The sequence below is a fragment of the Microchirus variegatus genome (assembly GCF_963457635.1).
Source record: "Microchirus variegatus genome assembly, chromosome: 17".
NCBI classification, from domain to species: Eukaryota; Metazoa; Chordata; class Actinopteri; order Pleuronectiformes; family Soleidae; genus Microchirus; species Microchirus variegatus.
Window position 1 is genome coordinate 25,170,576 of NC_139818.1, and position 60,948 is coordinate 25,231,523.

The 60,948-nt window shown below is 36.5% G+C and overlaps 1 protein-coding gene and 1 long non-coding RNA gene across 2 annotated transcripts; one reads left to right on the plus strand and one right to left on the minus strand.

Annotated features, from left to right (window-relative positions):
• The first annotated feature begins 24,826 nt into the window (after positions 1–24,826).
• On the plus strand, positions 24,827–52,646 carry LOC310939182. The gene is made up of 5 exons (XR_014593040.1): positions 24,827–24,966; positions 26,184–26,363; positions 27,515–27,579; positions 52,031–52,211; positions 52,305–52,646. It is a non-coding gene; the product is annotated as an uncharacterized lncRNA (long non-coding RNA).
• Positions 52,647–56,925: 4,279 nt separating this feature from the next.
• Positions 56,926–59,616, minus strand: LOC310939180 (WAP, Kazal, immunoglobulin, Kunitz and NTR domain-containing protein 2-like; the record flags this gene model as incomplete). Its single annotated transcript, XM_083903858.1, has 2 exons — positions 56,926–58,464; positions 59,431–59,616. 2 exons carry the CDS (start codon positions 59,614–59,616, stop codon positions 56,926–56,928), a joined length of 1,725 nt encoding a protein of 574 aa, XP_083759984.1.
• Between the last annotated feature and the right edge of the window lie 1,332 nt (positions 59,617–60,948).

The following is a 60,948-nucleotide window of genomic DNA, read 5'->3' on the forward strand; positions in this document are numbered from 1 at the left end:
GTAATGACGCAGATACACACTAAAAAAACAGCCTTAATTGGAACTTCCGGTCTAGGTCCACTTTAACAAAAGTCTCACCTCATACAATGTATGTCATATTAAATCAGCAATATCTCAAGAGTGTGTTTGTCACTTCATCTCACTGTGAGACGGCCTTTTTCTGACTGGAAACTGAAGTTTTGCAAAGCGTCCTTTTCTCCAACACCAAAGTCCATAGAGAAAATCAGTGTTTTTTAGCTGGTGGGTAAACAGGAGCCGCTCTGCTGCTGCTGCCTCGCTCGGTAAATTGACGTCCCTTCGGATAATCTGAACAAAGGATTTCAAACCCCCGAAGTCATAAAATAATATATTTGAACTTACCGAGAGAGGCAGTGGATCAACAACTCCTGTGTGCCGTGATATGAAATCATTGGATTTCTCCATGGACTTTGGTGAGAGAAAGACCGGGAGAGAGAGAGGTTTTCAAAGTGGCACAAAGTTGAGTTTCCAGGCACAGAATGACTGTTTGACAGTGAAATAAAGCAGCAAAACAAACTCCTGTGATGTCATAGACTTAAACGGGCAGATATTGTACGAAGTGAGTGTTTTGGTAAGAGGATAAAACCTGTTTTTTCTTGTGGCAAACATCTTTTTACGTAAATGCTGCGTCCCGAGTGTAAGAACAATGGGCAGGAATTGGGAGCAGAGGGGGTTTAGTACCTTGCTCAGAGGCACCCCAGCTCTTGACCTGCTCCGGGATTTGACCCAACGACCCTCAGATTACAAGCACAAATCCCTTCTACTTCACCATGGGCTGCAATTATACAAGTACACTTAAAAAACAAACAGAAAAACATTCATTTTAAGGATGATCTTTAACCCTTAAGAGTTCCGTTAAAAAAAACCTGACAAATTTGCTCCTGGCGGCAGAAAATGTGACCTTCCCAAAAACAGCTGTAAAAATATTACTTATTCATATTTTTTTCCACTTTAAATGAGTCAAGCTCCTAAAACTACTTCAGCCTGAAATATATATATCAAATATGAATAATATTTTTCAAATTTGAACCCTTTACAGGACAGTATGTTTACACAAATCCACAGTTTTTTATCGAAAACATTTCGAGCAAAATTTGATTATTATTATTATTATTATTATTATTATTAATAATACATTTTTCCGTTAGGAATAATAACAAAATAGGCCGCCCCAACTATTCCATTTATTTGGCACCCTCCAGTACAATGGTACGATCACGGTGAAGGTAGAGCGGCTCAAACCAAACAACACCATCGAATTGTTTTGGTTTTCTTTTTCACAAACGTGTTTCCTCATCGCGGTCGAGTCTTTCACGATGTCCTCGTGAAAGACTCGACCGACCTGATGACTCGTGTGAGCAGGAAGAGTTTGATTTGGGGGAATCTTCGTTCACTTCCTCGTCCTCGTTGTCGTCGTCGTTCCCCAAATTCGAGCATAACTAAAACTCAGGTGAACAGACTGTAGCGCGACAACTTACGACGCGCGTCGCTCGCCATTTATGATGATTAACTATTGTATTTACTTGTATGTGTGTGTGTTTATCTGCTGCTCTCAGCAAAGTGATTGTGTTAGATATTGATGCGACGCTCTTCACGCCTTTATGGAGTGTAAAATTAACGAGCTGTCGGCTGCGTGGATGAGATTAAATGTGTGTGTACGTATACGTGTGTGTATGTGTGTGTGTGTGTGTGTGTGTGTGTGTGTGTGTGTGTGTGTGTGTGTGTGTGTGTGTGAGTGGGCATGATTCATTGGTGGTGGGCGTTCAGAGTGCTGCTGCTGCTGCTGCTGCTCTGCATGCTAAACTGACGCCACAGGCGATGAGGGTCAGTTTTTGCACTGAGCTCAGGAAAAGGACACCGGAGTTTGGAGGAGGAAGAGGAGGAGGAGGAGCTGGAGGAGGAGGAGCTAGACAATGAAAGGAGCAGTCAGTAATAGTTAACTAGTCAGTCAGTTTGGTTGGGAGGTCAGTCAGTCAAGTATGTAGTTAGTTAGTCAGTTAGTTATCAGTCAATTAAATAATTAGTCAGTCGGTCAAGTAGTTAACTAGTCAGTTAAATTGGTAGTTACTCCAGGGACAGTCAAAACTTTAGTCAGTCAGTCAGTTAGTTAGTTAGTTAGTAGGAAAATATGATCAGAAACACACATTAATAAATAACAACAAAACATATTTCGTTTTTAAACTGTAACTTTTACTTTGACAAAGAGCAGAAAAACCTAATCACCGCGTTGTTGTTTACGTTATGGCTATGACTCGTCTGTGACTGACGTTAGCTTCACGTTTCCTCTCTAAAGTCTTCAGACTCCGTCGGTCGTGTTTTTCTGAAGCCGTTTCCAGAAAACGCAGCACATTCGTCAAAGTTTATTTACGGTTTTACTCAAAGCCGTCACCCGCGCTGACTTATGAGTCTGCGCTAACCTTTCTAAAGAGCAGCCTCGCTAATTAAGAGTGTCGCTCCTGCTCTGTTAGCGGTAGCGACGTTAGCTGGACGCAGCGACAGTCAGTCAGAGAACATGAGAATGTTCCTGCTCGTCGTGTTCTGTGATAACGTGTTTAAAAACAGCTCTGGATTAAAGCTGAAGCTGAAGCTGCTGCTTAATGCAGGAAGTATTTTGGGGGCGATGTGAGATGAATAAAACATCAGAGCACCTTGTTTATTTCCATCCCTCAACCGTAACTCGTTCTTCACATAATTGAATTCTAGTCCGTTGGAGGCAGAGCATCTAATTGAGCCTCCACCGTTAGTCAGGGAATGATTTGTTTCCGTGCTGACTCGGAAACTCCGATCCTCCGCGGGACGATCGTCGTCCAAACTAGTCCAGAGTCGTTGCCCCTTCTTTGACTGGAGGATTTTCTGCTGTGTGTGTGTGTGTGTGTGTGTGTGTGTGTGTGTGTGTGTGTGTGTGTGTGTGTGTGTGAGAAGCTGCCTCGCTATTCAACACGGATGATTTACGCACTGAACTGCACCAGGCCCCGCCCCCACCTTCCTCTTCCACACAATGTGATTTGTTGATGTGTGATTTGTTGTGTCATCCATCATGGTGCACGTTACAGTACACGCACACACACACACACACACACACACACACACACACACACACACACACACACACACACACACACACACACACACACACACACACACACACACAGCAGAGGCTTTGATTGTGGTCCATTGTTCGGCCCGGGAGGTTCTTTATGCGCCGCCATGCTCTCTCCATACGAACGCTATTGTGGCTCGCAAATTAATGATCGCATTCAAGGCCCCGACTTCCTCTTTCTCACACTAAACAACAGGCGCATTAGCATTAGAGCTGGACATGTATGAGCAGAGGGTTTAGCGCGGGGGCTCAGTGGTGACTTAAAGGTCCAGTGTGTAACAGTTTAGCAGACTCAGAATCAGTCATTAAAAATACCATTAGACGAAGCCTTTGAACTACAGACAAGGGCCTTCCTGTACAAAGGCAGCCATTTTGTGCCGCCGTGTTTCCACAGTAGCCTGAATGGGCTTGTGTTTAGCTATGCAAATTAGGGCGAATGGCTCCGCCCCTTTACATCCTTTCCGGAATGCGAAGGCCACCGTAGTTCACCGACGTGATCGGGAAAGGGAGGCATAATGCTACTTCTACTACTACTACAATTACTACTACTACTACAATTACTACTACTACTACTGTAACTACTATGGTTTCTACTACTGCTACAACTACCATGGGGACTACTACAATTAATACTACTGCTACAATTACTACTACTACAATTATTACTACTACAACTACAACAACAACTACTTCTACCACTACTACAATTAATACTTCTACTACAATTACTACTACTACTACTACAATTACTACTTCTACTACTACTACAATTACTACTACTACTTCTATAATATACTACTACTACTACAACTACTAAATTACTACTAGTACTACAATTACTACTACTACTACTACAATTACTACTACTACTACAATTACTACTACTACTACTACATAAAACTGCCTGTTATTCAGCCTGACCTTGAAAATGGAAATATGACTTAATGGACAAAATGCCTCACGTAAAAAACACAGAACTCTGCTTCATAATTTCCACGCAGCCAAAAAGCATTTTGTAAATGGATCAATAAACTTCTTCTTCTTCTTCTTCTTCTTCTTCTTCTTCTTCTTTCATTGTAACTGTACAGTATATCATGTTCACCATCTTTTATACTGGATATACTGTATATGGACTGAATATAATACATGTAATATCATAACTGAATGTAATGTCAAAATGACCATACAATGATGTCATGTTTGCATTAAAACTACTGTTATATTTTGACATCAGTATTATATATAAATAAGTCATAAAATCATACAATAACATAATTGATACAAAACAAGATTAAGACAATAGTTCGTCCGACTAAAATCAAGCTAATCTTAGTCAGACTAAGACAATAATTTGCTTTTCTTAACGTCATGTAAACACATTAGTCTGACTAAAATCAAGCTAGTCATAGTCGGGCTAAGATAATGCTTTGGTTTTCTTAATGATGTGTTAGTCAAATCAAGCTTGTCTTAGTCCGACTAGCATATCTGGCTAATGCGATGCATAGTCTGGTTACTCCTGCATGTATATGCTTAGTCGTACTGGAGTCTGTCTTTATTAAGACAACAAAGCGAGACATGCAGCGCCACCTACACCTCTTAGTCAGACTATGGCATTGGCTTGATTAACCTGTACATGCAAACGTACTAATTGACTGAAACATACTGCTGGTCAAAGGTCAAAGGTCACGTTCTCGCGGTAATAACCCTCATGTCCGTCTTGTCAGGACGTCGCTCCACTACAGCGTCGGCTTAAGGGGAAAATTAGTAGCTGAAAAGCCTGGTGTAGATGTAAATATGGTGCCTGTTTATTTACTTTCTCCTCCTCCTCCTCCTCCTCCTCCTCCTCCTCCTCCTCCTCCTCCTCCTCCTCCTCTGTGAGGGCTCGTGTTGCAGTTTTGTCTCTGTGGTGTTTTTCAGCCTGAGTCGCTGCAGCGAAGCTGCGATATCGGAAAAACGGGCCAGAAAAACAAAAAGTAAGCTGATCTGTTGTTGTGGAGGAAGGGAAGGGAGGATGTGACGGGGAGAGAGGTTACAGTCAGGGTGAATGAGCAGCGGGACGTATGTGTGTGTGTGTGTGTGTGTGTGTGTGTGTGTGTGTGTGTGTGTGTGTGTTGTCAGGTCCAGTCGTCCTCATGGAGACCAAAACCTTGCTCAATCAGGAAACTGAAGTTTGCGAGCAGTTCACTCTCCTGCACCAAAGTCCATTGAAAAAAACAACAATTTTAGTAGTGCTAGGCACTAGCTTAACGCATGACGCGTTTCCATGACGACCGACCGAAAAAAGACGCGTGTGACGTCTACAGACGTTTACGTGCCGCGACACTGGAGTCCAGGCACCGTTTTACCAGTTAGCTCCTTTAGCGCGGTTAGCGTTAGCCTACAGTGGAACTAAAGCGGTCTGTTTATTAAACGAAAAGACCAAGCGCTACAAATAACCAGCGTACCTGTGTAACTGCGTATGTGTGCCTCTGTTTTTAAAGTTTAGCGTTTAACTTTAGAGACTCGTTTTAGAGACGGCTAATTCTAATTGTTAAGTTAAGGTTTAATAAGCTGTTTGAATGAATGGAGGTCAATGCAGAATATCTGTGTGACCCTGTGTGTGTGTGTGTGTGTGTGTGTGAGTCTGGCAGCTGGTTTCATGTGAACCGCGGGGGAAACCAGAGACGAGGAGGTCAACAGACACTGGGCTGAGAGGCTCAGGTTGATCAGGTCAGTGTTTCCATTCACACCTCAGTGTTCCTCCACAGACTGAGCTGCAAACACAACAACAACAAGGAAAAAAGACTCAATGGGTCATTTGATCCAAGAAGTTCGACAAATAACGTGTGTGTGTCCCAGTTGTTTCACCTTACATGTCATCATTGTCATCACAGACGTATACATTCACTTATAGTCGTTGCTGTAATGTGTAATGTTTCGTCTACCAAAGTCATTTCCTGGCAACATAGTTACCCTTTATTCAGGCACTTGATACACGACTGCTTGTTGTTTGCCAAACATGAGATAATGTGTGTGTATCTGCAGTTATAGGAAGATTATGTACCTTACACTGTATTATGATAACACACCGAGACCTGTTTGCACTGTAATAAATGCTGTTTATGATATTTTGCTATGACTCACAACATGAACAGACTGTCAGCATGTGTGTGTGTGTGTGTGTGTGTGTGTGTGTGTTTCCTCATGCCCTCCTGAGGCTCAGCTGCCAGATTGCGACTGTTTTTCTGCAACGAACTATGAATTTTCTGTTTTTCAGTTCATTTTCAACAGTGCATCAGTAGAAAGAAATGTCAAATAATCATAAAGAAAAGAAAGAAATCTCTCCACAATGTAAATAAGCTTTATTTAATTTTTTTTTTTTTTTTTTTTAAACCTTTCCAGTTGTTTTCAGATTTTTCTTTATTATTTAATTATAAGTGCGTAACTATATTCTATACAACTAGCTATTTCTTTATTTTGTGTCATAAATGTGAACACATCTTGTCGGAGGACAACAGTAAATCATCATGGAATAAATCAGTAAATACTTAAATAAATTAGTTATTAGATGAATAAATTGAATGGATACATAATATGAATATATATAATTATATAATATAATTATGAATACGAGTATGAAGATATAAAACATTAAAACAACTCACAGTTGAGTAAATTTATAAATAAATCTTTGACGCAAATCTTAGATTACTAGCTAGCCAGCCAGTGAGCTAGCTACACTATTTCGATAGATAGATAGATAGATAGATAGATAGATAGATAGATAGATAGATAGATAGATAGATAGATAGATAGATAGATAGATAGATAGATAGAACTTTGCATTTCATTTGAGTCCACAGTTTAGTTCACCAGATAGCTTGCTAGCTTACTGGTTAGATAGCATTTATTAATGTTAAGGTTTTACTGAAAAAAGCAGCACATCTATATATATATATGTATATACGTGTGTAAAATGTATGTACATATATATACATACTGTATCTTGGTGAGAATATACCGGCACATATTTTAATAATGAACTCAAATGTTTTAATCATGAACACATTTGCACATACGGACCTGAAAGTTCAGAGTTCACGTGCGCTAACAGGCGGCAGCAGCACAGGCTAATGCATGCAGAATACACACACACACACACACACACACACACACACACACACACACACACACACACACACAGAAACAAACAGTATCTCATTATCTCTCAGTCGTGGCCTGCGTCAGACTCAGTATTTAGACAGTCGTCCTGAGGAGTTTGCAGAGAGTTACTGCGTTAGATTGTGAGCAAATGAGTTTGTACCCTGAGGGCTGAGTCGATACCAGCCTCTGGAACTCTGAGTGTGTGTGTGTGTGCATGTGTGTGCGTGTGTGTGCATGCGACACACTGTGTGACTGAGGTAACTGGAGGTTGAGGACATCACACATGTCCCCATGGGCCTCTGCCAGTGTCCAAAAATAAATGGGCACTTGTTTTGACCCCACGCTGATGAATCCATCGCATGGTGAAGGACACCAGTGTGTCAGCTCTATGCATCACGTTTGGTCTGCTGGTGCTCCTCCTCCTCCTCCTCCTCCTCCTCCTCCTCCTCCTCCTCCTCTTCCTCCTCCTCCTCCTCCTCCTCAGGCTTAGAATAAAGGGATAGTTCAGGTTTGGCTGAAGTGGGGTTTCATTAATAAATTTGTTTGCCAGCAGGGAGTCGAGGAAAAGCGTATTTTTGCCACCAAACAACTGGCTCAGTAAATAAAATCTACACCTGCTTAAGTCCACAATATCTCTTTTTTAATAGAAACTGAAGTCATGAATTTTACATCACGGCACACAGGAGTTGTTGATCCACTGCTGCCTCCATCATTTACTGCAAATATGTTGTTATATGACTTTTGCATTTAAAATCCGTAATACGGACTTACCTAAGTAACACAAACCTAGCAAACAAGGCAGAAGTACACAGTAACTTGTGTCCCAAACAAGCTAAAAACGAGTGCTGGGCGCTAGCGGCGTCAACGTGAATGCGCATTAACGCATGAGGCGTTTTCATGACGACTGACCGAACAAAAGATGCGCGTGACATCATGTTTTACGTTGTTAAAACGAGTCTCTAAAGTAACGCTAAACTTAAAAAGCAGACGCACACATACGCAATACACAGGTACGCTGGTTAGTTGTAGCGCTGCTCTTTTCCTTTAATGAACAGACCACTCCAGTTCCACTGTAGGCTAACTGTAACCGCGCTAAAGGAGCTAACGCAGCTAACAGAGCTAACTGGTAAAAGGTGCCTGGACTCCGGTGTCGCGGCACATAAACATGACGTCACGCGTGTCTTTTTCCGGTCAGTCGTCATGGAAACGCGTCATGCGCTAACGTGCGTTAAGGTAGTGCCTAGCACTACTAAAAACACAGTTTTTTTCAATGGACTTTGGTGCAGGAGAGTAAACTGCTCGCAAACTTCAGTTTCCTGATTGAAAATGCCGTCTAATGTACTGTACGACCCTTAACTTAAGTGGCTTAAATCTGTTTTTCCTTGTGTAAAGTGGGAGAAATATCCTTTTATTGACTATAATAAGACTAAGGAGAACACAAGCTCTCATCTCTCCGTCAGAACTCGTGCTGTGGCAGCTGTAGTTGCTTCTTCTTTAATTTTAGTAGGCCTGTTGGCTGCCTGGTGATTAATTGGACGGCGGTGGCTCAGGTTGTAAATAGATGTTCTATTCTCATGGTTGTTTTCCTCAGCTGGGGAGACCACGATCATAGAGGATAGTCACGAAGCAGGTGCTAGAAATCCCAGGGTTAACACGGCATAACGTCAACGGTGTTTCCTCTCGCGATAGATGTCCTTTACCTTCTACTTCACCTCACAGTGAACGCAGTTGTTCTGCAAGTCTGCTCCTTATTTTCAGACTCATTACGACAAAAACGGGCCTAACGTGTAACTGAGTGAGTGTCGTGTGTCAGAAAGGACATGTTAGGTCAGCAACAGATGCAGATAAACGTCTGTCAGCACACACACACACACACACACACACACACACACACACACACACACACACACACACACACACACACACACACACACACAAGTGTCCCCACAAAAGTTATATACGGCCCATAAGAGGAACTTTTACGCCGACCATTTGGGCTCATGTGACCGACGGTGGCAGCCCAGGTTTCAGTCGCCTGTTATAGGATAGAATCGAGTGTCAACCCGTCGTGATGTCACCTGTCGGCTTGTGAATTCCTGTTCTTGAAGCGTCGAGTTTTGACCAGAGGTGACCTGGAATTCACTGACCTGACACATCGGACCTGCCAGAACCCCGGAGACCTTTAAATCTCACCAACTGCCTCATAGAGAGCGAGTCTACACCAACAATATTTACTGACATTTTAAATCATGTTTTTCATTAGTGGAGTTCACTCTCTGATCATTCAAGAACGTACTACTTCTTGCTAATCCCACTTGCATAGCTTGACCTGTATTTTTCAAGACCTCTTCAATATAAACTTAAAATATTTCACTTCTACTTGTGTAATATTCAGTTTTTGTTCAACTCAAACAGTTAAATGTCTGGTGCAAGGCTAACTGTACAGTGTTAGCCTGTATAGTCTCCTCCATGCTAGCACTAGCTTGTTCAAACAACCCTGTTACGAAATGGATGACATTTTGTATTGAAGAGAACCCGAAACAAGTGATTGAGATCATAAACAACTCGTGAAAAATATTTGCTGACATTTTAAATCATGTTTTTCATCAGTGGAGCCCCTCTTTTAAGGGAGTAGTACTTGCTAATCCCACTAGCTTAGCCTTACCTGTATGTTTCAAGACCTGCTGTGTTTATCTCCAATATAAACTTTAATATTTCAATATTTTGTTTAGCTCACATAGTTAAATATCTGTAGCCTCCTCCATGCTATCTATCGATCTATGCTATATCTGATATACATTCTTCACAGAATATTGTCTTAATTCAGTGTAAATAACCTCACAATTCCAGTTTTCATCACTTTTTTGAGCTACTTCATCATTCTTGGTAGAATAATCAGAATGTTCATGTCATTTTTAGCCTCAGAGAACGACTCTCTGTCGGCGTTTCACACCGGAATCCTGATTAATGTCTGGATTGGTGAAGTGGTGTCTGCTCTGCTTTTCCCTGTTCGTGAGTATGAATATTCATTCGCGTGTTAAAGAAAAAACACAAAGTATGTGGGAAAGTGGAGAGAGCGGCAGCATAACTGATGGAATTTACCCGAATTCACCTTTGTGAGGAGCCCCGGAGACACGTTATTGCCCCCAATAGGCCATTTAAAAAAGTGGAACCGGAGTAGATTGTTTACCGGATGTGCTCGTGAGCGTCACCTCTGTGTTTGTTAAAGGTTTTCCCTCCACTGAGGTAAACCATAAACTGCCACCGACAATTATAATTATGATGATTGTTTCCATTTATTACAGCCGTTTTCCCTCCACTCTCGAGGTTTGGCTTTTAAACCTGGGCTGTAAAAAACTCAACACACACACACACACACACACACACACACACACACACATATATACACATAGGTCAGTCCAAGGATGGATTACTGAAGGGGTCTACCAGGTGCCCTAGGGCTCAGGATGCCCTGAACCCCAAGCCTCTGTGCTACTACACCGATATCTTTGCTACTCGGTTATTGGGCCCTGAAGTTACCAGAACACTGGTTATGTCATGTGATATTTTTAATAGGGCACCATCTTCCACAACAATCGCATTTTTGAGGTCCGAAACGTTGGTGAAAATGGACGCACATTGGCACCCGAATCAGAACTGGCAAAAAAGTTAGAAAAATAAGGTGAAATACGAGGAAAAAATTGTGTAAAATGGTGTAAAATGGCTCAGTAGCGTCCCCTAAGGTGAATATGATGTAGTAAGCCGAAACTAAGTTGCACCAAATTTCACAAAACTTAGTGGGAACATGTAACAGCCCAAGATGAACAAAAAAGTCCATTGCGACCACGGCCTCAACTCAACAGGATGTTGGTTATTTAGTGTCCATTTAACGTGATTTGCGCTAAAACATTTAAAATAAAACAAAAACCTGTCAATTTTGACTTTGAGGAATTTTGGCTAATCTTGATCCTTCGCCCCGAAACGATCTGCATGGCACAAGAGACCGACCCTGAACATATCGGCAAGCCAACCCAACAGGAAGTCGGCCATCCAAAACAGGAAGTGCACTATAACTTTGCTGCACATTGACCGATCTGCTCAAAACTTCATGGATGGCATGTGTTTTCTTATGTGTGCCCAGGGCCCCACTGACTCATAATCTCTCCCAGGGTCAGTTCTACCTCTCACCCTATTTATAGATGTGGCTGGGACGCTGCCTGGCTAACGTCACTCCAATCCACTTCTGTGCTCCTTAGAAACAGCACTCACGACACCATGAACCTATCACATGGTGGAGGGGGGGGGGGGGCGGGGGGCCCCCCGTCACCTGACCCACTGGAAAAAATAACAAGGATTGACTCGGGGGGGATCAGCGGCGTTGGGCTTTAAAACCAAAGACTTCAGATCAAACAGTGGAGTTAATGAATAAGAAAGAGCTCAGTGACTGTGGGATTAGAATTTCCTCAGGACGTCCAGTGATTTATGATCAATTTTTCTGAGATCACTAATTCACATTCACCAGAGTCTTGAATACGACAGGCTTCATTAGAGTGACACTCTGGAACGTTTCTGTTGAGACTTGCACTTATTTTTCTCTCCTGCAGATTTATTTTTAGCCTTTCAGAAACACTGAGGCAAAAACCCTCCGTTTTTCTTTTTTGGGTTTTGCTGATTCTGACGTATTTTTTTGAACCCACATTTTATGTGCGTTGACAACTCAGTCTAGTTGCAGTAATGATGTGTTTCTGCTCAGTTGTGGGTATTTACTTTGCAGCGCTCATGAGTATCATGAGTATTGTGAGTAAACACAAGGCCCGGGGCTAATGCTAGAGCTAAACAAGCTAACAACAGTTTGCGTCACGTGACACACACGTACTTCCTCTCTCACTGCCCCGCCCCTTTTTGATAAAACATTGTTTACCGAGGTTTTTTAGGTTTCGTTTTCTGGCGTAACTGGCAACCCGTGGTTTCTCTGCAGCTGAGACTCTACTGACTGCAATGATTGGTAGACAGTGGTAGGTGGCGCCGCATGCCAAAACATGATTTCAAAACATAAACATGATTTGCAGTCTGCGAAATATTTTTTTTGTTGGCTGTACTGTTGTTGGTGAGTTCAGTATGTTGACCATCATTCCTGAGATTTTATGGCCAGTTGCTTTAGATTTATTACATAATGCACCTTTAAAGTCCACTGTGTAAGAATTAGTGACATCTAATGGTGAGACTGCAGATTGCAAAAAAACCCAGAGAACTCCGAACTATGGCGGCTTTCGCATTTCTTTTGCGTCTTCGCACATCTTCTTCGTTAGCGTAGCAAGCTTCCACTTCAAAATGCACGCGCTTGGCTAGTTTGTTTGTTTGTGCTGCTTTAGAGATAGATAGATAGATAGATAGATAGATAGATAGATAGATAGATAGATAGATAGATAGATAGATAGATAGATAGATAGATAGATAGATAGATAGATGTTGTCATATGTTAGCTAATGTTTTGCTAACTTAAAGAAAGAAAGATAGAAAGTTAGCACATTTTTTAAGCTAACTTAAGAAAGAAAGACAGAGGCATAGATAGATAGATAGATAGATAGATAGATAGATAGATAGATAGATAGATAGATAGATAGATAGATAGATAGATAGAGACTTGATTAACCCATTTGGGAAATTTTAACGGTGTAAACATGGCAGCTTCCATAAAGCACATATGAAATGTTTGTGTCTGGCTAATTCTAAGTGCTAAATACGTGTAACTACCTCAGTACACACTTCAACAAACCTGAACTATCCCTTTAACACACACATATACACACACATATGTGTGTATTTGTGGTATCAATCTTCTCTTGTGTCAAGTGTCGTCCTGTAAAGTTCACATGTAGCTTCCGCGACGTCAATCACTAGCGCGAGCACAGCTTTATTAGCTTACAGATATTAACAGTTAATACCTTTAACGATGTTAGCATGATGGTTAGCATGATTCACACAGGACACGCATGGACACCTGCTGAGTGACAGGTCTTGAATATGCATGACCATGTAGCGTGCCAAGGTATGACGCTACACATGTACGACACAGACCCGGGAGCTAATTCCGTCTCCCTGTAGTGAGCGTGGATAACAGGAGCATGACCTCAGTTACTATGGACACATTAGCAGACACGCAGACGGCTAATATTGGCCCCATATAAAGCTCTTTAACACCCAAGGAGACGATTCTATAGGTGAGCAGATTAATGACTCCTCGGTAGTTGATGCACAAATGTCCCATAAAAACACAATTTCAGTCCCATTTTAATTAAGCTCCGTTCATAAGGAAAACTCTCTCATCTCAGACGTCAACTTGTGGAATTAAAAGTGAATTTACCAGCACAGCAGATTAGCTTATTATGTCGGTGCGTGGAGCTCATCATGAGGCTAAAAAGAAGGGCGTTAAAGAAGAATTGTCTTTACCGTGGAAAAATGTTGTTTTGTGTTTAACAGAGTTAACAATGAGTCAGCAGCTGGTGATTCTGCAGTGTCATGGTCTGCAGCCACAAGAGGGCAGAGTTCCACGTACAAACAGTATTTGATCTAAATGTTATACATTCAACGGATAGTTTTCCGTTGAAACGTATCGTAAAGATTGGGCTAAAAAGTTATTTTGTTACTATTCCAAATGGAAATGCCAGAAATAATCCGCAGTAGTTAGAACTCTGGATTTCCTAGGTCCCGTTGAAGGAATCACAGCATTGGATTCTAAACACTGCTACTTTTATCGTTGATAGCGATTAAGCCGTATTTTTCTTCCGCAGTAAATCAGTCGTTCACATTTTACTGTTCAATTTTAATCTGTAGACGTGTTACGTGTTACAATAACGTCGAAGTTCCGATTTAAATGGAACGCAGCATTGATGACATCGATAAAAAAGTGCTAAATTAGCTGCTGATAAATGGTGGCGTTTTGTTGCTACTTACAGTAATATTTGCACTAATTTGTGGAATATTCTTGTTTCCTCATCACCTCCCATTGTATCCCTCAATATCCCCTAAATGGAGGGTAGTTTCATTTATAAATGTCCTCTTTTATTTCCTTTGTGCTCATTTGCACCTAAATTGTATTAATATCACAACATTTCCACCTCTGAGTCGACTGGTGCCCAAAACTAATCAACTCGATGATACGAGTAATATCGTAATACAGTCTCTAATTATAGTCTCTAAACACATCTAACAGATCACTTTGTGATTGTACCGAAAAGCCGTTCAGTGCGTTTTACAGTCAATAGCTTCACTCTTTATTGACCTGTTATTGCTATTTTTCCTCCCGCGTCGTTCCAAACCACCTTTAAGTTATTTATCGTAGCTTCTCCTTGATATTCTGCTCTTATATTGGACTAATTTCTCATGTGACCTCCTTTGTTTTCGCCTGCTTCTCTTTACATTATGTGCCGTATATACATACACCTGCTGCTTTCTCCTGCTGTTTATTGTATAAAGAAGAGTCCGGTCACAGTGTATATGTGCACACCCACCGTGGTGTTGTTCACCCGTTTATATCAATGAAGAGATGCTAAACACAACACTATGCTGGAAACTCATCATACAGCTAAATCAACACATCGCTTCAAGCATTTTGATCAAAATTTAACATAATAGCCTTTATAAAGAAGGGATTTACTGCAGGATTACATGAGTGCAGCCAGTAAACATCCTACTGATTATAATAATCATTTATATTCACATGCAAAGTCCCTGACTGGAATTTAATGGTTGCTTTCTGTGTCGTTAGCAGCTGGGAACAGCGTTAAAATACCAACATACAGAGCAGATCTGTGATGAACCATTAATTCCAGCAAATGTTGTGTTGGTAGGTTGTGAGAAAGTTGCTGTTCCCAGCTTTTGTCCCTCACTGTTACTGTTATAGTAATAATTATTATTATTATACATAGAATTAGCACATATTTGTTTGCAGAGGCCACACATTAGCATGAATTTATACTCATTGTTGATGTTTTTGCTTTGACTTTTTAGCAAAAGTTGCCTCAGAAATTTAGTATTTTTTTTAGCTAACTTATAGATAGATAGATAGATAGATAGATAGATAGATAGATAGATAGATAGATAGATAGATAGATAGATAGATAGATAGATAGATAGATAGATAGATAGATAGATATTGTTACTCCATAAAAGATATGTCACTGTCAGTATCTCAAAAGCTGATTGTAGTTAATGGCGTCGATTCGATCTGTTAATTAGTTGTTGATAGATCATTAGTGGCGTATTTAACGGTTTAATAAAGGTGTCACATATTTGGAAATGAGCAACAAATTCCATATAGAAGTTGTTCCTATCACAGTGAAAGTCTCCAGTGTATTGACCAGACAGTTGGTAATTGCTCTTCTCTAATCTTTATCCACACAGCTGTTATAGTGACTATTTTATTTATCCCCTGGAAAACACACACACACACACACAGTGAAAACTATCTGTACCCAGCAGTGAAGAGATTCTGTGCACTCACCAGCCAATAAATGAATTTGAATTTGATCGCTGGCTCATTTAGCAGAATGGGATTCTTGCTTAGCTGGGAGACAATTAGAACCAATCAGCTATGAACACAGCCTTTCCATAAATCTTGTATTGGAGCTGTTCTGTGCAGAGTCTCACAGCTCATCGCCGTCTTACCTCAAACAAGAGAATCCCCCCCCACCATCCTCCTCATCCTCCTCATCCTCCTCATCCTCCTGCTCCTCTGAAAGGAACTGAGAGTATTGATTTTCCCGTGTGATAATTATAGCTTTCATTAACAGAGGCTTGCAAAACAGAGCAGTCATCTCGCCCTCAAGGACGTACGTTTGCGTCTTTTCTAACTCCCTCCCTCTAAATATGAGACAGTGGATCCATTTTCATGTGCGTGGAATCGATCGTGAGCAGGTTGAGGAGAGGTTATCAATAAACGGGTCAACTTCTGCTGAATCGACGCCGTGCATCTGCTGCATCTGTTCACAGAGGTGTGGAGGAAACAAACAGGTGATGTCAGACTGCAGCAGCATAGAGTCCTGAGTGTGTGTGTGTGTGTGTGAGTGTGTGTGTGTGTGAAGATATCTGTGTCACATGAGCTTATAGATTAAAGCCACACAAATAAAACGCCTGAATATGAATAATTTCGAAAGTGACGACAGGACGAAAAGGTCCAAAATTTAAGATGAAATCGTTTTTCATAAGGGTTAGGGTACAATCACCAGATTATATGAAAAATATTCCACATAATTTCACAATAAAATGATTCAAACCAAACCATTAAAGGTGCATTATGTAATAAATCATAAAATCCTCCTAATATGTCACAGAGACTCAGGAATAATGTTCATATAACAAACTGAACTCACCAACAACAACAGTACAGACTAAATATTTGCATTAAAAAATATATTTTGCAGACTGCAAATCATGTTTATGTTTTGAAATCATGTTTTGGCATGTGGCGCCACCTACCGCCGTCTACAGTCATTGCAGTCAGTAGAGTCTCAGCTGCCGAGCAACCAAAGCAAACGAAACCTAAAAGACCTCTGTATTTTGAATTTGAATGTAGTTACTGTTTTTGGCCACATTCTTACATATGGCGCCTTTAAATAATTGACAGAAAATTCAAATTCTTTGAAACTGGAGCTTTCATTGATCCTTCTGAACAAACAAACAACATTTTTTTTTTTTTTTTTTAAATATCAATTTCCATATTTTTTTTTTTTTAATTTGTATCATATTTCATACAGCGGGTCACAATGCTCAAACAAAAAATACACAAACCAATCCAACAAATCAAACAAAAACAATGTCTGGAAGTCGTAACATTTCAGTTATTTTGACTCATTTTGCGGTTCACAACCTTTTTATTTGTAGTGATGGTAGACCTGTAAACAGTTGTTCAGACAGCTGTAGACCACAACGGACAAAGTCAACATGCTTTTTGGTTGTAATGCTAACTGAAGGCTACGTTATGTTCTCAAACATATCTGAAAGGGAACGGTGAGGTGAGCTTTACTCAATTAGAGTTGGGTTTAGACCCGTGTTTAGATTCAGGTTAAGATTTAGGTGTAAGTTCTGGTCTGGGTGACTATTGTGTTTTGTATTGTTGGTTTTTGCAGCATGCTAATTTAGCTCCCCGGTGTTGTAGCTGCATTGTGCTTAAGTTTGAAATGTTTCTGAAGACGATTAGATTTCTCTGGAGTTCTCAGCTCAGAATGTCTGTGTCCAAAGGTTTCATTCCTTTGTAATAGTTTTGCGTTCCCTCATAATAAATTTACGTTCCTTCGTAATACTTTTGCGTTTCCTTCATAATACTTTTCCGTTCCCTCGGAATAAGTTTGCGTTCCTTTTACGTTCCTTTGTCTCTTTGTGGGGTTGATGCTTTATTTGAATTCCGATGTTTGTTGACCACGTTCATCTTTTCATTACAAATACATGCTTTATTCAGCTGCATATGAACCAATACTCCTGATTATGTCTGTGATTATCATTATTATAATTATTATTATAGTTATTATTGTTTTCTTCTATAACAACCTGTCAATCGCGTGTTCAACCTTCACTCTGTTGAATGTCATTCCAATTATTTGACCATGATCCATGTGATCCGTTCACCGTTCAAACATCGATCGCTGAACGAAATGAGGAATTCATTTTTCCTCAGCAAACATGTTTCAGTTATTTGATCCTCGGGTTAAAATAAGCTGCAACGATCGATGACGGAATATTGACGAGCGCGGCTTTAATTACAAATGTTTGATGTCGATAAATTTCAAGTGAAAAAAAACCATCAGCATAATAATAATAATGACATTTAAAATGTCACCATAGTTAATGAACAAAATTATGTCTCGCTTCCGTGATCAGATTTTTAAAATGTGTTCACAGAAGTCGACGACAAACCAAAGACATGAATTTAAAAGTAAATGCGTCTATGCTAAGCTACGCACGCCTCCATCAGAGTTGCCAATTAGCTCCAGTCTCCCCGTTGGTGTTTGAATTGTTTTTATCTCTGTTGTATGCAAATCATTTAGTGAATTTGAATCAAAAACATGCTTTTGGGCAATTGAAAATTTGAGTCTTTCTGAAGCTGGAAAAACAAGCTTGGATGTCTGCATGAGCAAATTTGGTAATATTGCGCTTAATAATAACTGCTTATTTTTCAACTGTCCGTTTTTACAGTTTTTGACAAATCAATGTCAATTTTTCATGACGGGTAGTCGATCACGCAAGTATGTTCCCGTTAAATGTTGGTAAGAATCGGCCCACTGATGACGTCAATGGGCAAAACTGTAAAAAAAAACAAAAAAAAAACAATTGTATCCCTGTTACAACTCTGAACGTCGTATTTGAACGAAATTTGGTGTGTGTACACAGGATGACACGCTCTACTATCATACCAAGTTTCATCCGGATCTAATCCAGATTACAGATTAGGCTGCAGTTTAAATTTAACATGGTTCCCATTGAACACGTTCACGTGTATATCTTGGCAGCATTTGAACACGAGGATGAATTTTGTTGTTTGTGTAAGATGGTAATATGTATAAGTAGGCTGTTACATATGGTTTCTATAGATTTACTCGCTGGAAAGCAGGGGCCCATAATTTTGTTTGCTCATGGCACCCTCATATCTATGGCCGGCCCTGTTCTAAACCTCTGAATATTAAGACCACAGCTCTGTTACAATGTCCACCTTCAGCTCAGTGAGTGCTGCAGTGTAACTTTATCTCTCTGCGTTGGTATTTTTTTGCCTGATAGAGTCAAAGTACAGCAGTGATGCAGTAAAAAAAACACATTCACAGGACTGTGCAGATTACGCTGCGTAGACGTTAATCTGGAGTAAAAACACACGCACACACTGTCGTGTAATTAAAACCTCAGACAGTCGCGATGTTGGCGTGGCAGTGTCACAGCGTTTGTGTGGTCACCTTGAGGAGCAGAGAGCATGCTGGGACGCAGAGACGGCGATCTGATTACCGCGCAGGTTCACGGGGAATAATCAGCGAATACGAGCAGGAACTCAAACAGGAGAAAGAGTCGATGGTGGAGTCTGTGTTTGTCAGAGCTGTAGAGAATGGTTTCACCCGCAGTCTGATCAAGAGTTTCTCCTAAAACCTGAGTTCATCTTTGGTTTGGATGCTGGTTTTGTGTTCCTTAACAATATTTTTGCGTTCCTTCGCAACACTTTTACGTTCCTTTGCAATACTTTTACATTCGATCACAATACTTTTACATTTCTTCGCAATAATTTTACGTTCCTTCACAATACTTTTGCCTTCCTTCGTAATACCTTAAGGTTCCATTGCAATATTTTTACATTCCTTTGCAATACTTTTACGTTCCTTAGCAATATTTTTTACAATCCTTCACAATACTTTTACGTTCCATCACAGTACTTTGACGTTCCATCACAATACTTTTACATTCCATCACAGTACTTTGACGTTCCATCACAATACTTTTACATTCCTTCACAATACTTTTATGTTCCTTCACAATACTTTTACTTTCCATCACAATAATTTTACGTTCCTTCACAATACTTTTGCCTTCCTTCGTAATACCTTAAGGTTCCATTGCAATATTTTTACATTCCTTTGCAATACTTTTACATTCCTTAGCAATATTTTTTACAATCCTTCACAATATTTTTACGTTCCATCACAGTACTTTGACGTTCCATCACAATACTTTTACTTTCCATCACAATACTTTTACTTTCATCACAATACTTTTACTTTCATCACAATACTTTTACATTCCTTTGCAATACTTTTATGTTCATTCACAATATTTTTACGTTACTTTGCAATAATTTTGCGTTCCTTCACAATACTATTATGTTCCTTCGTAATACGTTTGCGTTCCTTTATAATACTTTTATGTTCCTTTCTAATACTCTTGCGTGATCGTTTATTGTGTGTATTTGTGTGATCACGACTAATCTTTAAACTCGTATCACAGTGAGTCAAAGCGTCAAACGTTCCCATGATCACACGCTGATGACTGACGTCATCAAACTCTCTCTCTCTCTTTGTAAAATGATTATTCTTATTGTTTTGATACTGTGATGCTTTAGAGCTGCAGAGATCACATACTGTGTCTTTAAGCATCATCCAGCCGAGCTCATGTCATCGTTGTCACGGTGGATTCTGCTAACGCTCAAAGGAGTAAGTGGAGGAGGTGGAGGAGGAGGAAGATGAGGAGGAGGATGAAGAGGAGGAGGAGGAGGAGGAGGAGGAGGAGGATGAGGAGGAGGATGAGGAGGAGGAGGAGGAAGGGGAGGAGGAGGAGGAGAATGAGGAGGAGGAGGATGAGGAGGAAGCAGCAGTGGAGGATCACCACTGTGCAACCAGTGTCTCCCCAGCTGTGACGCGTGAGCGCTGATGTCACAGTTTACGTGTTGTGCACAGCGGGAAAACGCCGGCAGCTGTGAGTGTGTTCATGTAGCAGCTGCACACACACACACACACACACACACACACACACACACACACACACACACACACACACACACACACACACAGGTTCCTCCTCTTCCTCCTCCTCTCTCTAATGTTTAGCTGAAGCCCAGAGATAAGTCCAAATATAGCAGAGGAGGGAGACAGAGTGACTCATCAACATCAACTGAACTGATGTGCCGTGTGTGTGTGTGTGTGTGTGTGTGTGTGTGTGTGTGTGTGTGTGTGTGTGTGTGTGTGTGTGTGTGTGTGTGTGTTCTGGTATTATTCATGTTGTGGGGACCGGGTTAAACAGCCTCATTTTGGGGACTTGTTTCCCTAATGGGGACAAAAAGCAATTTTTCAATGGAATACATTATTTAAGCTTATGGTAATGCACCCAGGGGTGTGTGTGTGTGTGTGTGTGTGTGTGTGTGTGTGTGTGTGTGTGTGTGTGTGTGTGTGAGGCTTAACAGATTGTTTTCCAGCGTTTAGGCTTTTATTCATGTCAATATGTTTGCAGAACATGCCGAGGCAAATTTGAGCGTGGGAGTATAAGTGTGTGTGTGTGTGTGTGTGTGTGTGTGTGTGTGTTAATGTGTGCATGTGTGTGTGTGTGTGAGACAGAGAGAGAGAGTGAACACGATGTACCCAGGCACAGTTTTTCCTGGGCTTCGTCCAACTGCAGGAGTCTTCTTGCAGCGATGAGTCTTTGTGGACACACTCCTGTCACGTCTGTCCTATATTCTCTGTCCTCACCTTAACCTGATCTACCCATGTGACCTTGCCCCCCCCCCCCCCCCATAAATAAAATCAAAACTACAGCCACTGATACGCTCCTATGCCCTTGACTTCCTGTTTTGCGCCTCCCTCCTGCCCTTTTAGTTTAAATCTGACCCCGGTCCTTTCATGGCTTCTTTAGCAGCGTCTCATTGGTTTTTACACTCTCACCCTCTCACCCTCTCACACTCTCACCCTCTCACCGTCCATCTCTACCCGTCTACTCGCACACACACACACACACTACACTTACACGTGCACTGAGAGTTTGAAGTTCGTTAACGTTAACGTTTCCTTTAATTCTTTCCTTTAAAAAAAAAAAAAAACTTCCTCTCTGTGCCAGTTTTGAAGAGAAGAACGTTTGGTTTAGCTAGCTAGCTAGCTGAGACGTCTTCAGAGGTGGAAAAAGTACTAAATTATTGTACTCAAGTAAAAGTACCAATACTTTGATGAAACATTACTCAAGTAGAAGTAAAAATTAGCAAATTTTTAAAATACAAAATCCTGATTTTAAATTGTACTTAAAAAATACAAAATACACAAAAAAGTATTCAATACAGTAACTTGAGTAAATGTATTTGGTTACTTTCCACCTCTGTCCTTGAGATCCTCTTGTTTTTGTTTTGCTAGCACGTCTGGCGCTGAGCGGTCATTACGCCGCCGCTGCTCTGGCTCAGTGGTAACGGACGTTTCCGTTGATGAAGTTTGTTAACGTTAACATTTTCTTCAATTCTTTCGTTTAAAAAAAAAAACAACAACTTTGAAACTTCCTCTCTGTGCCAGGTTTGAAGAGAAGAACGTATGGTTTCGCTAGCTAGCGAGCTAGCTGAGACGTCTTTGTCCTGAGAATGTTTTACCTCCATGTAAAAAAACACTTTATCTAAATGATCTAAATGTGATTAAATGACGTAGAGAAGAAACTGCTGCCGTGAGGCTGCAGTACCGCCGATGGTCAAAGAGGGAGACAGAGAGCAGCGACTGTAGCTAAACCAGCTTTGTGTTTGCGTACGTTATGATGTTAAACTGCGATGAAAATAGTCAAAATGTCGATTCGCTACATGTTGACGCTCAACAAGCGGTTTGATACGAGAGTGTTTACGTCAATGTTCTGTACAAACACGGTGAACAATGGCCCACTAGTGGGGGGTTTGAGGTACTGCAGGTGAGCTGTAAAATCAGCAAAACACACTTGTCTTTGGAATTTGTCTCAGAATGTATGGTGTCTCATTTTGTTATTGACTTATTTTATTAATATACACTACAATACACTACATTGGCCAAAAGGGTAATCAGGATTACTTTGAGATTAGAGATGGGATTGGAAAGTTGTTTCTCACCAGGTAAAGTGATGTCAGTGTGTTTTAGAGACATTTCAATGCAGTTTTTTAATTCAATGTTTTCAGATTTATTGCAACAATATTGAGAATCGAATTATGTTCTAACATAAAATGTTCATCATGAATAAGAAAAAGGTCACATTTGTCATTATTCCAGAGTTGTGCATCATAATCTGGATCGTTCTATCTTCGTTATGCCTCTTACTTTGTAAAACCCTTGGGTCAACACTGGTTGTTGTTTTTTTAGTGCTCCAAAATACACAGTGGGACATTTAAAGTGTTCAAACCAGATTTGCTCCAGATGATGAAACCCTTCCTCGTGAACGACGCGATATGAAAACACAGATAGAGAAAGTGTGAAGAGATTGAGCGAAGGCATATGAGCGAGGGAATGAGGGAAACATCGGGATGAGCGAGGGAATGAGGGAAACATCGGGATGAGCGAGGGAATGAGGGAAACATTGGGATGAGCGAGGGAATGAGGGAAACATTGGGATGAGCGAGGGAATGAGGGAAACATTGGGATGAGCGAGGGAAATCTGGGTTTAAGAGCTTTGCTCCACTTTAACGCCAGCAAATGATTCTGAGCCTGCAAACAATGGAGCCGTGAGAGGAAGAAGACTCAGATCAACACCATGTAGGAATTAATGAAGTTTACATCAGGAGGCAGGAGACGCTCTCATTATTGTGTTTCGATCAAAAAAATAAAAGAAAGAAAAAACACCACGTACTTCATTCTCCAATTAAAACGCCCGCACAGATTAAGACACAATGATCTTTGTCTGTTCTATAGATTTGTCATTGACGTAATAAAAGTTATGATCATACAAAAATGTGTCTTTACCTGAATTTCTACTGATAGATAGTTAGGTATTAGCTAATGTTTTGCTAACTTTAAGAAAGATAGATAGAAAATTAGCACATTTTTAGCTAACTAAGCTAACTTAAAGATAGATAGATAGATAGATAGATAGATAGATAGATAGATAGATAGATAGATAGATAGATAGATAGATAGATAGATAGATAGATAGATAGATAGATAGATAGATAGATAGATAGATGCTGTCATATTAGCTAATGTTTTGCTAATTTAAAGAACGATAGATTGAACATGAGCATATTTATTAGCTAACTTTAAGCTAATTTAAAGATAGATAGAAAGACAGACAGACAGACAGATATTAGCTAATGTTTTGCTAAGTAAAGATAGATAGATAATGTTTTGCTAACTTAAAGAAGGAAAGCTAGAAAATGTGCAATTTTTTTAGCTAACTTAAAGATAGATAGATAGATAGATAGATAGATAGATAGATAGATAGATAGATAGATAGATAGATAGATAGATAGATAGATAGATAGATAGATAGATATTTGCTAATGTTTTGCTATCTTAAAGAAAGATATCGAAAATGTGCATAGATAGATAAATGCTGTCATATATTAGCTAATGTTTTGCTAACTAAAAGAAAGATAGATTGAAAATTAGCACATTCATGAGCTGATTTTCAGCTAATAGATAGATTTTTCAGACGAAAACACTTCCTCCTTCAGTGCAGGACTTGAGTAAATAACGATAACGTGGCCTCAGATGAGCCTTCGTTGGGGATGTCCTCTGTCGCAGCACAAGCTTACACCAGGAATTATGTCTCACCGTTTTAGACCGAGGTGGATCAGCTCTCGCTGGGGAACAAAATAGTGTTTGTTAGAGTTTGCTTTGGTCTAATCTGAGGCTAAATCAAGCGTCCGTGTGGTGGCCGCGATGTTTACACCTCTGTCTGGCTGCGGGGTTACAGCGTGTCAGCCCGATCACAGAGAGTGTGTAGCATCACTGATAGATGGTGTATTGATTCCTCTGGAGCAGATTACATAATGGATGCAACAGAATCAGGGCAGTGAAGATTTAGCTCAGCAGCCGCTCTCTCTCTCTCTCTCTCTCTCTCTCTCTCTCTCTCTCTCTCTCTCTCTCTCTCTCTCTCTCTCTCTGTCTGTCTGATGAGGGGATTGCATAAGGAAGAAGAAGAAAGGATGGATTCAGGTCACGGTGACGGTGTGAGTGATTAGACACATTCAGGCAACTGGAGTTCGCTCGCTGTCTGGAGGAGAGAACGATGGAGGAAGATGAAGGAGAAACAGAGTGAGAGTGTCGACCTATTCCATTTGACTGCTGTGCTATTCCTGACCGGCCTGTGTGCTAACGCCGCTAAAATAAAACCCTACGGAGGAGTGGGCGAGAAAACCGTTCTCCTTTAAAAACACACTGAAAATAATCACAAAAATCAACAACAAAAGAAAACAAACACACGCAAACAAGAACTTTCAAAAGTGTTCACATGAGGGTGGTATTTTTAGAGAAAACTCATAATGACATTATAAAAAGCCGCTGTGCTAACGCTGCACCAATGTGGTGATTTAAATTATAGTTAGCTCAGATTTTAAAGTTTTTAAAGACACCAAATGAGTAAGACTGAGTTTTGAGGTTGTGTATAAAATGATGCACAAACCGGAGGGTTAGCAAGTTTCTAAAAATAATAACAATAATGAAGTTTTGCGGCTTTTTTGAAGAACTTATTCGGGGAGAAAAATCTGCTTATTTAATTTCTGTATCTAAAGCTGTATCTGGTTTGTTTGTTTGTCCTTAAAGCACAATCTTAAAAGAAGGAATCACTAAGAACCTTTAAAACTGTACTTAAGCTCACATTTTTACTTATTCAGAGAGTGGATTAGCTATAGCTAACGAGAGGGAAACAAACTAGCTTGACTAAATGTGAAGCTTAAACCTGAACAGCAGAGATATAAAAAAAAACTGAGATACATAACAGAAATATTTATTAATGTATTAATCTGTTGACCTGAAACCAAACTGCTATTTTTTTTACACTGAGCTAAGCTAAGCTAAGCTAAGTGTTTCTCTCTGCCTCTTTTATGGTAAGCTAGGCTAACCTGGTTCGAAACTGAAGAAAAACAACAACAAAGTACTTAAGGGAAAACTTTATATTTGTGGTTTATTGAAATGGACGTTTATTGAAAAGCGTTTTTAAGTGGTTTCTAAATAGGTTATTAATTACGTTGAAAACGCTTTATGAATCATTAACGAGATGTTATCGCACATGAGATAAAAAGACAGCAATAGTGATTTGTGGCTTTGCAAATAATGAGTCCACAAATATGTGAGATCTCAGAGATTAAGTTTCTGATGATATAATTTTACATATAAGAATTGAATCTATCTCATTATCTATAGATATATTATACGTATAATAATAATAATAATAATGATAATATTCAAGAGTAAAGTGAGTAAACTGTGAATGACAGAGAATTAATTATTTCTTTCTCCTCATTTTCCAACAGTCAGTGAAAGTTGCTGAGTCTGCTCTGTGTGTGTGTGTGTGTGTGTGTGTGTGTGTGTGTGTGTGTGTGTGTGTGTGTGTGTGTGTGTGTGTGTGTGTGTGTGTTGTCCTTTGATTACATAAGGAGACGAGGACACAGTGGACCGGAAAGTGTCCACAGGCTCAGTGGCTGCTTCACAGCGTGAGTGAAGGTTGTAAAAAAGAAAGTGTAAAGTCCATTTGAATGTGTCTCCTGTTAGTGTCTCCATTACATGGTCAATTATCTGAGCCTTTGGATCACAGCACTTTTGCTCCAGAGGACATTAAAATGCAGGCTCTGTCCGAGAGGACAGAAAAGACAGTCGAGAAAAAGACGGCAAAGAAAAAGATAGTAAGAAAATAAAGAGAGTAGAGACAGTAAAGAGAGTAGAGACAGTAAAGACAGTAGAGACAGTAAAGATAGTAGAGACAGTAAAGACAGTATAGACAGTAAAGACAGTAAAGACAGTAAAGAAAAAGACAGTGGAGACAGTAAAGAGTGGAGACGGTAAAGATAGTAGAGACAGTAAAGAAAAAGACAGTGGAGACAGTAAAGACAGTGAAAACAGTAGAGACAGGAATGACAGTAGAGACAGTAAAGAAAAAGAAAGACAGTGGGGACAGTAAAGACAGTGAAGACAGTAAAGACAGTGAAGACAGTAAAGACAGTGAAGACAGTAAAGACAGTGGGGACAGTAAAGACAGTGAAGACAGTAAAGACAGTAAAGACAGTGGGGACAGTAAAGACAGTGAAGACAGTAAAGACAGTGAAGACAGTAAAGAGAGTAAAGACAGTGGGGACAGTAAAGACAGTGAAGACAGTAAAGAAAAAGACAGTGAACTCTGACCTTTAAAAGCTTCATGAATGTGTGAGTGATGTTACAAAACACAGTTGTGTTAAAGTGTCCTCGTTGAGGGCAGAGTTTATGTGTGTTTTAGTGTGTGCTGCCCTCTAGTGGCGCTGAAGGACAAGTACATCGACTTTTTTTGTCACATTTTGGAGGACATAATAAAGCCAGGAGACAGACTGATGATAGAAAAAACACATATATGTGTCAGCTAAAAGAACAAAACATTTTTCCTTTCGCCCCAACCGGTCGAGGCAGATGATCGCACATCAGTCTGGACAGGACACGGTGTTCGTCAGACGAGGAGAGAGGAGGCGAGGAGAGAGGAGAGGAGGGAAGGAGAGAGGAGAGGAGGGAAGGAGAGAGGAGAGGAGGGAAGGAGAGAGGAGAGGAGGGAAGGAGAGAGGAGAGGAGGGAAGGTTGCTGCTGCAGCATCATAAAAATCCAGTTTTTCATGTGTTCACAGAAACCAGCAGCAAAACACATGGACTGGATCTCACTGACTGACTGGACTGGATTTGATTTACTTGTGTGAGTCGACAACAGACGGATGTCTTTCTCTTTCTTTTTTGTTGGTTCTCTCTCTTCTTCTTTCATCCCCTCTTTCCATCCTTTGTCTCTTTCCTTTTCCCATTCCTTCCTCTCTTTTTTCATTTCTGTCCTTCTTTCTTTTGATTCTTTCACTCTTTCTTTCTTTCTTTACTTATTTATTAGCAATGAAGTGTTAGTTGTTTAGTCAACCAGCAGGGGGCGGCATAGCCCGAGCAGAATGAAAGTAGAGTTTGTGAGAATTTAGAAGTGAGAAGTTTTGAGATTATTTGATTTAATATTTAAATTTTAGACCAAAAGATAGTATGACGTTATGATCCAGTTTGAAGAAGTTTTTTTCAAACATTATTTGATTTATTAATAATAATAATAATAATAATAATAATATTTTTTGATTTTGATTTAATATTTAAATTTTGGAACAAAAGATTTTTCTCAAAAAAAATTGAGAAAATTTGGACAACATAGTATAGTAGGATGTTTTGTTACCAAAATTTTATTTCCAATTTTTCTTTTCAAATTTTAGTATAGACATAGTATAGTATCTTGTTTTTTGTGACATTTTGGAAGACAAAGTATATAGTATGTCGTTTTTGGTAGGGTTAGGGTTAGGGTCACATGGTAGAGCACCCGACCTGCACCATGTGTTGAAACCAGTCTACAGGTGACCCTAGTTCAAATCCCGCACCAGGCAGTCTCTTCTGCATGTCATTCCCCATTTCCTGTCTCCCTTCACTATGCTGTTCATTAAAGGCAAAAAGCCTCATAATAAAAACAAACATCTTTCTTTTTGGACGGCATAGTATAGTATGTCGTTTTTGTCAAATTTTGGACCAAATTTTTTTTCCAAATAAATGCTCAAATCTTGTGCAAAATACTGTAGTATGCCATATTAGTCAAATTTTGGACGACATATGACGTTCTTGTCAAATTCTGGACCATAAAGCTTTTTCAAAAAAATTATCAATTTTGGGACGACATAGTATAGTATGTCGTTTTTGTCAAATTTTGGACCAAATGTTTTTTTTCAAAATAAATGGTCAAATCTTGTGCAAAATACTGTAGTATGCCATATTAGTCAAATTTTGGACGACATATGATGTTTTTGTCAAATTCTGGACCAAAAAACTTTTTCAAAAAAGTTATCAATTTTGGGACGACATAGTATAGTATGTCGTTTTTGTCTAATTTTGGACCAAAATTTTTTTTCCAAATAAATGCTCAAATCGTGTGCAAAATACTGTAGTATGCCATGTTAGTCAAATTTTGGACGACATGACGTTTTTCTCAAATTCTGGACCAAAAAACTTTTTCAAAAAAATGATCAATTTTGGGACGACATAGTATATATAGTATGTCGTTTTTGTCAAATTTTGGACCAAATTTTTTTTCCAAATAAATGCTCAAATCTTGTGCAAAATACTGTAGTATGCCATATTAGTCAAATTTTGGACGACATATGATGTTTTTGTCAAATTCTGGACCAAAAAACTTTTTCAAAAAAAGTTATCAATTTTGGGACGACATAGTATAGTATGTCGTTTTTGTCTAATTTTGGACCAAATTTTTTTTTCCAAATAAATGGTCAAATCTTGTGCAAAATACTGTAGTATGCCATGTTAGTCAAATTTTGGACGACATATGTCGTTTTTGTCAAATTTTGGACCAAATTTTTTTTTTCAAATAAATGCTCAAATCTTGTGCAAAATACTGTAGTATGCCATGTTAGTCAAATTTTGGACGACATATGACGTTTTTGTCAAATTCTGGACCAAAAAACTTTTTTTTTAAAATTGTCAATTTTGGGACGACATAGTATAGTATGTCGTTTTTGTCAAATTTTGGACCAAATTTTTTTTTTCAAATAAATGGTCAAATCTTGTGCAAAATACTGTAGTATGCCATATTAGTCAAATTTTGGACGACATATGACGTTCTTGTCAAATTCTGGACCATAAAGCTTTTTTCAAAAAAATGATCAATTTTGGGACGACATAGTATAGTATGTTGTTTTTGTCCAATTTTGGACTAAAATGTTTTTTCCAAAGAAATGGTCAAAGCTTGTGCAAAATACTGTAGTATGCCATTTTAGTCAAATTTTGGACGACATATGACGTTCTTGTCAAATTCTGGACCAAAAAACTTTTTTTTTTAAATTGTCAATTTTGGGACGACATAGTATAGTATGTCGTTTTTGTCAAATTTTGGACCAAATTTTTTTTTCCAAATAAATGGTCAAAGCTTGTGCAAAATACTGTAGTATGCCATATTAGTCAAATTTTGGAAGACATATGACGTTTTTGTCAAATTCTGGACCAAAAAACTTTTTCTAATTTTTTTTTCAATTTTGGGACGACATAGTATAGTATGTCGTTTTTGTCAAATTTTGGACCAAATTTCTTTTTTTCAAATAAATGGTCAAATCTTGTACAAAATACTGTAGTATGCCATATTAGTCAAATTTTGGACGACATATGACGTTCTTGTCAAATTCTGGACCAAAAAACTTTTTTTTTTAAATTGTCAATTTTGGGACGACATAGTATAGTATGTCGTTTTTGTCAAATTTTGGACCAAATTCTTTTTTTCCAAATAAATGGTCAAATCTTGTGCAAAATAATGTAGTATGCCATGTTAGTCAAATTTTGGACGACATGACGTTCTTGTCAAATTCTGGACCAAAAAACTTTTTCAAAAAAATGATCAATTTTGGGACGACATAGTATAGTATGTCGTTTTTGTCCAATTTTGGACCAAAATTTTTTTTCCAAATAAATGGTCAAAGCTTGTGCAAAATACTGTAGTATGCCATATTAGTCAAATTTTGGAAGACATATGACGTTCTTGTCAAATTCTGGACCAAAAAACTTTTTTTTTTTAAATGTCAATTTTGGGACGACATAGTATAGTATGTCGTTTTTGTCAAATTTTGGACCAAATCTTTTTTTTTCAAATAAATGGTCAAATCTTGTACAAAATACTGTAGTTTGCCATATTAGTCAAATTTTGGACGACATATGACGTTCTTGTCAAATTCTGGACCAAAAAACTTTTTTTTTTAAATTGTCAATTTTGGGACGACATAGTATAGTATTTCGTTTTTGTCAAATTTTGGACCAAATTTTTTTTTCCAAATAAATGGTCAAATCTTGTGCAAAATACTGTAGTATGCCATGTTAGTCAAATTTTGGACGACATATGACGTTCTTGTCAAATTCTGGACCAAAAAACTTTTTTTTTTAAATTGTCAATTTTGGGACGACATAGTATTGTATGTCGTTTTTGTCAAATTTTGGACCAAATTTTTTTTTTCAAATAAATGGTCAAATCTTGTGCAAAATACTGTAGTATGCCATATTAGTCAAATTTTGGACGACATATGACGTTCTTGTCAAATTCTGGACCAAAAAACTTTTTCAAAAAAATGATCAATTTTGGGACGACATAGTATAGTATGTCGTTTTTGTCCAATTTTGGACCAAATTTTTTTTTCCAAATAAATGGTCAAAGCTTGTGCAAAATACTGTAGTATGCCATATTAGTCAAATTTTGGAAGACATGACGTTCTTGTCAAATTCTGGACCAAAAAACTTTTTTTTTTAAATTGTCAATTTTGGGACGACATAGTATAGTATGTCGTTTTTGTCAAATTTTGGACCAACATTTTTTTTTTCAAATAAATGGTCAAATCTTGTGCAAAATACTGTAGTATGCCATATTAGTCAAATTTTGGACGACATATGACGTTCTTGTCAAATTCTGGACCAAAAAACTTTTTCAAAAAAATGATAAATTTTTGGACGACATAGTATAGTATGTCGTTTTTGTCCAATTTTGGACCAAATTTTTTTTCCAAATAAATGGTCAAATCTTGTGCAAAATACTGTAGTATGCCATGTTAGTCAAATTTTGGACGACATATGACGTTTTTGTCAAATTCTGGACCAAAAAACTTTTTCAAATTTTTTTTTCAATTTTGGGACGACATAGTATAGTATGTCGTTTTTGTCAAATTTTGGACCAAATCTTTTTTTCCAAATAAATGGTCAAAGCTTGTGCAAAATACTGTAGTATGCCATATTAGTCAAATTTTGGACGACATATGACGTTCTTGTCAAATTCTGGACCACAAAGCTTTTTCAAAAAAATTATCAATTTTGGGACGACATAGTATAGTATGTCGTTTTTGTCAAATTTTGGACCAAAAATTCTTTTTTTCAAATAAATGGTCAAATCTTGTGCAAAATACTGTAGTATGCCATGTTAGTCAAATTTTGGACGACATATGACGTTTTTGTCAAATTCTGGACCAAAAAACTTTTTCAAATTTTTTTTTCAATTTTGGGACGACATAGTATAGTATGTCGTTTTTGTCAAATTTTGGACCAAAAATTCTTTTTTCAAATAAATGGTCAAATCTTGTGCAAAATACTGTAGTATGCCATATTAGTCAAATTTTGGACGACATATGACGTTCTTGTCAAATTCTGGACCAAAAAACTTTTTCAAAAAAATGATCAATTTTGGGACGACATAGTATAGTCTGTCGTTTTTGTCCAATTTTGGACCAAATTTTTTTTTCCAGATAAATGCTCAAATCTTGTGCAAAATACTGTAGTATGCCATCTTAGTCAAATTTTGGACGACATATGACGTTCTTGTCAAATTCTGGAACAAAATTTTTTTTCAAAAAAATGTTCAATTTTGGGACAACTTAGTATAGTATGTCGTTTTTGTCCAATTTTGGCCCAAAATGTTTTTTCCAAAGAAATGGTCAAAGCTTGTGCAAAATACTGTAGTATGCCATATTAGTCAAATTTTGGAAGACATGACGTTCTTGTCAAATTCTGGACCAAAAAACTTTTTTTTTTAAATTGTCAATTTTGGGACGACATAGTATAGTATGTCGTTTTTGTCAAATTTTGGACCAATTTTTTTTTCTCCAAAAATGGTCACATTTTGGATATATAGTATAGTATGACGTACTACATAGTATTGTGACGTTTTTGTCAAGTTTTTGACCAAAAATAATTTTTCAAAAAAATTGTCAGAATCATAAAACGACATAGTATAGTATGTCGTTTTTGTCCAATTTTGGACCAAATTTTTTTTCTCCAAAAATGGTCACATTTTGGAGATATAGTATAGTATGACGTACTACATAGTATAGTGTGACGTTTTTGTCAAGTTTTGGACCAAAAAGACGTTTTCAAAAAAATTGTCAGAATCATAAAACGACATAGTATAGTATGTCGTTTTTGTCCAATTTTGGACCAAATTTTTTTTCTCCAAAAATGGTCACATTTTGGAGATATAGTATAGTATGACGTACTACATAGTATAGTGTGACGTTTTTGTCAAGTTTTGGACCAAAAAAAGTTTTTCAAAAAAATTGTCAGAATCAAAAACGACATAGTATAGTATGTCGTTTTTGTCCAATTTTGGACCAAATTTTTTTCTCCAAAAATGGTCACATTTTGGAGACATGGTATAGTATGACGTACTGCATAGTATAGTGTGACGTTTTTGTCAAGTTTTGGACCAAAAAAAGTTTTTTTTTAAAATTGTCAGAATCAAAAACGACATAGTATAGTATGTCGTCTTTGTCCAATTTTGGACCAAATTTTTTTTCTCCAAAAATGGTCACATTTTGGAGACATAGTATAGTATGACGTACTGCATAGTATAGTGTGACGTTTTTGTCAAGTTTTGGACCAAAAAAAGTTTTTTTTTAAAATTGTCAGAATCAAAAACGACATAGTATAGTATGTCGTCTTTGTCCAATTTTGGACCAAATTTTTTTCTCCAAAAATGGTCACATTTTGGAGACATGGTATAGTATGACGTACTGCATAGTATAGTGTGACGTTTTTGTCAAGTTTTGGACCAAAAAAAGTTTTTTTTTAAAATTGTCAGAATCAAAAACGACATAGTATAGTATGTCGTCTTTGTCCAATTTTGGATAAAGAATTGTCAGAATCAAAAACGACATAGTAAAGTATGTCGTTTTTGTCCAATTTTGGACCAAATTTTTTTTCTCCAAAAATGGTCACATTTTGGAGATATAGTATAGTATGACGTACTGCATAGTATAGTGTGACGTTTTTGTCAAGTTTTTGACCAAAAAAACGTATTTTTTAAAAATTGTCAGAATCAAAAACGACATAGTAAGGTATGTCGTTTTTGTCCAATTTTGGACAAAATTTTTTCTCTCCAAAAATGGTCACATTTTGGAGATATAGTATAGTATGACGTACTACATAGTATAGTGTGACGTTTTTGTCAAGTTTTTGACCAAAAAAACGTATTTTTTAAAATTGTCAGAATCAAAAACGACATAGTATAGTATGTCGTTTTTGTCCAATTTTGGACCAAATTTTTTTTCTCCAAAAATGGTCACATTTTGGAGACAAGGTATAGTATGACGTACTGCATAGCATAGTGTGACGTTTTTGTCAAGTTTTTGACCAAAAAAACGTATTTTTTAAAAATTGTCAGAATCAAAAACGACATAGTATAGTATGTCGTTTTTGTCCAATTTTGGACCAAATTTTTTTTCTCCAAAAATGGTCACATTTTGGAGATATCGTATAGTATGACGTACTACATAGTATAGTGTGACGTTTTTGTCAAGTTTTTGACCAAAAAAACGTTTTTTTTAAAATTGTCAGAATCAAAAACGACATAGTATAGTATGACGTTTTTGTCCAATTTTGGACCAAAGTTTTTTTTATCCAAAAATGGTCACATTTTGGAGACAAGGTATAGTATGACGTACTGCATAGTATAGTGTGACGTTTTTGTCAAGTTTTTGACCAAAAAAACGTATTTTTTAAAAATTGTCAGAATCAAAAACGACATAGTAAAGTATGTCGTTTTTGTCCAATTTTGGACCAAATTTTTTTCTCCAAAATTGGTCACATTTTGGAGATATAGTATAGTATGACGTACTACATAGTATAGTGTGACATTTTTGTCAATTTTGGACCAAAAAAACGTATTTTTTAAAAATTGTCAGAATCAAAAACGACATAGTAAAGTATGTCGTTTTTGTCCAATTTTGGACCAAATTTTTTCTCTCCAAAAATGGTCACATTTTGGAGATATAGTATAGTATGACGTACTACATAGTATAGTGTGACATTTTTGTCAATTTTGGACCAAAAAAACGTTTTTCAAAAAAATTGTCAGAATCATAAAACGACATAGTATAGTATGTCGTTTTTGTCCAATTTTGGACCAAATTTTTTTTCTCCAAAAATGGTCACATTTTGGAGATATAGTATAGTATGACGTACTACATAGTATAGTGTGACGTTTTGTCAAGTTTTAGACCAAAAAAACGTTTTTTTTAAAAATTGTCAGAATCAAAAACGACATAGTAAAGTATGTCGTTTTTGTCCAATTTTGGACCAAATTTTTTTTCTCCAAAAATGGTCACATTTTGGAGATATAGTATAGTATGACGTACTGCATAGTATAGTGTGACGTTTTTGTCAAGTTTTTGACCAAAAAAACGTATTTTTTAAAAATTGTCAGAATCAAAAACGACATAGTAAGGTATGTCGTTTTTGTCCAATTTTGGACAAAATTTTTTCTCTCCAAAAATGGTCACATTTTGGAGATATAGTATAGTATGACGTACTACATAGTATAGTGTGACGTTTTTGTCAAGTTTTTGACCAAAAAAACGTATTTTTTAAAATTGTCAGAATCAAAAACGACATAGTATAGTATGTCGTTTTTGTCCAATTTTGGACCAAATTTTTTTTCTCCAAAAATGGTCACATTTTGGAGACAAGGTATAGTATGACGTACTGCATAGTATAGTGTGACGTTTTTGTCAAGTTTTTGACCAAAAAAACGTATTTTTTAAAAATTGTCAGAATCAAAAACGACATAGTATAGTATGTCGTTTTTGTCCAATTTTGGACCAAATTTTTTTTCTCCAAAAATGGTCACATTTTGGAGATATAGTATAGTATGACGTACTACATAGTATAGTGTGACGTTTTTGTCAAGTTTTTGACCAAAAAAACGTTTTTTTAAAAATTGTCAGAATCAAAAACGACATAGTATAGTATGTCGTTTTTGTCCAATTTTGGACCAAATTTTTTTTATCCAAAAATGGTCACATTTTGGAGACAAGGTATAGTATGACGTACTGCATAGTATAGTGTGACGTTTTTGTCAAGTTTTTGACCAAAAAAACGTATTTTTTAAAAATTGTCAGAATCAAAAACGACATAGTAAAGTATGTCGTTTTTGTCCAATTTTGGACCAAATTTTTTCTCTCCAAAAATGGTCACATTTTGGAGATATAGTATAGTATGACGTACTACATAGTATAGTGTGACATTTTTGTCAATTTTGGACCAAAAAAACGTTTTTCAAAAAAATTGTCAGAATCATAAAACGACATAGTATAGTATGTCGTTTTTGTCCAATTTTGGACCAAATTTTTTTTCTCCAAAAATGGTCACATTTTGGAGATATAGTATAGTATGACGTACTACATAGTATAGTGTGACGTTTTGTCAAGTTTTAGACCAAAAAAACGTTTTTTTTAAAAATTGTCAGAATCAAAAACGACATAGTAAAGTATGTCGTTTTTGTCCAATTTTGGACCAAATTTTTTTTCTCCAAAAATGGTCACATTTTGGAGATATAGTATAGTATGACGTACTGCATAGTATAGTGTGACGTTTTTGTCAAGTTTTTGACCAAAAAAACGTATTTTTTAAAAATTGTCAGAATCAAAAACGACATAGTAAGGTATGTCGTTTTTGTCCAATTTTGGACAAAATTTTTTCTCTCCAAAAATGGTCACATTTTGGAGATATAGTATAGTATGACGTACTACATAGTATAGTGTGACGTTTTTGTCAAGTTTTTGACCAAAAAAACGTATTTTTTAAAATTGTCAGAATCAAAAACGACATAGTATAGTATGTCGTTTTTGTCCAATTTTGGACCAAATTTTTTTTCCTCCAAAAATGGTCACATTTTGGAGATATAGTATAGTATGACGTACTACATAGTATAGTGTGACGTTTTTGTCAAGTTTTTGACCAAAAAAACGTATTTTTTAAAATTGTCAGAATCAAAAACGACATAGTATAGTATGTCGTTTTTGTCCAATTTTGGACCAAATTTTTTTTCTCCAAAAATGGTCACATTTTGGAGACAAGGTATAGTATGACGTACTGCATAGTATAGTGTGACGTTTTTGTCAAGTTTTTTACCAAAAAAACGTATTTTTTAAAAATTGTCAGAATCAAAAACGACATAGTATAGTATGTCGTTTTTGTCCAATTTTGGACCAAATTTTTTTTCTCCAAAAATGGTCACATTTTGGAGATATAGTATAGTATGACGTACTACATAGTATAGTGTGACGTTTTTGTCAAGTTTTTGACCAAAAAAACGTTTTTTTTAAAATTGTCAGAATCAAAAACGACATAGTATAGTATGTCGTTTTTGTCCAATTTTGGACCAAATTTTTTTTATCCAAAAATGGTCACATTTTGGAGACAAGGTATAGTATGACGTACTGCATAGTATAGTGTGACGTTTTTGTCAAGTTTTTGACCAAAAAAACGTATTTTTTAAAAATTGTCAGAATCAAAAACGACATAGTAAAGTATGTCGTTTTTGTCCAATTTTGGACCAAATTTTTTTTCTCCAAAAATGGTCACATTTTGGAGATATAGTATAGTATGACGTACTACATAGTATAGTGTGACATTTTTGTCAATTTTGGACCAAAAAAACGTTTTTCAAAAAAATTGTCAGAATCATAAAACGACATAGTATAGTATGTCGTTTTTGTCCAATTTTGGACCAAATTTTTTTTCTCCAAAAATGGTCACATTTTGGAGATATAGTATAGTATGACGTACTACATAGTATAGTGTGACGTTTTGTCAAGTTTTAGACCAAAAAAACGTTTTTTTTAAAAATTGTCAGAATCAAAAACGACATAGTAAAGTATGTCGTTTTTGTCCAATTTTGGACCAAATTTTTTTTCTCCAAAAATGGTCACATTTTGGAGATATAGTATAGTATGACGTACTGCATAGTATAGTGTGACGTTTTTGTCAAGTTTTTGACCAAAAAAACGTATTTTTTAAAAATTGTCAGAATCAAAAACGACATAGTAAGGTATGTCATTTTTGTCCAATTTTGGACCAAATTTTTTCTCTCCAAAAATGGTCACATTTTGGAGATATAGTATAGTATGACGTACTACATAGTATAGTGTGACGTTTTTGTCAAGTTTTTGACCAAAAAAACGTATTTTTTAAAATTGTCAGAATCAAAAACGACATAGTATAGTATGTCGTTTTTGTCCAATTTTGGACCAAATTTTTTTTCTCCAAAAATGGTCACATTTTGGAGACAAGGTATAGTATGACGTACTGCATAGTATAGTGTGACGTTTTTGTCAAGTTTTTGACCAAAAAAACGTATTTTTTAAAAATTGTCAGAATCAAAAACGACATAGTATAGTATGTCGTTTTTGTCCAATTTTGGACCAAATTTTTTTTCTCCAAAAATGGTCACATTTTGGAGATATAGTATAGTATGACGTACTACATAGTATAGTGTGACGTTTTTGTCAAGTTTTTGACCAAAAAAACGTTTTTTTTAAAATTGTCAGAATCAAAAACGACATAGTATAGTATGTCGTTTTTGTCCAATTTTGGACCAAATTTTTTTTATCCAAAAATGGTCACATTTTGGAGACAAGGTATAGTATGACGTACTGCATAGTATAGTGTGACGTTTTTGTCAAGTTTTTGACCAAAAAAACGTATTTTTTAAAAATTGTCAGAATCAAAAACGACATAGTAAAGTATGTCGTTTTTGTCCAATTTTGGACCAAATTTTTTTTCTCCAAAAATGGTCACATTTTGGAGATATAGTATAGTATGACGTACTACATAGTATAGTGTGACGTTTTGTCAAGTTTTAGACCAAAAAAACGTTTTTTTTAAAAATTGTCAGAATCAAAAACGACATAGTAAAGTATGTCGTTTTTGTCCAATTTTGGACCAAATTTTTTTTCTCCAAAAATGGTCACATTTTGGAGATATAGTATAGTATGACGTACTGCATAGTATAGTGTGACGTTTTTGTCAAGTTTTTGACCAAAAAAACGTTTTCAAAAAAATTGTCAGAATCAAAAACGACATAGTATAGTATGTCGTTTTTGTCCAATTTTGGACCAAATTTGTTTTCTCCAAAAATGGTCACATTTTGGAGACAAGGTATAGTATGACGTACTGCATAGTATAGTGTGACGTTTTTGTCAAGTTTTTGACCAAAAAAAGTTTTTTTTAAAATTGTCAGAATCAAAAACGACATAGTATAGTATGTCGTTTTTGTCCAATTTTGGACCAAATTTTTTTTCTCCAAAAATGGTCACATTTTGGAGATATAGTATAGTATGACGTACTACATAGTATAGTGTGACGTTTTTGTCAAGTTTTTGACCAAAAAAACGTTTTTTTTAAAATTGTCAGAATCAAAAACGACATAGTATAGTATGTCGTTTTTGTCCAATTTTGGACCAAATTTTTTTTCTCCAAAAATGGTCACATTTTGGAGACAAGGTATAGTATGACGTACTGCATAGTATAGTGTGACGTTTTTGTCAAGTTTTTGACCAAAAAAACGTATTTTTTAAAAATTGTCAGAATCAAAAACGACATAGTAAAGTATGTCGTTTTTGTCCAATTTTGGACCAAATTTTTTTTCTCCAAAAATGGTCACATTTTGGAGATATAGTATAGTATGACGTACTACATAGTATAGTGTGACGTTTTTGTCAAGTTTTTGACCAAAAAAACGTATTTTTTAAAATTGTCAGAATCAAAAACGACATAGTATAGTATGTCGTTTTTGTCCAATTTTGGACCAAATTTTTTTTCTCCAAAAATGGTCACATTTTGGAGACAAGGTATAGTATGACGTACTGCATAGTATAGTGTGACGTTTTTGTCAAGTTTTGGACCAAAAAAACGTTTTCAAAAAAATTGTCAGAATCAAAAACGACATAGTATAGTATGTCGTTTTTGTCCAATTTTGGACCAAATTTGTTTTCTCCAAAAATGGTCACATTTTGGAGATATAGTATAGTATGACGTACTACATAGTATAGTGTGACGTTTTTGTCAAGTTTTTGACCAAAAAAACTTTTTTTTAAAAATTGTCAGAATCAAAAACGACATAGTATAGTATGTCGTTTTTGTCCAATTTTGGACCAAATTTTTTCTCTCCAAAAATGGTCACATTTTGGAGATATAGTATAGTATGACGTACTACATAGTATAGTGTGACGTTTTTGTCAAGTTTTGGACCAAAAAAAACGTTTTTTTTTAAAATTGTCAGAATCAAAAACGACATAGTATAGTATGTCGTTTTTGTCCAATTTTGGACCAAATTTTTTTTCTCCAAAAATGGTCACATTTTGGAGATATAGTATAGTATGACGTACTACATAGTATAGTGTGACGTTTTTGTCAAGTTTTGGACCAAAAAAACGTTTTTTTTTAAAATTGTCAGAATCAAAAACGACATAGTATAGTATGTCGTTTTTGTCCAATTTTGGACCAAATTTTTTTTCTCCAAAAATGGTCACATTTTGGAGACATAGTATAGTATGACGTACTGCATAGTATAGTGTGACGTTTTTGTCAAGTTTTGGACCAAAAAAATGTTTTTTTTTAAAATTGTCAGAATCAAAAACGACATAGTATAGTATGTCGTTTTTGTCCAATTTTGGACCAAATTTTTTTTCTCCAAAAATGGTCACATTTTGGAGATATAGTGTGGTATGACGTACTACATAGTATAGTGTGACGTTTTTGTCAAGTTTTGGACCAAAAAAACGTTTTTTTTAAAAATTGTCAGAATCAAAAACGACATAGTATAGTAAGTTGTTTTTGTCCAATTTTGGACCAAATCTTTTTTTCTCCAAAAATGGTCACATTTTGGAGATATAGTATAGTATGACGTACTACATAGTATAGTGTGACGTTTTTGTCAAGTTTTGGACCAAAAAAACTTTTTTTTTTAAAATTGTCAGAATCAAAAACGACATAGTATAGTATGTCGTTTTTGTCCAATTTTGGACCAAATTTTTTTTCTCCAAAAATGGTCACATTTTGGAGATATAGTATAGTATGACGTACTACATAGTATAGTGTGACGTTTTTGTCAAGTTTTTGACCAAAAAAACGTATTTTTTAAAATTGTCAGAATCAAAAACGACATAGTATAGTATGTCGTTTTTGTCCAATTTTGGACCAAATTTTTTTTCTCCAAAAATGGTCACATTTTGGAGACAAGGTATAGTATGACGTACTGCATAGTATAGTGTGACGTTTTTGTCAAGTTTTGGACCAAAAAAACGTTTTCAAAAAAATTGTCAGAATCAAAAACGACATAGTATAGTATGTCGTTTTTGTCCAATTTTGGACCAAATTTGTTTTCTCCAAAAATGGTCACATTTTGGAGATATAGTATAGTATGACGTACTACATAGTATAGTGTGACGTTTTTGTCAAGTTTTTGACCAAAAAAACTTTTTTTTAAAAATTGTCAGAATCAAAAACGACATAGTATAGTATGTCGTTTTTGTCCAATTTTGGACCAAATTTTTTCTCTCCAAAAATGGTCACATTTTGGAGATATAGTATAGTATGACGTACTACATAGTATAGTGTGACGTTTTTGTCAAGTTTTGGACCAAAAAAACGTTTTTTTTTTAAATTGTCAGAATCAAAAACGACATAGTATAGTATGTCGTTTTTGTCCAATTTTGGACCAAATTTTTTTTCTCCAAAAATGGTCACATTTTGGAGATATAGTATAGTATGACGTACTACATAGTATAGTGTGACGTTTTTGTCAAGTTTTGGACCAAAAAAACGTTTTTTTTTAAAATTGTCAGAATCAAAAACGACATAGTATAGTATGTCGTTTTTGTCCAATTTTGGACCAAATTTTTTTTCTCCAAAAATGGTCACATTTTGGAGACATAGTATAGTATGACGTACTGCATAGTATAGTGTGACGTTTTTGTCAAGTTTTGGACCAAAAAAATGTTTTTTTTTAAAATTGTCAGAATCAAAAACGACATAGTATAGTATGTCGTTTTTGTCCAATTTTGGACCAAATTTTTTTTCTCCAAAAATGGTCACATTTTGGAGATATAGTGTGGTATGACGTACTACATAGTATAGTGTGACGTTTTTGTCAAGTTTTGGACCAAAAAAACGTTTTTTTTAAAAATTGTCAGAATCAAAAACGACATAGTATAGTAAGTTGTTTTTGTCCAATTTTGGACCAAATCTTTTTTTCTCCAAAAATGGTCACATTTTGGAGATATAGTATAGTATGACGTACAACATAGTATAGTGTGACGTTTTTGTCAAGTTTTGGACCAAAAAAACTTTTTTTTTTAAAATTGTCAGAATCAAAAACGACATAGTATAGTATGTCGTTTTTGTCCAATTTTGGACCAAATCTTTTTTTCTCCAAAAATGGTCACATTTTGGAGACAAGGTATAGTATGACGTACTGCATAGTATAGTCTGACGTTTTTGTCAAGTTTTTGACCAAAAAAACGTTTTTTTTTAAAATTGTCAGAATCAAAAACGACATAGTATAGTATGTCGTCTTTGTCCAATTTTGGACCAAATTTTTTTTCTCCAAAAATGGTCACATTTTGGAGACATAGTATAGTATGACGTACTGCATAGTATAGTGTGACGTTTTTGTCAAGTTTTGGACCAAAAAAACGTTTTCAAAAAATTGTCAGAATCAAAAACGACATAGTATAGTATGTCGTTTTTGTCCAATTTTGGACCAAATTTTTTTTCTCCAAAAATGGACACATTTTGGATATATAGTATAGTATGACGTACTACATAGTATAGTGTGACGTTTTTGTCAATTTTGGACCAAAAAAACGTTTTTCAGAAAAATTGTCAGAATCATAAAACGACATAGTATAGTATGTCGTTTTTGTCCAATTTTGGACCAAATTTTTTTTCTCCAAAAATGGTCACATTTTGGAGATATAGTATAGTATGACGTACTACATAGTATAGTGTGACGTTTTTGTCAAGTTTTTGACCAAAAAAACTTTTTTTTTTTTAAATTGTCAGAATCAAAAACGACATAGTATAGTATGTCGTTTTTGTCCAATTTTGGACCAAATTTCTTTTCTCCAAAAATGGTCACATTTTGGAGACAAGGTATAGTATGAGGTACTGCATAGTATAGTTTGACGTTTTTGTCAAGTTTTTGACCAAAAAAACGTATTTTTTAAAATTGTCAGAATCAAAAACGACATAGTATAGTATGTCGTTTTTGTCCAATTTTGGACCAAATTTTTTTTCTCCAAAAATGGTCACATTTTGGAGACATAGTATAGTATGACGTACTGCATAGTATAGTGTGACGTTTTTGTCAAGTTTTGGACCAAAAAAACGTTTTCAAAAAAATTGTCAGAATCAAAAACGACATAGTATAGTATGTCGTTTTTGTCCAATTTTGGACCAAATTTTTTTTCTCCAAAAATGGTCACATTTTGGATATATAGTATAGTATGACGTACTACATAGTATAGTGTGACGGTTTTGTCAATTTTGGACCAAAAAAACGTTTTTCAAAAAAATTGTCAGAATCATAAAACGACATAGTATAGTATGTCGTTTTTGTCCAATTTTGGACCAAATTTTTTTTCTCAAAAGTGGTCACATTTTGGAGATATAGTATAGTATGACGTACTACATAGTATAGTGTGACGTTTTTGTCAAGTTTTGGACCAAAAAAACGTTTTTTTTAAAAATTGTCAGAATCAAAAACGACATAGTATAGTATGTCGTCTTTGTCCAATTTTGGACCAAATTTTTTTTCTCCAAAAATGGTCACATTTTGGAGACATAGTATAGTATGACGTACTGCATAGTATAGTGTGACGTTTTTGTCAAGTTTTGGACCAAAAAAACGTTTTCAAAAAAATTGTCAGAATCAAAAACGACATAGTATAGTATGTCGTTTTTGTCCAATTTTGGACCAAATTTTTTTTCTCCAAAAATGGTCACATTTTGGATATATAGTATAGTATGACGTACTACATAGTATAGTGTGACGTTTTTGTCAATTTTGGACCAAAAAAACGTTTTTCAAAAAAATTGTCAGAATCATAAAACGACATAGTATAGTATGTCGTTTTTGTCCAATTTTGGACCAAATTTTTTTTCTCCAAAAATGGTCACATTTTGGAGACAAGGTATAGTATGACGTACTGCATAGTATAGTGTGACGTTTTTGTCAAGTTTTGGACCAAAAAAACGTTTTCAAAAAAATTGTCAGAATCAAAAACGACATAGTATAGTATGTCGTTTTTGTCCAATTTTGGACCAAAGTTTTTTTTCTAGAAAAATGGTCACATTTTGGAGACAAGGTATAGTATGACGTACTGCATAGTATAGTGTGACGTTTTTGTCAAGTTTTGGACCAAAAAAACGTTTTTTTTTAAAAATTGTCAGAATCTAAAACGACATAGTATATAGTATGTCGTCTTTGTCCAATTTTGGACCAAATTTTTTTTCTCCAAAAATGGTCACATTTTGGAGACATAGTATAGTATGACGTACTGCATAGTATAGTGTGACGTTTTTGTCAAGTTTTGGACCAAAAAAACGTTTTCAAAAAAATTGTCAGAATCAAAAACGACAAAGTATAGGATGTCGTTTTTGTCCAATTTTGGACCAAATTTTTTTTCTCCAAAAATGGTCACATTTTGGATATATAGTATAGTATGACGTACTACATAGTATAGTGTGACGTTTTTGTCAATTTTGGACCAAAAAAACGTTTTTCAAAAAAATTGTCAGAATCATAAAACGACATAGTATAGTATGTCGTTTTGTCCAATTTTGGACCAAATTTTTTTTCTCCAAAAATGGTCACATTTTGGAGACATAGTATAGTATGACGTACTACATAGTATAGTGTGACGTTTTTGTCAAGTTTTGGACCAAAAAAACTTTTTTTTTAAAATTGTCAGAATCAAAAACGACATAGTATAGTATGTCGTTTTTGTCCAATTTTGGACCAAATTTTTTTTCTCCGAAAATGGTCACATTTTGGAGACAAGGTATAGTATGACGTACTGCATAGTATAGTGTGATGTTTTTGTCAAGTTTTTGACCAAAAAAACGTATTTTTTAAAATTGTCAGAATCAAAAACGACATAGTATAGTATGTCGTTTTTGTCCAATTTTGGACCTATTTTTTTTTCTCCAAAAATGGTCACATTTTGGATATATAGTATAGTATGACGTACTACATAGTATAGTGTGACATTTTTGTCAATTTTGGACCAAAAAAACGTTTTTCAAAAAAATTGTCAGAATCATAAAACGACATAGTATAGTATGTCGTTTTTGTCCAATTTTGGACCAAATTTTTTTTCTCCAAAAATGGTCACATTTTGGAGATATAGTATAGTATGACGTACTACATAGTATAGTGTGACGTTTTTGTCAAGTTTTAGACCAAAAAAACGTTTTTTTTAAAAATTGTCAGAATCAAAAACGACATAGTTAAGTATGTCGTTTTTGTCCAATTTTGGACCAAATTTTTTTTCTCCAAAAATGGTCACATTTTGGAGATATAGTATAGTATGACGTACTGCATAGTATAGTGTGACGTTTTTGTCAAGTTTTTGACCAAAAAAACGTATTTTTTAAAAATTGTCAGAATCAAAAACGACATAGTAAGGTATGTCGTTTTTGTCCAATTTTGGACCAAATTTTTTCTCTCCAAAAATGGTCACATTTTGGAGATATAGTATAGTATGACGTACTACATAGTATAGTGTGACGTTTTTGTCAAGTTTTTGACCAAAAAAACGTATTTTTTAAAATTGTCAGAATCAAAAACGACATAGTATAGTATGTCGTTTTTGTCCAATTTTGGACCAAATTTTTTTTCTCCAAAAATGGTCACATTTTGGAGACAAGGTATAGTATGACGTACTGCATAGTATAGTGTGACGTTTTTGTCAAGTTTTTGACCAAAAAAACGTATTTTTTAAAAATTGTCAGAATCAAAAACGACATAGTATAGTATGTCGTTTTTGTCCAATTTTGGACCAAATTTTTTTTCTCCAAAAATGGTCACATTTTGGAGACAAGGTATAGTATGACGTACTGCATGGTATAGTGTGTCGTTTTTGTCAAGTTTTGGACCAAAAAAACGTTTTTCAAAAAAATTGTCAGAATCAAAAACGACATAGTATAGTATGTCGTTTTTGTCCAATTTTGGACCAAATTTTTTTTCTCCAAAAATGGTAACATTTTGGAGACAAGTTATAGTTTGACGTACTGCATAGTATAGTGTGACGTTTTTGTCAAGTTTTTGACCAAAAAAACTTTTTTTTAAAAAATTGTCAGAATCAAAAACGACATAGTATAGTATGTCGTCTTTGTCCAATTTTGGACCAAATTTATTTTCTCCAAAAATGGTCACATTTTGGAGACATAGTATAGTATGACGTACTGCATAGTATAGTGTGACGTTTTTGTCAAGTTTTGGACCAAAAAAACGTTTTCAAAAAAATTGTCAGAATCAAAAACGACATAGTATAGTATGTCGTTTTTGTCCAATTTTGGACCAAATTTTTTTTCTCCAAAAATGGTCACATTTTGGATATATAGTATAGTATGACGTACTACATAGTATAGTGTGACGTTTTTGTCAAGTTTTGGATCAAAAAACGTTTTTCAAAAAAATTGTCAGAATCAAAAACGACATAGTATAGTATGTCATTTTTGTTCAATTTTGGACCAAAGTTTTTTTTCTCCAAAAATGGTCACATTTTGGAGATATAGTATAGTATGTCGTTTTTGTCCAATTTTGGACCAAAATGTTTTTACCAAATAAATGGTCAAAGCTTGTGCAAAATACTGTAGTATGCCATATTAGTCAAATTTTGGAAGACATATGACGTACTTGTCAAATTCTGGACCAAAAAACTTTTTTTTTTAAATTGTCAATTTTGGGACGACATAGTATAGTATGTCGTTTTTGTCAAATTTTGGACCAAAATCTTTTTTCCAAATAAATGCTCAAATCTTGTGCAAAATACTGTAGTATGCCATATTAGTCAACTTTTGGACGACATATGACGTTCTTGTCAAATTCTGGACCATAAAGCTTTTTCAAAAAAATTATATATTTTGGGACGACATAGTATAGTATGTCGTTTTTGTCTAATTTTGGACCAAAATTTTTTTGCCAAATAAATGCTCAAATCTTGTGCAAAATACTGTAGTATGCCATGTTAGTCAAATTTTGGACGACATATGACGTTTTTGTCAAATTCTGGACCAAAAAATTTTCAATATTGGGACGACATAGTATAGTATGTCGTTTTTGTCAAATTTTGGACCAAATTGTTTTTTTCCAAATAAATGGTCAAATCTTGTGCAAAATACTGTAGTATGCCATATTAGTCAAATTTTGGACGACATATGACGTTCTTGTCAAATTCTGGACCATAAAGCTTTTTCAAAAAAATTATCAATTTTGGGACGACATAGTTTAGTATGTCGTTTTTGTCTAATTTTGGACCAAAAATTTTTTTCCAAATAAATGCTTAAATCGTGTGCAAAATACTGTAGTATGCCATATTAGTCAAATTTTGGACGACATATGACATTCTTGTCAAATTCTGGACCATAAAGCTTTTTCAAAAAAATGATACATTTTGGGACGACATAGTATAGTATGTCGATTTTGTCCAATTTTGGACCAAATTTTTTTTTTAAAATAAATGGTCAAATCTTGTGCAAAATACTGTAGTATGCCATATTAGTCAAATTTTGGACGACATATGACGTTCTTGTCAAATTCTGGACCAAAAAACTTTTTTTTAAAAATTGTCAATTTTGGGACAGCATAGTATAGTATGTAGTTTTTGTCAAATTTTGGACCAAATTTTTTTTCCAAATAAATGGTCAAATCTTGTGCAAAGTACTGTAGTATGCCATATTAGTCAAATTTTGGACGACATATGACGTTCTTGTCAAATTCTGGACCATAAAGCTTTTTCAAAAAAATTATCAATTTTGGGACGACATAGTATAGTATGTCGTTTTTGTCCAATTTTGGACCAAAATTTTTTTTCCAAATAAATGCTCAAATCTTGTGCAAAATACTGTTGTATGCCATGTTAGTCAAATTTTGGACGACATATGACGTTTTTGTCAAATTCTGGACCAAAAAACTTTTTCAAAAAAATGATCAATTTTGGGATGACATAGTATAGTATGTCGTTTTTGTCAAATTTCGGACCAAAATTTTTTTTCCAAATAAATGGTCAAAGCTTGTGCAAAATAATGTAGTATGCCATGTTAGTCAAATTTTGGAAGACATATGACGTTCTTGTCAAATTCTGGACCAAAAAACTTTTTTTTTTAAATTGTCAATTTTGGGACGACATAGTATAGTATGTCGTTTTTGTCAAATTTTGGACCAAATATTTTTTTTCCAAATAAATGGTCAAATCTTGTGCAAAATACTGTAGTATGCCATATTAGTCAAATTTTGGACGACATATGACATTCTTGTCAAATTCTGGACCATAAAGCTTTTTCAAAAAAATTATCAATTTTGGGACGACATAGTATAGTATGTCGTTTTTGTCTAATTTTGGACCAAAAAAATTTTTTCCAGATAAATGCTCAAATCGTGTGCAAAATACTGTAGTATGCCATGTTGGTCAAATTTTGGACGACATATGACGTTTTTGTCAAATTCTGGACCAAAAAACTTTTTCAAAAAAATGATCAATTTTGGGACGACATAGAATAGCATGTCGTTTTTGTCCAATTTTGGACCAAAAAATTTTTTCCAAATAAATGCTCAAATCTTGTGCAAAATACTGTAGTATGCCATGTTAGTCAAATTTTGGACGACATGACGTTTTTGTCAAATTCTGGACCAAAAAACTTTTTCAAAAAAATGATCAATTTTGGGACGACATAGTATAGTATGTCGTTTTTGTCCAATTTTGCACCAAAAATTTTTTTCCAAATAAATGCTCAAATCTTGTGCAAAATACTGTAGTATGCCATGTAAGTCAAATTTTGGACGACATATGACGTTCTTGTCAAATTCTGGACCAAAAAACTTTTTTTTTTAAATTGTCAATTTTGGGACGACATAGTATAGTATGCCGTTTTTGTCAAATTTTGGACCATTTTTTTTTTTTCCAAATGAATGGTCAAATCTTGTCAAATTCTGGACCATAAAGCTTTTTCAAAAAAATTATCAATTTTGGGACGACATAGTATAGTATGTCGTTTTTGTCTAATTTTGGACCCAAACTGTTTTTTTCCAAATAAATGCTCAAATGGTGTGCAAAATACTGTAGTATGCAATGTTAGTCAAATTTTGGACAACATATGACGTTTTTGTCAAATTCTGGACCAAAAAGCTTTTTCAAAAAAATGATCAAATTTGGGACGACATAGTATATAGTATGTCGTTTTTGTCAAATTTTGGACCAAATATTTTTTTTCCAAATAAATGGTCAAATCTTGTGCAAAATACTGTAGTATGCCATATTAGTCAACTTTTGGACGACATATGACGTTCTTGTCAAATTCTGGACCATAAAGCTTTTTCAAAAAAATTATATATTTTGGGACGACATAGTATAGTATGTCGTTTTTGTCTAATTTTGGACCAAAATTTTTTTGCCAAATAAATGCTCAAATCTTGTGCAAAATACTGTAGTATGCCATGTTAGTCAAATTTTGGACGACATATGACGTTTTTGTCAAATTCTGGACCAAAAAAATTTTTCAAAAAAATTTTCAATATTGGGACGACATAGTATAGTATGTCGTTTTTGTCAAATTTTGGACCAAATTGTTTTTTTCCAAATAAATGGTCAAATCTTGTGCAAAATACTGTAGTATGCCATATTAGTCAAATTTTGGACGACATATGACGTTCTTGTCAAATTCTGGACCATAAAGCTTTTTCATAAAAATTATCAATTTTGGGACGACATAGTTTAGTATGTCGTTTTTGTCTAATTTTGGACCAAAAAAATTTTTCCAAATAAATGCTTAAATCGTGTGCAAAATACTGTAGTATGCCATATTAGTCAAATTTTGGACGACATATGACATTCTTGTCAAATTCTGGACCATAAAGCTTTTTCAAAAAAATGATACATTTTGGGACGACATAGTATAGTATGTCGATTTTGTCCAATTTTGGACCAAATTTTTTTTTTTAAATAAATGGTCAAATCTTGTGCAAAATACTGTAGTATGCCATATTAGTCAAATTTTGGACGACATATGACGTTCTTGTCAAATTCTGGACCAAAAAACTTTTTTTTAAAAATTGTCAATTTTGGGACAGCATAGTATAGTATGTAGTTTTTGTCAAATTTTGGACCAAATTTTTTTTCCAAATAAATGGTCAAATCTTGTGCAAAGTACTGTAGTATGCCATATTAGTCAAATTTTGGACGACATATGACGTTCTTGTCAAATTCTGGACCATAAAGCTTTTTCAAAAAAATTATCAATTTTGGGACGACATAGTATAGTATGTCGTTTTTGTCCAATTTTGGACCAAAAAATTTTTTCCAAATAAATGCTCAAATCTTGTGCAAAATACTGTAGTATGCCATGTTAGTCAAATTTTGGACGACATATGACGTTTTTGTCAAATTCTGGACCAAAAAACTTTTTCAAAAAAATGATCAATTTTGGGACGACATAGTATAGTATGTCGTTTTTGTCCAATTTTGCACCAAAAAATTTTCTCCAAATAAATGCTCAAATCTTGTGCAAAATACTGTAGTATGCCATGTAAGTCAAATTTTGGACGACATATGACGTTCTTGTCAAATTCTGGACCAAAAAACTTTTTTTTTTAAATTGTCAATTTTGGGACGACATAGTATAGTATGTCGTTTTTGTCAAATTTTGGACCATTCTTTTTTTTTTCCAAATGAATGGTCAAATCTTGTCAAATTCTGGACCATAAAGCTTTTTCAAAAAAATTATCAATTTTGGGACGACATAGTATAGTATGTCGTTTTTGTCTAATTTTGGACCCAAACTGTTTTTTTCCAAATAAATGCTCAAATGGTGTGCAAAATACTGTAGTATGCAATGTTAGTCAAATTTTGGACAACATATGACGTTTTTGTCAAATTCTGGACCAAAAAACTTTTTCAAAAAAATGATCAAATTTGGGACGACATAGTATATAGTATGTCGTTTTTGTCAAATTTTGGACCAAAATTTTTTTTTCCAAATAAATGGTCAAATCTTGTGCAAAATACTGTAGTATGCCATGTTAGTCAAATTTTGGACGACATAGTATAGCACGACATTTTTCTCCAATTTCGGACCAATTTTGCTTCCCAAAAAAATTGTCCAACTTTGGACGAGACAGTACAGTATGACCTTTTTGTCAAATTTTTGACCAACATTTTTTTTCATAAAAATTTCTAAAATTTTGGACAATGCAGTATAGTATGACGTTTTGGTCAAATTTTGGACAAAAGTTTTTTTTTTTTACTTCTTTACTTTTTTTTAAGTTAGTCTAAACTTTGACAGATAAGTCTCAGGTGAAGCTTCTGTTGTTGCTGCTGCAGAAATAAAACATCAGGTCAATGTAAGCAGCCTCAATGAACACCGGAGGGCGCTGTCGTTCACACATCCACACAATCACTTGCTGTGGTCATCAGTGGTTTATTGTGTTAAATACACGTTTATTGAAGATAAATATCTATTATTTTTGATTCATTTATAGAATGATACTTTATACAACTTATTAAAGGGAATCGGTTTTGACTATAAGGGATTTTTATATTTATAAATGTCCAAAAAAATTCAGAATCCTTTTAGGAAATTTAGTTTGAAGTGAAATATCAGTGAAAATATGAGTTAATATATTAGAGTAAAACAGTATTTTAGAACATTTAAGGGTGATTTTCATTCATTTAAATAAATAAGTAGTCACAAAACAAAAATTTGACATGATTGTTAACCAAATTTTTAAGGATTTTTTATTTTTTAAATCATTAACATTTAGTAAAGTGGTTTTAAACATATTTGCAGTGACAATAAAGTCTATTCTATTCTGTTAAAGTGGATCATAAGAGATATTTACAACCACAAATATCAACATTTTAGACCCAAAACTTAGTTTAGAATTGAAGTGAGTAAATTTAAGGTGGATTTTCATTCGTTTAAAGGAATATTCAGTCATTCTTTTGATCATTCACACTCAGTAAAGTTGTTCTGAACATGTTTTCCTGTGATATTTTTCATTAAATATGGATCTATTTTCTGTACGATTCTCTTGCCAGAGTGTTTTCAGACAGCAACAGGCTCCGTGGCTGCAGTGCCTTGCTCAAGGTCACTGCTGACAGAGTGTTTTCTGGGAAGTGACGGCGTTTCCTCCAGTCCCTGCAGAGCAGCGCGGCGATGATCTACGGCCCAGGGATTCCTGTTGATCTGCAGTCAATCCGCAGTGTGACCGTGGCTACTGTACGGTTTGTAACGCTGATATGACCATAACAGATGCAGGTCATGAATCAAAGGTCTGAAACCACCCGCGCTGCCTGCTGATGTCTTCTACAGGTGCTGCCGAAGCGTCCCAGCGTCTCCTCTGGACACACAGAGTGGAGGCAAAAACGCAGAGAACTTCTGAAGTTTCGCCGACTCTGTTCCTCTGAAGCTGCGGCTCCACATCAGAGGCGCTCACGTCGGGGGCCGGGACCTCAGCGACTGTTCCTGCCTTGGCTGAACTGAGCTCCATGAACACAGTGACCCCGAATCAACAGAGAGGAGGAGAGAGAGAGGGGGGGGGGGGGTAACTCAAAGCTTTTACTCCTGTACTCTTAAATGTGTTAAATTAGAAAAAACTCACACCTGTTTTGAATATGCCGAATTTTATTTGACAGTAAAGTTTGTCTTTGTAGACTCCAGACGACACGCTGCAGGGTTTGAAAGTCGAAAATAAACAGCAAAGAAAAAAATGTAGTGGTTTTTTGAAGGAGATTTGGTTTGATGGATTTAAAGAGAGTTCCCTCAGTTGACCTGGTATATGACGTAGTATAGTATGTCGTTTTTGACAAATTCTAGACCAAAAAGTTTTTTTTCTAAAAAAATTGTCAAATTTTGGACATCATAGTATAGTATGTCGTTTTGGTCAAATTTTGGACCAAAATTTATTTTCTAAATAAATGGTCAAATCTTGAGTGAAATACAATGATATGCCATTTTTTGTCAAATTTTGGACCAAAATTTTTTTTCTACATTTTTTAAAATTTTTGAACGACATGTCGTTTTTGACAAATTTTGGACCAAAGAAACTTATTCAAAAAATTGTCAATTTTGGACCACATAGTATAGTATGATGTTTTGGTCAAATTTTGGACCAAAATTTTTTTTTAAAATAAATGGTCAAATCTTGAGTGAAATACAATAATATGCCAGATTTGTCAGATTTTGGACCAAACGACACGACATAGTACAGTATGTAATATTAAACCAACTTAAGTCTATGACATCTTCAGATGTCTTCAGATGATGTTAAGAGTTGAAAATCTTTCCTGCACCAAACTCCATAGAGAAAATCATCGATTTTTACCTCACGGCACACAGGAGGTCCTGATCCACTCGTGCCTCCATGAGTAAGTCCAGGTGTGTTCTTTTGTGACTTCGGCATGTGAAATCCTTCATTCGGATTCACCTCAGTGACACAAAGTGACCACACGAGGCAGCAGCGGACCAGCAGGTCCTGTTTCCCCGCGACCTAAAACTTTGATTTTCTCTATGGGGTTTGGTGTGGGAGAGTGAGCGGCTAACTGTCAAAAAAAAAAAGCAAACAAAAGAAAACATTGGTTAATCTTCATAAAATAAAAATAAAATCATGCCATTTGCGACAGAAAGCTTTAAGTTTCCCGCACCAAACCCCATAGAGAGAATCAACGTTTTTATCTCACGGGGGAAACAGGAGCTTCCGGGTCCACTGCTGCCTCGTGTGGTCACTTTGTGTCACCGAGGTGAATCGAACGAAGGATTTCAAAAGCCGAAGTCTTTAAAATAACACGGCGGTGTTGTTTTATCATTCAGTGACGGAGGCAGCAGTGGATCTGGACCTGCTGTGCTCCTGTTTTGTTAAAATCGACGATTTTCTCTTTGGGGTTTGGTGCAGGGGAACGAAAACGTTTGCGTTTTCAGTCGGAAAGGGCACGAAAACACGGTCTGAAGACTAACGAGTTTTATGAACTCGTTTTTTCCTGCTGTCGCCCGCTGGAGAACGCCCAGTTCTTCTGTCATTTCACCAAAAAACCTGAAGGATTTTTTCTTTGTGCGTTTGTTGGCTTCGACCGCGGCTGATATGAAAGCGGTGTTTTTTTATATACGTCGCTGCAGATCTATGATCTCTTTGCTCCAGGAGAGTGGAACAGCTGCTCAAGTACACGGGCTGACCTCCACCTCCACCTCCACCTCCACCTCCACCTCCACCGCTCGCGATGAGAGAAACAGAGTCTCATGTGGGAGGTGGAACACCCTCGTGGAAAAGGCCCACCAAGGCCCGCGAGGAACCCAGAGACGAGCGCTGGCACGGCATGAAACGCATAACTCTGGATGTGAGTGAGGGGCTTTTTTCTTCTTCTTCTTTTACGGCCTTCTTCTTTTTTTTTACCCTTAATTAGGCCGAGATGACGGCAAAAACAAAGCAGGGTGAAGTTTTTACAACGCCACGGAGGAGGAGGAGGAGGAGGAAGAGGAGGAGGAGGAGGAGGAGGAGGAGGAGGAGGCCGGGGTGGGGATACGTTTAATCCCAGGTCTCTTTAATCTCAGCGACACAGCTGCTCTTTAAACACAGGTAAACATGCAGCAGTGAACACTAACCTCTAAACCTTTAATACATCATTACTTACTTTTTAGATTTGATTCTTTACTTAATTCCTGCTGATTTGTGTTCACAAACTTGTGTTTTTTGTGATTTGTAATCCCGTTTTCCTTGGATATTATCGCGATATAATCTTATTTTTATGCGGCCGCAGTGATTCTGTCGCGCGTTGGGCATCATTTTCCGCTAAATGTGTGTTTTTCGCTGCTTTTACTCCACTTTTCTGTGTGAAAATAGACCAAAAAACTGTCCGGTTTGACACTTTTAGTCCATTACTTTGTACAAAATTAACAAAATTCAAGTCTGTCGAATTGAAAACGCCTGTAGTATTCTTTAAACTTTGTTTTTGACAGTAGAATTATCCATTTAGTCCATTTTATTTGCCTCATTTAATAAAAACAATAATAATAATAATACATTTAATTTAAAAGTGGCTTTCAGGGTCACTCAAGGACATTTTACAAACAGAATAAATTCAAAAATCACAAAGTAAGATTTCCAAGGCATAAAATCACAAATTAATATGAAACCACATCATACGATATAAAATCACATCATAAAAATAAACTATGGCATGAAATCAACACAATAAAATAGTGCAGTAGGAGATTTACTTATTCTATGACTATTTTTACGCATAATTTGATTATTTATTATATTTCATGCTGTTTTATTTCCCTCTGCTTCATTTATCACTGTTATTATTATTTTATTAATTTTTTTGGGAAGAAAAAGAAGATTTTTAATGATTTTTGAGCATCTTATTATACTTTATTCTTTTCTCGTGCTGCTTTGAGTCCATTTTCTTGACATTTTCTTTGTATTTATGTGTAAAAATGATCAAAAAATTTACAAACTTGTATGAAATGTACAAAATTAAAGTGAAAACGTCTGTTAATTCAAATTTTTGTAGAAATATTTGAACTCCTACTGCTTTTTATTGTTTAATTCATGCACAATAAATATAAATTGTCGCGTTTACACTTTATACGTTACTATTTAAGTGTTTTTTATTTTATTTTAAACAGATGCACCAAAAGAAATATGCAATACATAAATAAAATATTTTAAAAATATATCTTTTCAATGAATTTTAAATGAAGCAAACAAAAACATGAGGAGCCTGAAGAAAAATCCCAAATCTTTATTTGAAAAATGTGAAAACAAAAGACAAAGAAAGCTCACACGATAATAAATAGCTAAAAAAAATTGTAAAATAATAACAAATAATAATAATAATGAATGAATGAATGAATGGCGGTAAATATAAAATATATTACAACTCATTTGATAGAAAGAAAACATCATTTGTGGTCTGTTTTTTTGTGAGTCTGTAACTTTTCTGCAGCAGCAGACGTGAGGGAGGCAGCGTCTGCTGGGGATTGAGGTAACAAGAGGATGGTGATGGTGACGGTGATGGTGATGGATGTCTGCTGCGCTCATGGTTTTTCAATCAGCAAAAAAAAAAAACACAAAAAAATATTCACCACTTCATTTTTTACATCAGGAAACTGGATTTTGTGACGCTTTCTAAACCCGCTCGACTCCCCACACCAAACTCCATAGAGAAAATAGTCGATTTTAAAACACAGCAAATTAAAGTTCTTGATCCACTTCTTCCTCCATTAGTGAATTCAAATATGTTGTTTTGTGACTTCTGTGTTTGAAATCCATGTTTCTGATTCACTTAAGTGGTAAAAACTTACCAAACAATGCAGCAGTGAACCAGCAGCTCCTGTTTCCCTGTGAGATTAAAACGACTGTTTTTTACATGGAGTTTGGTGCAGGAGAAAAAATTCACTTTTCAGCCAGAAAATGCCGACTAATGCTGAGATAAAGTAGAAAAAATATTAAAATAGAATTTTATTTAGCAAGAAACTAAACTTTGTGACTCTTTCACAACCCACCGACTCCCCACACCAAACTCCAAAGAGAAAATCGTCGATTTTACAACACAGCAAATTAAAGTTCTTGATCTACTGCTGCCTACATTAGCAAACTCAGATATATTATTTGGTGACTTCTGTGTTTGAAATCCATGTTTCTGATTTACTTAAGTGGTAAAAACTTACTAAACAATGCAGCCGTGAACCAGCAGCTCCTGTTTCCCTGTGAGATTAAAACGACTGTTTTTTACATGGAGTTTGGTGCAGGAGAAAAAGTGGCCAGAAAACGCTGACTAACACTGAGATAAAGTAGAAAACATATTATTGTGTTCTCGTACACCCGCGCTATCTCTGCACTGTCCCTTTAAATGTAGCAGGAAACACTGCTGCGGTTAATGTCCGGAGCCGCGGTCGAGTTTCTAAACGTTATGCGGCGATAACGACCGCGACTCTACTGCGGGCTGTTGGTGATGGCTTTGAGAATGTCGCACGTGTTCTTGGAGATGACCTCCTTCAGCTTCCGTACGCGGCGGGCGCTCGCCGCGCCCACGTAGCTCTCCGGGTGAAGCACCGCCACGCCGTCGCTGACGTTGCCCATGACGATGACCTGGCCCTCGGCAGCGGCGCCCGTGATGTTGGGGCACGGGCAGCTCCAGTCCATGTGGAGGAAGGTCACCTGCAGGGGTTCCTTGCCGAAGAAGCGCAGCCCCATCTCCTCATCCTTCAGGATCTCCTCCACGCTCACGAGGGCGTGGCCCGAGTCGTGCTCCTCCGTCAGCTCCGTCATGTGACCCAGGATGACAAAGTCGCTGCGGCAGAAGCTGGTCACCATCTTGCCTTTAGGCTTGCAGGACTTGCAGTGGTGGTTTTTGGGGTAGGGGCACATCTCCTCGCAGGCCTCCTTGGAGTCAAAGTTGTTGTCGTTGCCCTCGCAGCCTCCGTAGATGAAGGACTGACACTGGCGCAGGGCGCCGCTGTAGGCCCAGCGGGGCTCGTAGGCTTTACAGGGGCCCTGCAGGCTCGGGAGGCCACAGGGGCCCGAGAGCTCCGGACCGCAGCACTGCATGCACTCCTCAAAGGTCTCAAAGACCTTCTTTGGGTGCTGGTTGTTGTTGTTGTTGCAGTGGCTGAAGGACACACAGTTGTTGGTCTTGGGTTCAAAGTACCAACTCAGGTTGTCAAGGTCGCCCCCGCAGTCCTCGGGGTTGTCGGGGGGTTTCCCGCACTCCTCGGTCAGGCAGCGGGTCACGTTCTTTGGCTCCGGGGGTTTGGGCGGCTCGATGGGCAGTACGGTGAGGGGATGGTCCGCCTTCACGGAGCCCGATGGGTTCTGCGCCGTGCAGGTGTACACGCCCGAGTGGCGCGCCTGGGCGTTGTAGATAACCAGCTGCCCGATGTTGGTGACCACCAGGTTCCCTCGCACGTGGTTGGGCCTCATGACGACCCGATCCGCGCCCTCCGGCAGCTTCTTCTCCCAGGTTATCTCGGGCCGCGGGCGACCCGCGACGTCGCACAGGAAGCTGGCCGTGTTGCCCTCGTTCACGATCTGGTGAACGGGGCTGCCGACCTGGAAGGGCGGCTGAGGGGGAGGGACGGTCGCCTGCAGCGGCGCAGTGGTCGGACGCGGGGTGGTCACCTGGGGCGATGAGGGGCTGGTGTTGGGCCAGGTGAGGTGGAAGCGGCAGGTGACCACCGACAGCGTTGTGCCCTTGGAGCACGCCTCGGCGTCCATGTAGCACTTGTTGTAGTAGGTCATTCCGTCGGAGGCGCAGGTGAAGTGCGGCTCGCGCTCGCATCGGTCCCGACACTTGCACACCGGCTGACCGTCCCAGATGTCGCACTCTGACCCCTGCTGGACGCACATGAAGCTGGCACAGGTGGCTTCTTTGGGCATTCCCACAGGGCCTTTCTTGGCGTCCATGTAACGCGCCGCCACGCAGCTACGATTGCCGCACACGTTCTGGCAACATTTCTCAAAGGACTCGCACTCCTGCGAGAGAGGAAGAAGAGAGGAAGTAGAGATTAAACAACAACAATAAACCTGAGGAATGACATCAAGAATTAGCATCACCAAGCATCTGGAGAGGACCTTTAGAATGATTGGGAGTCAGAAAATGCTAGCACAATTTGCTAACATTTCCCACTTCCCAGCCAAACCCAAACGATGATCTCATGATTACATTCAACATTGTGCTACACTGTTAGCTCCCATCATGGCAAATACGTGCTAAAGGTTTTGGCTAACTTTAGCAAAAAATGCAAGTGTAATTGCGAGTGAACACAGTAACGCTAGCAACCCCTTTTTTTAAGCAAAGCTAACATTTCTGCTGGTGCTAACGGACGTGCAGCTTCCTCGGTGTAGCCGTCCCAACATGTCAAGCTATTCGCTTTAGCTGCTATTAGCATCACATTTAAATGTGAACTCTACAGTAGAGTCCATTGTCCAAACAGAGGACAGCGCTTCAAATAAATGAAGTAACAATAATGAAATCCCTATTGATGTCGTGGCTACAAATTCAGGGAAATAACATTATGTTATGTCCCAAGTACCCTCATGTAAGATTTAGTGACATCTAGTGGTGAGACTGTAGATTTTAACAAACAGCAATCTCCAGATGTTTCGGGGAACTACGGTGGCCCACACAGCCGCTATTTTAAAATCGCAAAAACGCTCACTGTGGTTGGTTTATGTGTCCAAAACGAAACAATATGGCCGCCCACCAGAAAGTAAGACACGTGTAAATTACATATTAAAGCTTTATTTTCTACGGAAACAGAGTTTGTATACTTTTACAAAGAAGTGGTATATTTTCATTTTATGATTTATTAATGATTTATCAATTGATTTGAGTCTTGAGTTGGGTTTAACAAAGTCATGACTTATCTACACTTTAGTTTTAGATTTAAAAAAAATTAAGATTAAATAATAATAATAATAATAATAATAACAAATTACCTGGTCGCTGTCACACTCGCGCGTGCACGTGCTCATGGCGTCCACCCACAGGTTGGGGTTCATGTCGTTGGGGCAGATGCCCGCGTGCGAGTACGTGATCTGGGGCAGAACCGCGAGCGGCAGCTCCGTCCACACGCACGCGCACGCCACGAACCAAATCCAGCGCGGGAACAGCATCCACCACATCTCCAGCGCGAGACCACGCGGCTCAAACTCAAGTGCACGAGAAGAGGATGACAAGACACGCGCACACAGAGACACGCGCGCACACACACACACGTGGAGGTTTTTGGAGAAAAGTTTCAGAGGAGAAAAATAAAAAAGAAGAAGAAGAAGAAGAAGAAAAAGCGCTTCAAACGTGCGCGAGCTGATGGAAGAGAATCCGCGTCGTTTTTTTTCCTGGTTGTTCCGCGTTATTTACGCGCGTGCATCAGTGAGTGACGGCATCACAGTCTCTGCTGCTGCTGCTGGAAGAAGCTTTTTAAAAGTGTGTGTGTGTGTGTGTGTGTGTGTGTGTGTGTGTGTGTGTGTGTGTGCTGAGCACCTGCCTCTGTTTGCCCCCCCTTTAACCCTTTGCGCGCTCCGTGCGTAAAGACGCACCATAGACTCCTCAATTATCGCTCCAACGTCAACGTTTAGACTCCGCTGCTGTATTTAAATCACACACAAATATATATATATGTGTGATTCTTAATATCTGCCTAATAGTTATTTTTACACTTTTCTCCTGATGATTTTACCAACAACAGCCATAATTCTCCAAATTCTCCAAATCCTTCTGCCACAAAGAAGACATTAACAGCCAATAATATGACTTTTCCTTTACCCACAAGACATTAGGCTTTTTGAATTTCTGACAATGTCCAAAAAAAACCAAATAAATAGTACATTTATATTTAATATTTTTGTATATTTATTCCTTTTATTCCCCCAGTGAAGTTGAAAAGAAAGGATTTCATCACTGTATCGTAATATTGTTGCGTTGTTACGTCTACGTGACAATAAATAATCTTGATGTGTACGATTTTTTAACATATATTTGCATAAATTAACACCATTTATATCGGTATTTTTGATGAATAAATATTACATTTCATATATTTGAGAGAGTTTTCTACGCTGAAAATCGAAATTGTATTTAAAATGCATTTTCATAAATGTCAAATTTGAACATTTACACATTTACAAAGCTAAAAACATATTTATACGTAAACACAAAACATTGTAGACATTGTTTTACTAAGATCAACAGAGAACATTCATTTAGATAAGATAAAATGTCATTAATTTAGTTATGAATCGTGACAAATAAAATATAAAAGACAAATATATTGAATATTGAGAATAAAGATTGAAAATATAAAGAATAAAGTTCAGTGGCTCTTTTCTAATATTTACGGTTCTGTCGGGATAATTGTTTCATGGCAAATAACGGTAATTAATACATCATTAATAATCCAGTGCAAATGTTATAATTAGAGGATTAATTACAATTATGCATATAAATGTTGGAGCCTT